The sequence below is a fragment of the Dermacentor silvarum genome, chromosome 11, assembly GCF_013339745.2.
Source record: "Dermacentor silvarum isolate Dsil-2018 chromosome 11, BIME_Dsil_1.4, whole genome shotgun sequence".
Lineage (NCBI taxonomy): Eukaryota > Metazoa > Arthropoda > Arachnida > Ixodida > Ixodidae > Dermacentor > Dermacentor silvarum.
Window position 1 is genome coordinate 87909016 of NC_051164.1, and position 72089 is coordinate 87981104.

At 45.4% G+C, this 72089-nt stretch overlaps 2 protein-coding genes across 4 annotated transcripts in view; both read right to left on the minus strand.

Moving 5' to 3' along the window:
* The window catches only part of LOC119433812 (salivary glue protein Sgs-3), a 21023-nt gene extending 13601 nt beyond the window's left edge, over positions 1 to 7422 (minus strand). For 2 of the 3 annotated variants that reach the window (XM_049658433.1, XM_037701073.2), the window contains exons 1-2: positions 7001 to 7422; positions 1867 to 2152 (exon numbers count right to left, since the gene is read on the minus strand). In XM_049658433.1, the coding sequence (XP_049514390.1) occupies positions 1867 to 2152; positions 7001 to 7168 (454 nt within the window). In that variant the 5' untranslated portion in view covers positions 7169 to 7422. Of the gene's footprint in view, positions 1 to 1866; positions 2153 to 5586; positions 5608 to 7000 lie in introns of those variants that run through there. The other variant, XM_049658434.1, reaches the window with a different exon arrangement.
* A 14553-nt stretch (positions 7423 to 21975) lies between these two features.
* On the minus strand, positions 21976 to 32169 carry LOC119432921 (uncharacterized). The gene is made up of 7 exons (XM_037700070.2): positions 31979 to 32169; positions 30696 to 31099; positions 29631 to 29884; positions 27160 to 27431; positions 25026 to 25184; positions 23544 to 23783; positions 21976 to 22333 (listed from the first exon to the last, which is right to left on the minus strand). The coding sequence occupies exons 1-7, from the start codon at positions 32081 to 32083 to the stop codon at positions 22091 to 22093; spliced, it is 1677 nt and encodes a 558-aa protein (XP_037555998.1). The 5' UTR covers positions 32084 to 32169; the 3' UTR covers positions 21976 to 22090.
* Between the last annotated feature and the right edge of the window lie 39920 nt (positions 32170 to 72089).

Here is a 72089-nt window from a genome sequence, read left to right on the forward strand (position 1 = left end):
ATTTCAGCAATCGCTCAACACATCTGCTGTTTCATTTGAATGAAAAACAGGAAAAAATTGTTCCTTTGCACAAACAGGCAGCAGCACGACACCTGCAAATTATCGTCCCTGATCATTAACCAGTACCTGGTGCAAATTATTGGAACAAATAATATTTGCTAACCTTGCAGACTTTCTAGAGCATAAGTAATTTTTCATGCCACCACAACATGGACATTGCAAGTAATTCTCCCCATGTGAATCACACTTATTAAATGAACTTTTACTCATGAACTACACCAATACGTGATGTTTTTTCCTTATCGATTATATCTTTTTAGATTTTTTAGATTTTTTAAAAGCCTTTCACCAGCAGTGGCAAAAACATTTACATTAAAAATTAAACAAATTGAACCTTGATCACAACCTTCTAGAGCAGACTGAGTAATTTCTCGTTAATCATTACCAGTTCGTAACAATGCCGCAAGGCTCTGCCCTGGGACATCTTTTACTCCTTGACTTGCCTGCAGCAACAACATCTGACACAGATCTATTTGCAGGTGACTGTTTAATCTACAGAGAAATAACTACCGAACATGACATCATCCTTCTTCAGGCCAGCCTTAATAACGTCAGAAACGGGTGCCAAATCTGGCAAACGAAACGAAACATTAACAAACGTAAGTTTATGAGAGGATCTCGATGTGACAGCAACCTGCCTGTGTACTATTTGAACAATATTGTGATGGGCTCAGTAACAATATTGCTTTAGAAATGACCAATTCATATAAATACTTAGAATGCAATAACATTTAACTTCACATGGAATCACCATGTTTATTATATAATTGACAGAGCAAACTTCTTGCCGAAATATTTGTGCCATAACTTTTACAGTGCTTCATCTCTTTTAAAATTGCTTATTAATATCTTGTAAAGGCCAATATTAGAAAGTGCTGCAGCTATATGAAGCACCTTTTACAAACACCTAATACATTGTTTCGAACTAATCCAAAATACCTCGTTTTATTCTTTGGGACTACAACAGTGCTGCAAGCGTGTCTTCGATGAAATGAAGTCTGTGTTTTCAGCCACTAGCAACACATCTGAGGATTTCCTGCCTATCATTTTTTCATATTATATCATCCCCCTGCTCTACATCCGAAATTAATCTCACGACCACATTACTTATCTCTGCACACTGATCATCAGCATAAAGTTAAAATTCGTATGTGTAACGCAACATGTTTTTTACAACCAAAATTTTTGCCATTAACATAAAAACAAATGCAGTGAGCTTTCCACTTATATTGTATATTTCAATAAAAATTTTTCAAAAAGAATTAGCTAGTACTGTAGACTAACAGCAAGCATTTGTATGAATGAATGTTAGTTTTCGTGCTGCACTGTAATTAACAAACTCTCAGGTAACATTTTATAATGTGCATAATCGTCTGTTCTTTCTCCTTTAACCCATTCTTCTCTTCATACCTAAAGGCCCTGAGTGTAAAATAAACAAACATAATCAATGGAGGCCAAGGCTGGTATGATGTAGCGAATCCTTCCACTCTTCACTTGATAACACAGACAGATAATGATACAGATGGCATTGTAATAGAACCATCAGGTTATCCCAGCCCAAGAAAAACAATGGGTTCTGTCTCTGCCCATACAATGAACTGAAAGGAGGCTTTTGTTAGCCATTTTTTATTATAATATAGCAGCCTCTTTATAACAGCCTCTTTTTGCTCCACCTCAAGGGCGCCCACAACAGCCATTGACTTTGAACGATTCTGCTTGACTTTCATTCCAGATGAGGCCTTCATTGTAAATATAAAAGATCTGGACAAGAGCCCCATTGCTGCAAGGTTAAAAATGCGTGTCCACCTGGTCGGAGATGAGCTGGCTGCCTTTTGGCCACTGATGATGAAACCACAGGTGTCATGACAGTAGAAACAGTTGCGACACTCGTGGCTGTGGAGACGACAGTATCCACCTTAGCAACGGTGTCAACAGCAGTAGTAACATTCGTACTGCTGCTTGTGGGACCACTCCGTACAAGCCTTCGGCGCTGTTTCGGAACTTTCCGGTGGCTGAACAGAGTGGGCACAGCAAACGGCTTGAGCTTGCGATCAGTGCGTTTAGGCTCATACTGGTCCTCTTCGAAGTGCACCTGCAGAATATGGTTATAGAGCAAAACAAAACAAAAAATTAATAAATTTATATGTTAATAGTTCACAGCTATCAGCTGCCCAACAGTAGAGGGCATAACCACCTTCGGATATATCCTTGCCAGCATTCACAAGCATAGGTCGGCGCACTCACTCATGAGTGCACTCATTCATACTCACTTCAAAGGCGTGAGGGCGAGTGCGAGTGAGTGCCAGTGAGTGTGAGTGGAAGTGAGTGTGAGTGCGAGTGAGTGCAGGTGAGTGCGAGTGTGAGTGCAAGTGAGTGCGAGTGTGAGTGCAAGTGAGTGCGAGTGCGAGTGAGTGCGAGTCAGTGCCAGTGAGTGTGAGTGCAGGTGAGTGCGAGTGCGAGTGAGTGCCTGTGAGTGCGAGTGAGTGTGAGTGCGAGTGAGTGCCAGTGAGTGTGAGTGTGAGTGAGTGTGAGTGCAGGTGAGTGCCAGTGAGTGTGAGTGAGTGTGAGTGGAGGTGAGAGCCAGTGAGTGGAGGTGAGTGTGAGTGGAGGTGAGAGCCAATGAGTGGAAGTGAGTGTGAGTGCAGCTGAGTGTGAACGTGACTGAGTGCTTAGAGTGTGAATGTGGTGAGTGCTTCTGGGTGTATAGAGGTGAGTGTGAACGTGAGTGTGAGTGCAGGTGAATGTGAACATGAGTGAGGGCTTGGGAGTGGAAGTGAGTGTGAATGTGGTGAGTGCTTGAACGATAAGCAGAGGTGATATCGGTTCACCTTGCTTGCGGAAAAATGGAGGCGTGCTGTGTGTACAAGCTCACTCGCGGTGATGACTTTTCGCGCTAGTAGATTGTGCACGCCAAGATAGAAACCGCTCACTAAGGTTGTAATAATCCAAGGTTCAGGCATGAGTGAGACAATGTATAATGAAATGAGCGGATATATTATATTGTGATAGCAATTATATGGACACTCCAAGCGAACTTCTGCCGTGGTCGTGGACGTTGTTGTGATGTTCCGTATAAAGTCCAAAAGCGGTAAAATCGTCGCCGCGTGCCGGCGGTACGCTGTGTATGGGAGTGCAAGCTTGCGAGGGTCAGCCGACACCTGCTGCGCAATCTCGTGCGCGCGAGGGAAAATGCGGGGTGGAACTGCGCTACTTCTGTCGCGCGTCAGGGACGGGGGGGGGGAAGGTGGGGCAGGGTCGTCTTGCTCTGGCGGCGGCGGCCGCGTGGGTGTCGTATCTCGAAAGCGATCCACGACGTGGAAAAAGTGTGCACCCGCGCGGGCCTCCTCTTCAACGCGATTTGCGACACGAACTATGTTCAACTAGAGCCAGTAACTTCGTATGCATGTGTTTTAGACGTTTAGTTCGCTTTGAAGCGAGAGGCGGCACGAAGGTCAATTCGCTCGCGGCTATAGCTGCGCCTCCTTACTCCAGCGTTCTGACAGCGAGTTTCCGCGGTCATCGAGCGAGATGGGCTCTAGTTTACCTGCGCACGCGTGACACCGTGCTTGTCTATTTAGTTAGTAGGTGAATGTTTACAAGTTTATACGGCCCATTCAACTACTATCCTTGCTTCGTATAGCTCTCTACTAATTTGCTATCGCAATCGAAGCTTCGCCTGTCGGGCGAAACTGCGACATTTTCTTTAATACACCAGGGAATATGTATGGGGTGGAGCGCTGATGGCAGACATATCCAAATCATGACCAGCAAATTTTCCAATCACTTCCACTGAGTGAAGAAGCTTAATACCGTGTGATTTGCTACACCTTCGCTGGTCATCCGCCTTCAGAGGGTGTTATGGCTCCCCATTTTCTTCCTGCTTCCCTCTTAAACGTACACGTACAGGCTCCTTATATAAACAGGCAGAGCGGAAGAGGGACTAGCAAAGTTAGCACAGAGTAACAGACACGCACGCTCGCATACATGTAGAAAAAGCGAAGATGCAATGATAGATACCGCTTTGTTCTCCCTTTTGTGTTTGTTTCGGCGTTAAGTGGTTGACTAAGTATACGGACCAGTCAATCTCTCCCACTATTTCCCGCTCTCTTGGCTCAATCCAACCGAAGGGGAGCTTAGCGAGCATGGGCGGCAAGCATGCACACGTCTAATGTCAATGACAGAGAGATGGACAGAGAGAGGTTTAGGCTGACGTCAATGTTTATGTCACCATGAATAAATTGAAACAAAAACTTTAGTCGTGCTAGTTTTGCTCTACTTTGCAGTGTTAATAAACCAGCTCTCTTTAATAATTCAGTCAATGAATCCGTTAACTTGTACTTATTAAAACAGAACCTTATTGCCTTCCTCTGCACCCCTTCCATTCTTGCAATGAGTTTATTTATGTACAGAAACCAAACAATATTGGCGTGCTCCAGCACTGTTCGAACAAGCATTTGTAGGTCAGCAAATTTTATCTGGGGGCGCAAGACGAAGGTGTCTTCTCAGAAAGAAGAGTCGCTTTGGTGCTCTGTATGTACATTGATTTCCACTTGAGGTTATTTTGTTAACATGGCTTTCCCGTCGGAGAGTGTATGCTAAAGTGACACCTAAATATTTACGCTGAAATGCACAAGTAAGAGGTGTGTCATTAATAATGTAAGTGAACTCAGATATCTGTTTCTTTCTTACTGTTTGCTTTACAGATTTTTGGGCGTTTAGAGTCATCTGCCACTCCTGACACCAAGAAAAGGCAGAATTTTGTATATGGTGATTATCACTGTGATTAATTTTGCGGTACGAAATACAATAGTCAGTGAATAGATGGACGTTACCATGTAATCGGGAAGGCAAATTTTTTATGTATATTAAAAATAAAACTGGGTCCAAAACACTGCCTTGGCGCACTCCCGATGCAACAAGTGCTAAATTGGAAGCGTCGTTATGAATACACACGAATTGTGAGCGGTATAGTTCGGCACAGTGACTCATGAGTGCATTCATTTCAAAGGGGTGAGTGCGAGTGAGTGCCAGTGAGTGTGAGGGCAGGTGAGTGCGAGTGAGTGCCAGTGAATGTGAGTGCGAGTGAGTGCCAGTGAGTATGAGTGCAGGTGAGTGCGAGTGCGAGTGAGTGCAGGTGAGTGCGAGTGCGTACCAGTGAGTGTGAGTGCAGGTGAGTGCGAGTGTGAGTGAGTGTGAGTGGAGATGAGTGCGAGTGAGTGCGGGGCCTCGAAAAAATTATGGTGAGTGAGTGTGAGTAAGTATTCTCCCACACTGCTGACCTATGTTCACAAGCCACCATTGGTGCACTCATGATAAATAGCTGCTTCTTGTAATTAAAATCTTTGTGAAAATGCCACTGGCATTCAGAGTTTCTATTTTCCCTGCTATGGGCCAGGACAATACATCTGATATGGCAAACAGGCATTTTAAGGCCCACAAGCAGTGCAGCCATCCTTCCCTCACGATGAAGACCACCATCTTGTTCTTGCTAGCTTGCCTTTTTTCCCTTATGCAAGCGCGACTCACCCACTACAGGAAGGGACAAGAAGCCAGCAGTTAGTGTTCTTGGTTCTGGAGGTCAAGGAATAATGCAGAAGCTTAAAGGAAGAATTAAAAATGAATGAAATACTTAAAATACCACTTGAATGATAACTATAACTGACATTTGAGTGAGAGAGAGAGAAAAAAAAAAGGCTTTCTTTAAATCAACAAGTTTTGATGTTCTATTTGTGATGTACATGACTTTCTTTCTAATAAATGGACAGACTATGGCAATCTCAGGCTCCTGATGTCTACGAAGAGCAGATTTATTTAGATGAATTGCATAGCTTTATAGAACTTTATGTTCACAGCTGTTTGGCCAAATGGTTATGCTAATACTCTTTTTGTTCAGAGCTGTCCAACATTTTAGTATTTGAAAATATCTGCTTCTACAAGCTTCTTGCGTCATGTTTGTTTTCATTTTTGTATGTTATGTTGAAGTTGCCTTGTGGTCAGTGTAGTAAGCTTCGAGAAGTTGTGTACAAGTGTTGCACTTTCTGTTTCCATCATTTTGTAAGACAACGTCCAAGCATCCACCTGCCCAACATGTCAGCAATGTGGCATTTGAGACAACCTTCAAACAATTAAGTTTCCTTGCACAACTTTACACTATTCAATTCGTATTTGATTCGGCCTCAAAAATTACTATTTGCACACTACTAGTAGCATGCTAAAACAAAGTTCTAATTTGTTGTGAAACTAGTGCAGTGAAGTAGACCTCGCACTGTGCATTGTACAAAGCTGTGTCTAACAGTGCAAATCCGTGTGGACATGAAAAAGTGGCGCAACTAATTTTGAGGACATATGTTCACCGAGCGCACTTGAGGCACACATTAGAGTATTTTGCTTTCTGCATGCTGTTGTACATTTAAGGGTTTTTAGATTAATTAGGTAATGCCCCGAGGGCACCCTCGCGAACTAAGTAATAAATTAAGCAGTTCACTGTGGTCACTCCAAGGAGCTAGCTACCTCATGCACATGCTCAATTCTGTGCAAAATCCGCAGTTTGTTCCTACTGACCGGTACGTGTCACACGGCCACTTTCGATGGCGATCGAGGCGGACCTGGATCGAAATTCTCGACTGCGATTGGCTCCCTCCCGCAGCTTGCGCAAAGGAGAATCACGGCCGGGAAATTCGATCCTGATCGGTCTCGATCGCGATTGAAAGTGCGCCGTGTGACACCCGCATAACAAAATGCGTGCACACATATCAGGATGAATGCGGTGAATATTTCGTGCTCGAAACTTGTGGCGGAAAACAAGACTCTGACAGCGGCTACGTAATCGGCGACTCAAAACCTAATTCTGGAATAGAAGTCGGTTTAGAATTTATCATATTATGAAATATCAATGGCAACATAAGCAGCCCATAACGCGAAGAAACACCAAGGAACCTACCTCGCACACACCGTACCGATTGTCCTTCGGTGGCACCCAAAGTTTGCCGTTCTCTGCAATGTTCACTTTCACAGCCCATTCCAGCCTACGCTTGGGATCCCGCGGGAACGAATGGATGCGCAAACCACTTTTTCTTCCTGTTTGACACCCAACGGCGACGCATTTCATAGCGCCCGCTTAAAGTTGCTTTCACGCTAACGTAAAAGCGTCAGTAGCGATACCGCGGGACGAGAGCGTATATGGCGGTCGCAGCGACACAATCACACAAACTGACGAGAGCTTCCACAGAACACCTGCAGGCGACAACCAAATGGCGCGAAAAGCATTGGCGAGCACCATGCGACCACTCGAACACGGTGTAGAAGTTGCAAGTGCAGACGCGGCTGCACCAGCTACACGTGAACAACCCGGCTACTGCTGGAGCAACGCCGGAGTGAAACGCGTCTAAAAATGTTGCTGTTTGCAGTATCCACCGCTCCACGGCAGCACACGCAAGAAAACTGGAAAAGCGGGATATTTGAAGGTGTAAATTGTTATAGTTGCATGTAAAACGCTTTGAAAAAAAAAATAAAATAATTTGCTTACTGTTCAAGTCCTCTGCTGTAAACATTAAAGCCACTCACGCTTACATGTACAATTTTCTATTTTCTATGATTTAATAAACGTCTCTCTCTCTCTCAGGCTCCTTAAAAGACGATAATGCCTCCGAGAGAGCGGTCGTCTCGCTTGCTCTAGCAGATGGCGCGTTTTCTTGACCATTAATGTATCTAATTGCTCAATAATGTATCTAATTGATGCAAATCATGTCATATCGTGGCGAAACACTTCATTTGTACTGTCAGCGCTCGGAGCGCACCACCCTCTGCGCCTTGCTTCTACACGTACCGCGGCGCGGAGCACATGCTTTGCGTCACTTTTCTGAAATCGAATTATGTGATAAGGTGAGGAAGCAGCGATGTCTTTTGCGCTCTACGACTCCACGGCGACTGCAGAAGTGGTACCTTGCGCTCTCTCCCGCGTTCCGGTGCGCGCGTGGTTGAAGCGACCGAACGAGTAGGCTGGCAGATAAAAAAAGGACGCGCGTGCGCAGTACGCGCTCTCGAACTTAGGCGCGCAGCCGCCAGAAGGCACAGCGATGCACTTTAGTCTAAACTTTAGTCTACTTTAGTCGTGGTTTAGTTAGCCACTGTAGTTCAGTCTAGGGAGCCTACATGCAAGCGCTGTTTCAGCAGCGCTTACATGTAGGCTCCCTATATATAGTTTAGTCGCCGCTCGCGTGGTCTCTAAAGTTTTGCACTCGACTGTACGTTGCCTGACGGAAATGAACTGGGGCAGATTGTGGACAAGAAATGTTTCCTTCGAAATTGCAGCAGCGATTATAATTTATGCAAAGACTGAGTTCGCAGTCCAAAAAGAGATAATCCAGCTGCCAGCGTGGTCGCACATGCCATAGAACGCGTAAAGGGCCGTTTAATGTCTGGAACCTGGGACTAAATGAGCTACATGCCTACACGAAAAGCCCTCCCACCTGGGGTTTGTGACGATGACATGAACGGTATTCTCAAAATATTTACAAATTAACTTTTTTATTATTCTCATTAGGGCACGCTTTCCGATGACTTAACCGAAACCAAGTAGTGAATCCATGTAAGCTTAGCAGAAATGCTTAGACTAGCGCCACTTTCGAAATGTCCGTTCCGAAATTGGCAAAGAAATTCATTGGCGTTACAATTAAGATTATCCCGAATTGCTTGACGCACGTTTTTGGGAAACCTACATGGGACGCCCCCGTATTTCGTAGCACTCTTTAAGGCCGGATATTTGAGGGCCTGCAAGCTTGGCCGGGGGAAGAGGTGTGGGGCTGGCGGGCGTTGTCGCACTTTGTTTTAGGCCAGGTATCCTGGTACATATAAATTTTGAGGGGGAGGGCACATGCACGATGTTCCTACCTTCCTGGCTACGCCCTTGTCGACTTTTGCTAGGCAAGCTAGCAGCCAATTTCAGTACTGTGCGGCTTTATAATGTCGCAATTGAGACAGTGTGCCCCAAAGTTAATAATAAAAAAAGTTTGTGATTATATTTAATTAGAAACTCTGAGACTGCGATTTGTCACTAAATGAACGTGCACCTCTTACATAAATGCATATGAAAAGTCGGAACAACGCTATAAGTCACAGGCGACTTTAAATAAATAAATAAATAAATAAATAAATAAATAAATAAATAAATAAATAAATAAATAAATAATCAATCAATCTGTCCGTACTAGAAGAAAACAAGTGGTATATCAGATCATATGGCGGCCGGGTGTTGATTTTTTTTAGATGCTGGAGAATTTTTAAAGCTCGCCTGTGGCAGATAGTGCAATCGTAGTCCGTGAGCTAAATTACTCGACGCGGCGGACATTACTCGCACGAGAAATCGAAATGAATAATTGGCGTTTTACCAAGAGTCGCTAAATAACTTATTGATTACTTTAGCGCGCATATCGTAGTTTACGAATAGTAGCGGTGAGATTGCAAGGTATATACACTTGGAACTGAATTCTAGGGATCCCACGGGTTTCCAGATATTCGCCGTGACACTTGGGGTAATATATTTGTATATTTTTTTGAAACCGCCGCTTTATGCATTGAAGCATGAAAGTAACTGCAACGCGCATATATTTCGTCCAACTGCTCACCTCAAAACTGGTGTCATCTTGAAAATTTGTTCCAAGTGGATACGCCTTGCGAACCCGCCGGCTACGATTCGTCCATTGCAATATGTACCGTAAAGTACTTAATTAAAAATATATAATTAGGTAATATTTGTTAACTAATCGAGTGATGTATTTTGATTTCTCGTGCAAGTAGTGTCCGCCTGCCTTGTGTAATCCGAGCTCAATGACTAGAGTTACGCTGTCGGCCACAGGCAATGAAAAAAAAAATTATGTATGGTCGGGGTAAAAAAAAAAAAAAAAAAAAAAAAAAAAACACCCAGTATGAAAGACAGCGCCAACTGTGATGTGGGTACATTGGGTTTTATTGACTGAGCCATATTTATTGGCGACGTTCCTCGAAGGATTATGGTGACAGTCGGTATATAAAATACGAATTGCAGATCGCGACTGGCCCATTCACCAGTAAGGCACTTACTCCGGGAATGTTCCTCGAATCTTAAGTTGAGGTTGCAGCTGCGGCCCTGCAGGTGGAAGTTTCGCATCGCTGTGTTCAGAGGGCGTTAGGTGTCCGCGCCGCGTTTTGCTTTGGCGCGTGTACAAGACGCGGAACAGGCCAACGTTGGAACAGGCGCAGCTAAAGAGAATAAATGTAGTGCGCATGCTCCGAGTCAAAGCTTCCTTAAACTAGAGTGTACTAGACAATGCTTAAACTTCTGGAAATTGACTCTTATGCCAGGCTCCACAAAGTAAAGCTAGTTTTGGTTTCAAGGAACATGCGCGCTCCTAGCGGTTGCCGCACATCCTAAGTTGTTTTTTTATATTTCTCTTTTTGTGAATTTTAAATCAGTTGAAGCGCGGGAAGTGGTCGCCATCGTGCGTCCGTCGAGCTTGCCTCCGTTCACCCTTGCACTCGCTCAGCGATATCACAAGTCCGATCACGCTTGGTCATCTGCTTCGGTTGTTGTCCCGAGTATGAAGATGGGAAAGATAGGACAGAGGCGCTTGGTCAGGCGTGCAACGAACGGAAGACGTAGGAAACCAGGTCAACCAAGCATTAGACGAAGATGGCTAAATCGGGGCATCACATGTGTTGCGCGGCTCTTTGGTGTTCGAACACCGGGAATTCCAGTTCCGCGAAGTTTTTGAAGTTTCCTAATGACCACGGGTAAGCACAAGTATTTCACTCTATTTTCCGAGCAGGTATTCATTTTGCATGAGTAAACCAGTACTGTGCAAGCCTGAGTGGACTGACATAAGAGCAGTGTCGCTCGACTCATTCGTCATGACGGCAGCCCATCTGCTTGCCGGGGAATATTTGTAATGAAGGGCTTGAGTGCGCGTTTTTAGGCGATACATTTCGTTCATTCTTCGTCGACAGGCACAGCCAAGGTAAAAAAAAAAAAAAAAGAAAAAAAAAGAAAGACGCAGCCGTGGTGGTTAATAATTTTCGCATCGGTTTGGATCTTCTGGAATCTGTTTTCACTCATTATATACAAATTTCCGTTGTGAATGAAAATTGATTCTGGTGATTGTCACTTTCGCACTGCGCGGAGGTCAGTCTTTTTCAAGTACCGAATGTATGAATAAAAACAAAAACGTTCAACTTTTACTTGTGTTGAGTTTTGGCTGGACGAGAAATCGGATAGTTTTTGTTGATCCACTTCACAACACACGAAAAAAATTAACGATTGATTGTGCCAGGAAGTTATTTTCTTCATGCTACCTCCCACTATATCTGTGGACTAGTTGAAGTGTAGCCCTAAACGTAACCGCAAGTTAGGACTTTCAAAGTGACTACTTTCACGAAATGACGAAATGTAATATATTAACCGCGAATATTGGTAATTAACAGCGGTTCGCTATATAAATATTCATTATAATTGGTTGGCACTGGTGCGTACGAGCAATGTCCCAGTGGTTTAGAAAATGAATAGCGGCTTGCAAGGTAAACCTGGTAGGAAGAAAGCGCTTCCTAATACACGACATACTTCAGCAGGTTCGGCTCCGCGATTTGGCCAATGTCGCCGCACGGCCAGCGGACGTGCAAGAGAGCGCGAACACAGTCCGCTTGCATGCGAAGTGGGAAAGGAGGGATTGGATTCAGCGGCAACCCTCCTCCTCCCGGCTGCGCGCCCTCTCCCTCCACCTTATGAACTCATCAGTGACGTCACGGAGACATTGTTTTGTTTGTGAATTATTTCCAGTAGGATATCCGGCAGCCGCCAGTTGTGGAAGCGGCGCTGCCACCGCGTATCGGCATGGGACCGAGCGTCCCATTTGAGGTACAGGGAGTTTCCGGTTCCTGGTGTAGCCCTAAACGTAACCGCAAGTTAGGACTTTCAAAGCGACTACTTCCACGAAATGATGAAATTTAATATATTAACCGCGAATATTGGTAATTAACAACGGTTCGCTATATAAATATTCTTCATTATAATTGGTTGGTACTGGTGCGTACGAGCAATGTCCCAGTGGTTTAGAAAATGAATAGCGGCTTGCAGGGTAAACCTAGTAGGAAGAAAGCGCTTCCTGATATACGCACATTTCAGCGGGTTCTGCTCCGCCATTTGGCCCATGTCGCCGCACGGCCAGCGGACCTGCAAGAGAGCACGAACACAGTCCGCTTGCATGCGAAGTGGGAAAGGAGGGCTTCAGCGGCAACCCTCCTCCTCCCGGCTGTGCGCCCCCTCCCTCTACCTTGTGACCTCATCAGTGACGTCATGGAGGCATTGTTTTGTTTGTGAATTATTTGCAGTAGGATATCCGGCAGCCGCCAGTGGTGGAAGCGGCGCTGCCGCCGCGTATCGGCTAAAATCCCCTATATTGAATTGAATTGAATTGAATTGAATTTATTTGCCAGAAGGATACAAAAATGACGAAAATACATGAGAAGCATCTGGATCCTTAGCATCAAGCTAGTTTGGATCCATACATGAATAATAACAGATGTTTATATTTATACAATAGTCGATTTCAACAGTTGTGTGTTCATGCAGGTAGCAGACATCTTGTATTGTAATTATAATTCAACGTTAAAACAGGTCTTTGTAATGGCGTTTCAGCATAAGAAAAAAGTATTTACTTTGTTTTACGTGCACAGGAAGACTGTTCCACAAAGTACAACCAATGCTAGGAAGCCGCCTTTTGCCATATACATTTTTTACAAGAGGCTGTAGGAAGTTCCCGGCTTCGTAGCCTCTTGTTGGGAACACACCAAGAAAAAGTACCGATGATAAGTGGTTCTTGAGGGAAAGGGAAAGGTTGGCGCTATCTTCTGCAGCCCTTGAGGGAGCACGGCTCAGCGCCAAGAAAAAGTACCGAAGTACCAAGAAAAAGTACCGCCATCTACTCTTTCCTCCGCCGTCTCCTCTCCTAAAGCGCTTGTTTCTTTCATTACTTTTTGCTTGCGAAAGCAAGTCGACGGTGGCGTCCCTAGAAAGTCCACGTTGAAGCTTTCAGGCCGGGCGCCCGCCGCCGGGATGCGACTGTTTTCACAACAAATCCGTGCAGGAGCGGGGCCTCGCCTCGATGACGTGGCCTCGCCTCGATGACGTTTCACCATTTTTTTTTTTTTTTCTCTCCGTTTGGCGACGCGGTCGGTGTGCGGCGCCTCAGTTCGGATCAGCTTCCGTATATAAGTCCGTATATAAGAAAAGTACCGCCATATACTCTTTCCTCCGTCGTCTCCTCTTCTAAAGCGCGTGCTTTTTTCTTTATTTTTTGCTTGCAAAGCAAGTCGACGGTGGTGGCCCTAGAAAATCCACGTTGACACTTTCAGGCCGGGCGCGCGCCGCCGCCGCCGCCTGCAACTGCGGCTGCGCTGAGGTCTTGCAACATGGCTCTGAGGCGAAAAAAAAATTAAATAAAGTCAAAGCGCGCGCTATCATCGTCCAATCGGAGATACAGGAGAGAGCGAAGCAGCGTTGATCAAAGGATGGCGGTACTTTTCTTATACAGGGACTTTAGATCAGCCCATTCCGCGTGAGCGAGAAGTTGGCGCGCGTATCATATTCGCGGCGTGCGTTGTTTTGTTTCGCTTGTGAAAGCGCGGAATGCAACGATGAACCAGCCCAGCCGCCTGACCGACAGAAGGTGATCGAAAAGTACCTCCAAGGATTAGATCATCATGAAGACGGCTACTCCCATGGCTACCTGAAGTCAGACGATGAGCTTAAGCTTTTTGAGAGGTCTTTGGCTGCCGTCAACAAAAGATATGCTGTGCGGACATCAAGAGACCCGAACAAGCCGTCTAAAGGTAAGGATGTATCGACTGCTTCCTAATGTTTCGCTCACCGCGTAGATTTATCATTGAAAAACGCAGTAGTAATTTTAACCAGGGACTCAACCCGACAGAACGACTTGTTTTCAGTTGCGGTTAGTGCGCAACACTAGACATTTGATTTATCTTGATTCGCCTATTTGAAGATCGGGTTATCATTGTTCTGGTTACCGGTTTAGAGTCCCCCTGGCACCGATTTATTTCGGTTTGAGTGGAGTATTGTTCTGGTTACCGCGACATGACCCGATCCTCAGAAATCTTGAGAAACGTAAAAATAACTGAACTGTTATTTTTCGGTTTCAGTCATGATTAGAACCGCGCATGCAATCTAATTGTGACTTTAAAAATGAGAAAGTCTGCCCCTGTGCTCTTTACATAAATGCTTCAGAGCTGCGCTTGGGCGTTCGTTTTGTAAGCATTGCGGCGAAAAAGTGCAGCCCCCACACGAGTATGTACGTTGGTTATATCGGCTATATTAATTTTAGTAAGATTTGCTCACTAATTAAAATAACAAACATCATGCAATGCACCGACCATGTAAACCTGCAAATATCCCGCTGGATGACCACGAGCAGTTGCTCCCACAACGCTGGCATTATGATGAACGCCGGCTGCGGGGACGAACGGTTCGTACAGCCATGTGATTCACCACGACTCCGAAAATTAGATTCATCATCATCTGCATATTTTTATGTCCACTACAGGACGGCTTCTGTCAACGATCTCCAATTACCCCTGTCTCTTAACTTAGGCTATGCGATCAGCAACACTTGGGGCGCGGAAAAACAGCCTAAGAAGGAAGACAGTGCGCATGAAGTTAGCAACCATCCCTGCTGCGTATATTGCTTTCCGCGGATGATTAGACACGCGAGAAAGAAAAAAAGGAGGGCGAGGAGGATGGCGCGACCTTTTTGTCGACGACGACGCTCAAACGCAATCATTTGGTTTGTCTGAATGCATGATTTGGAAGCGTGGCTGTATGGCCTAGTGGTTACGACGCTCGCTTAGGGATCTGGGGTACGCGGGTTCGAATCCCGCCTCGGCTTTTTTCTTGGTATCACCATTTTATTTTTTCCTCTGTTTGGAGGCGCCGTCGTTTGTGCCCCGGTGCCGCGGCGGAAGCCGCGGTGCCGGGCGCCGACGCGAAGCGGCGGTCGTTGGGGTGTTGTGGAGCGCAGCGTAGCAACACCCCAAATAAAAAATACTGCTCCAGTCAGGTAGACTGCTCCCTCCCTGATAGTGAGATTATATTTGGATCATCAAAACAGTGATGCGTTTATTTAGCAATACAATGGATCCCTTAACAGCAGCCACAGTTGTGCCTAGTCAGCAGCAGCCCAGCGTGTTCTCCGTTCCAACGCTGGCGGCGTTGCAACGGAGGCGTTCCGCCGGTGCCATCCTCCTCGCCCTCTTTTTTTTCTCTCGCGTGGCAATCATCCGCGGAAAGCAAAATACGCATCCCTGCTCGCCCTTGATCATTGCAGCCCCCAATGATTACCAACAATTGGATACGGCACGCGGGCCGCGTAAGCGTCAACTGCACACAGTAATTTGCAGCTGCGGCAGCGCTAGATGAGAAGACGCGTGCTCTCCTCCCCATGCGCGCATTTGATCACGTGACCTCCAACTAATCCGAATATTGAGCGCGTAGGAAAATAATGTCCATCAAGTGTTACGGCTCAGCGTTACGGGATTTTTCTCGCACCCGTAGTGTATGGGTCGCTCACTCATATGACTTGTGGACTTTACACGGAATATCACGGTGACGACGACAGCGAAAATTTGCCTGGAGTGTCGATACAGTTGCTGTCGCAATAAAAGGAGAAATAGAAAACAGGCGTCGAGCTCGCTTCTGCCATGGCTGCGGACATTGAAATGTGCAACGGCTACAAACACAGCATCATCACCAACGACAAAACCAATAGTGGGCACCTCGCTTATCGGTACTTCGCCAGAACTCGTCTGATGCTGAAAAGGAAGCGTATTTTCCACCGTATAAGCACCAGCGGAAACGTAACACTAGGCGCGCGAGGAGACAGCGCACGCGAAAGGACCAGCCATCTCCGATGGCCCAAGCTTGGACTCGGGGCAGATTAACTCCAAAATGAAGCGCGTGACCCACATATGTATGGCAGAGGCAGGAAAAGTAGAAGTTGAGGACCCGTGTGTTCTAGCCGCTAGGTGAAAGAAGACTCCACGCCGCTATCAAGAAGGTTCCTCAGCTCACGTGTTTCCATTAGCGGGTGATGTACAGCCAGAGGTTCTATGAAGTACTTGACACAGTGCTGTCTTTGTTAAACAACAGGTATCCACCTGATATGTGACAGCATAAGTCCCACATTGAGCAGCTTGCCATAGGGAAGGAAGACGAAGCATATATAACATAGTTCTACGGTGACGATCTTGAACCAGTACGCCTGATTTTGCACAGAGATATGCTGATAGGCATTTTAAGCCAGCAAAGGTCGGCATCATTGCAGACATTTGGGGACGTCGTGCACATGTTTATGGGGGGCAAGGGCGAACACCTGCGAAAGCTCTTTCCGGAAATGGCCAAGTTAAAAAAATTGCGTTGGCCATCCCGATCTCGTCGACCACAACAGAGAGGTCCTTTTCTTGCCTTCGGCGACTGAAAATGTACGTGCGGTTGACGACTGGACAAGCCCGTTTGAACCATCTGGCAATTTTGCACGCCCACAAAGAACTCTCGCGCAAAATAAATTTGAATAAGATTGCCGACGACTTCATTTCCAGATCAAGTGCCCGAACGAACACTTTTTCAATGATGGTGAAATCATCGCATCAGACAACGAACTGATGTATTTAATAGGAGAGAGAAAGGTACCATCTTACAAGTCAAAGCAAACCACCTGGCTTAGAAAACAACGCAAGAAGTCATACAAAGGAACGAAAATGGGGTCCATAACAGCGCAAGCAGAGTAAGGGCATTTGGGTAAGAAAAGACGCGTGGTTGCGCTATTTGTAAAACTCCCTAGTCTATCTGTGCATTTTCCTTGTTAAATATTTATTCGTCGTATGCTGCATTTGCCTCTCAGTAACACAATCCACGTTGTTCCTATGTTTGCTATCGAGTCCTTTCGCGCTTTTGAAATATCGCTGTCTTATTTATTTATTTGTTAATATGTTTATTAATTTTGGCACCTGATAATTTTTGCTCTATAATCCTTTGTGCTGCCTCCAGAAGACAAACGAAACCAGTGGCATAAGGCATGCTTTGACATGTAATGAAACTATGGCGTTATGGAATCAAATTAATTATGCTAATAATTTGTCATAAGTTGTGTTCAGAAATTGTTATATATCGTTAGACGTTTATATATGTTATGTCTTATGTTCTCAATAACTGACCTTTCGGCAGGAAAAATTTTCTTGATTGCATCTTTTGTATTAAATCTTTTACAAGGCGTTACATTGCTTTTTCACAGATGTGTGCTTGTGCGACTTAATACGCACAAGACACATGTATCTCCCTTACGTGTTTAACTCAACCCGCTTGTCGCATGGCTCAACCAAGAGACGACAGTGTCTTGGCTGTGAGGGGACTCAGGCTGTTAAACTGTATTGTCGCCTACTCTGAGGTCTTGCGAATACTCATATAAGCTCGTCACTTCAGTGAACAATCTTTCGAGGTCACACGAAGTTTCCAGTGTAACTGTTATTATATATATATATATATATATATATATATATATATATATATATATATATATATATACATGGGTGGCGTTCGGAAAGCTGGCCAGCCCCCCCCCCCCCCCCCCCCCCTTCCCGAAAAACGAAAACTTTCCGCCTATGAAACACAGTGTGCATAGTCTTAGCAAAACCAAGTCAAACAGACCTTTCGCTCGTGATTTTATTTTATTTTACTTTTATTTATTACTACTGTCAACCCCCATAGAAGGTCATAACAGAGAGGGCAACACAATTACATACGTAAAATATGGGCAATGTCAATGTACGTAAAGTTTCTTAACACTTATCAATTCACAGTGAAATAAGATATTCACTTAAATGCTGTTCAGCACACTTCTGACATTTATCAAAATACGTACAATGAACATCAAGTCGCACATATCACTTGGCACTTCAAAACTAAATTGATAACTACCGTAAATACGCCTCAGCAGCATTTCAATGTCGGTGACATCTTTTAGGATATATAACAATAGCGTTTGACAATTGGTTCCACATTTCTATCGCATCCGCGAAAAATGAGTATCGAAATGTATCACTATCAGTTTGGTACGGTTTTATGACGTAGTAGTGGTTAGTTCGCGGGTTCCTTTTGCCTGGGGCGTGTAGATATTTGAGCTTATCAATCTTTAGTTGATCCTGCATTATTTGATAAAGTACCTTCAGCCGAAATTTCTTTCTACGTACCTCAAGAAGATCCAAGTTGCAACGCTGTAACATCAGCGTGACCGATTCCTTCCTTCGGTACGTCGAACAAATAAAACGCGCCGCCAGTCTCTGTATTCTTTCCAACTTGCTCTTAAGCGTCGCTTGATAGGGACTCCAAACAACAGCTGAATATTCTAGTATCGTCCTAATGAAAGTGGTGTATGCAATAAGCTTTACATTACGCGATGCATGTTCCAGTTTTTTTCTCTCAAAAAGTATAACTTTTGATAGGCATGCAGTCATGCAGACGTTATCTATATATGGTTCCATGTCAAATTTCGTGTTATCGTTATCCCTAGATACTTGAACTGGTGCGCATTCTCCAACAAGTGTCCTCCAATGCTGTACGAAAAGGAATAGATAGTTTTCTTTTCGCTGATGTGCGTATATGTAGATTTGGGATAATTTGTTTCCATTTTCCATTTCCTATACCAATCATCTAAATTCTGCAAACATTTCTTAATTTTAAGCTGGTCATCTAGTTTAGTAATTGTGGTGTAAATTAAGCAGTCATCTGTGAAGAGCTTAACCTGGACACCCTCTTCTGCCACGCTACTGATGTCATTGATATAAAGGAGAAACAACAGTGGTCCCAATACTGAGCCTTGGGGCACTCCTGAAACTACAGCTAATGGATCTGATACATAACCATCCAATTTAACTACCTGCGTACGGTTTTTTAAGTAAGCTTCCAATCCATTTTATTACAAATTCATTTATTCCTGCATTACGTAATTTGACGATTAATTGGACATGAAGTACTTTATCAAAAGCTTTCGCAAAATCTACGCAAACCACATCAACCTGTTGTGTTATATCTACTGCACCTGCAAAGTTATGAATTGTTTCTATTAACTGTGTAACAGTTGATAACCCGGTCCTGAAGCCATGTTGATAAGGATATAGTAAATTGTTCTGATCTGGAAACCTGAGTATGTGTTTTGCTATGATATGGGCCGGTATTTTGTAGCGATGCGTTATGCTTTATTCTATACTAGTCTTATAATCCACCGCTCACGGCCGGCTGATCCCGTTGATAAAGTGAGCGGACCGTCGCTCTGACCACTGACCAAGCGCGAAAAGTGAGAAAAGGCATTAGCATCGGAAAGGCATCGCTACAAAACACCGGCCATGTTCGAAGACTTTGCAAGTAACTGAAGTAAGTCACAGTGGACGGTAATTTGTTGCCTGTCTTCGGTTACCTCCTTTAAATACAGGTATCACGAATGCGGTGCGCCAGTCTTGCGGCAGTGATCGAGTTGTATAAGATTTTCGAAAGATGATAGTCGGATAATGTGACATCCATTCTGGGTATCGTTTGAGGAATACAGCAGGTATATTATCGGGTCCGCTGGATTTTTTCGTATTTAATTTGAGCTGTTGCTGAAATATCCCTTGCTGGGTGATTTCAAGTGTTTCCAATGGAACAGTAGGGAGAATATGTAAGGCTTCCTCAATACTCACAGTAGTTTCTGGGACGTTAAATACAGATTGGAAAAAATTGTTACGATTGTTTGCTATTTCATCCCTTTCTCTTATAATGCCGCTTCCAACACGAATTTCGTCAACCATTTCTTTCCTGTTGCTAAACCTAGGTGATAACTTGGTTTAGAAGAGTTAAACCTCAGCCAATTGTTTTTCGCTTGATTGATTGGAAACAATGTTACGTTTCCGCCTCCGATACGTACCGAACAAACCCGAGAACGTGAATCACCTTGCTATTTTTTACAAATTTTAGGTAGGGGACCTTAAGATATGTTGGCCAAGACCTTATATGGTTACGCGGCGCTTGCGCATGAACGTGACAACGGTGCCTTTAGTGCGATGTCCACGAGGTGGTGTAGAAGCGCCGCAGGAACTGACAGCCGGCTTGGCTGCTTTATGCCATTGTATATAAGTCGAACCCGGATATATCGAACTCACATATAACGAATTACTGCACATACCAAACAGCTGTAAAATCCCCTTGAAACTTTTTGTATAAAATTTTGTTTTATACGTCGAATTACTTATATATCGTACTTTTTTGTGATCCCCTTCAGATTCGATATCCGGGTTCAATTGTATTCTGTAAATACACTCTCTTGCTTTACTCGCCGTATCAATATAAATCCATGCAACCCGGCATCACGTGTGAAGTCTGGTAAGGCTATGTAATGAGACATTTTATTGCGATAGCAATTATATGGACACTCCAAAGCGGATTTCTGCCGTCGGCGTCGCCGTCGCCGTGAGGTTCCGTATGACGTCAACGGCGATGAAATCGTCGCCGCGCTCCGGACGCTGTATGTGCGAGTGAAAGGGCGCGAGGGACGCGCGCTTTCACGGGGAGCGAACGCACGTCGGAGAGCAAACGCGCGTTCTGCGCCGTGCTCCCTGAAGGGCTGCAGAATTAAACGTCTCTTTCCTTCTTTCCATATATAGAGAGCAAACGCGACTTTTTCCGTCGTGCGAGAGGCTGTAGGGGGACGGGAGGGAGAGAGGGAGGGGAGGCGACGTTTAGCTGCGGCACCAAATGCATTGGCGCTGAGCCGTGCTCCCTCAAGGGCTGCAGAAGATAGCGCCATCCTTTCCCTTTCCTTACGAACCACTTACTACTACTACTACTACTACTACCAAATGCATATTTATATAAAAACGCCGCGCGCCTTCAGCGCGAACGCGGGCAAAACACCGACGGCGTCGACAACAGTTCTGCGCGTTGCTGGTGCTACTGCATGTCCAAGTTTATACAGCTGATAAAACTACTATCCTTACTCCGTATAGCTCTCTACTAATTTGCTATCGCAATTGATGCTTCGCCTATCGGGTGAAACTGCGACAATTTTTTGAATCCACGTGCATATGCGCCAGTCACCGCGGTTGCACGTGGCACGTCCATGTACATTTATCTTGCTATTCGGGCTTGTCGGTGATCCACAAGTGCGGCAAACGTAGCGCGTTGCAGACAAGGAGGAAAAAGAAAGGAACTGAACAGTAGTGCGTCCAGTTAACGAAGCAAGTCGTTCGGTTCTTGTTTGTGTCTCGTTCTACGCTAAGGGCTACTGGAAATGCTCTTACGAAACTAGAACACTTGATTCGGCAGGGGATAGTAGCAACCTGCGCCGCACGCTAACGCCGCAACGTTGTGACGCACACCTTTATAAACATGCTCTCGCCAGCTTTGGTTACTGAAAACACCAAGTATTCTGAGTGGTCCTGGAAATGATCCGCTGTGGAACTGCTTCCAATAAGAACTTATGGGTCGATCCTGCTACAGGTGAGCTCAAAATTTCTGGGTGCAATGAGCAAAAGGCCGGTCACGACCTGGAATATATCCAGGAACTTGAATAATGTTGCTATTTTTGTTGGTAGTAAACGTATACGGGTTACGGACGAATGAGCAACTGAACAGAAGTCGGTCCAGTTCACGGAGCAAGCGGTTAAGTCCTATCTTTGTCCTCGTCTGCAACACACTACATTTACTGCAATTGCGAAGCTTGAATGCTTGATTAAGCGGCAGACAGCCGCGATTTCTGCTGCACTTTAAAGCTGTAACGTACCGTGATAAACACATTGACAAAAAAAAAAAGAGATCGGATCCTCTGGTTATTGATAAGACCAAGTATTATCTTTTCTTTCTGTCTTTAAGCAGTGGTAATACAAATGTCCGCTGTTGAGCTGCTTCCGATAACAATTTGCGTGGTGCATTTTGTAGGCGAGTCCTAACGTCCTGTCTGTTTGCCGTTTAGAGCGGCGTGTCGTGTCGAATTACGTGCCAGTCCTTCTTCTTCGTCGTGTTCCAACGGAACCACAGAAGCGGCGACAAGCTTGAGATCTGCGCTTGCCACTTGGCCAGGCTCGAGTCTTCGTTCGTGTAGTTGGAGAAGTCAGCGGAGGCGATAGGCTCGCCTCTGCCGCTGTCGTCATCCGGTGTCGTCACGTGCCGCAGCACAATTGCCTCCTCGCTGTCCACGGTGATTGGATTGGGCTGCGACAAGGCCGGTTACAGAAGAAATTCGTTCAAAACCAAACACTCAAGAATTAGAAAAAGTTTAGGACTACTGCTCTTAGTTCCGAATTCACGCGTGACATATTTGCGCCGCGTAATCTCGGATGCTATTTTGAGTTCTGCGGTAGCGGCCATCACGCTCTTACGGCGCCTGTAATACACAAAAGCATGGCCTTCGAGATTCCTGCCGTTACACTGAAAGAGCCGTCTTTGGAGTGTGTGATATGGACACCAACTATTGCTGGAATAAATGTGGGGAACACACAATCAAATGGCATTAGGGTGATAAATTTTTAATGCGATAGCGTTATAGGCGGACTTCACTCATTTGGAGGCCAACAGCCAAAGACACCAAAGAAGGCATAGGGGAAATTGTTTAATCGAAAATGATGCAATTATAAAGCATTTCAACTAACGTAGGAATTATGGGTAAAACGTGGATCTTTCAACGGCTTTGGCGTGGTTTCGCTGGGAAAGCAAACTGCAGAGTTTTTTATTGTTATATGGCGTGCCTGTCATATGGTATTTCTTTAGCTCACTCTTAACCACTTCACGCCCACAGTCACGTTAAAATTGCATTTAAGCGTGAATCTGTACATATTCAGGCATAATGATGTATCTACAATTCTGAGTATGAATGTTGCTAAATATGGATGAATTTTGGGCAGTTACAGTCGCCGTATCGGTGATTATTTTAGTAATTTTCAAGAGTTATTTTAATTTGCAACGTTAGGAAAGCAATACGATAGAATATAAGCGACGGAGATGAGTGTAGAAGGGTTATTGTCGCCATACACCGAATTTCAGATGACAACACTGCGTTAAACCAAAGCGCGCTCGAAGCCACAAGGACGAAGCGTAAACTAATCCCCTTGCTGGACAGTATAACAGTTTCTCACAAAAGTTACTAGGTGGAACTCGGGTGCTGCGATCGCAATGCTCATAATTTACCTAGTTCGTGCTCGTGAGTAGCTTCAGACGTTCTTGTGGCGTTATTTATTACACTTTAATCTATCCAGATTTTCAAGCAAACATTTTTCTAAGCGCATGATCCCAGGCATTAAGTTTCTGCATCGACATGCTCACGTCGGGTTCATGTAAACAAAGGTAAAAAAAAGATGTATTTGCGCACGCTGCCCGCCACCTGTAGCAACGTTACTAGATTCTTTAAGTATTGAAGAGCGTTGACCTGTAGAGCGTGGTAGGCCTGGGCAGCGTCGGCCTCCACAATGCGCGCGGCCTTGAGAAAGACTCTCGAGGTTCTTCCCGGTGGATCCAGCAGGGGTCGCACGCGTAGCTTGTCTCGCTGTCCTAGCAGCATGTCGTACTTGTTCGGTGCGCCATCTGTGGTGAAGGGCTGACTGAGAAGCGTCAACGAGGTCGCGTTGGCGAACGCCTCCTTGGAGAGAAAGTCTCCGAAGGTCGACGCCTGCACGCAGAGCCACATAACCGCGAGTACACAGGTTCTTGAGGCGCTGTGTGTACAATCGTATACGCTGAGATAGCGCATAAAAAAAAGCAGAGAGGGCTTACGAAAATAAGGATGTTTAAAACGCGGCGCATTCATGTTGAGACAGTTCTGAGTGCACCTTTGGTGCTATTTGAATAACACGTGCAAAGTGCTTTAGCGAATGGAGTCGGTCTTGAGGCGCTGTGTGTACAATCGTATACGCTGAGATAGCGCATAAAAAAAAGCAGAGAGTGCTGGCTGTCGGTGCCAGTATGTCGTCATGCGATAGGGTGCACTTTCATTGTTTTTTACATCGGGCATGTTCCTCAAGGGGCATGATTTGGAATGCTTTTCAGGTATATGCTGAACAACATGTACGGTTGATCTCGTATTTCACGTTCCTGAAGCCAACGCATGCAGCCAACGTTTTGCAAACTTCACAAAGCTCGATGAAGCATTTAAATTTATCTGTCTGTGCTGCTGCAGTATGATCGTTTGATCACTCAGAATATGCTAGAAGTATGATGAAAACAAATTTCCTATGGGCAGAAATAATTGGTGCCTTTTCTAGACAAGATTCATAGTCGGTAAACAAACGGCGTGGTACGCACATGGTAGTCTGGCCCTAATCGCGTAAAGGTCTCATTCATCAAAGAAGCTAACTTAGCATCAAGCTTTTCGGCGCCGTTGATATACACAAGCCGTCATGGTGCAGGCAAACAGGAACCGACGAATGCGATGATACTCCGCTTCGCAGGTAACCAGCATAAAGAGCAATTTTCACCACTCGAATGTTTAAACGAGTGTTACAGAAAAACGAGTTATTGCTAGGAAACTTTGCAGGAACCGATCAGCCGTTGTGCAGATGCTGCTGGAAGTCTCGAAAGCGTTTGTGAGTAATTCTAGAAAGCCTTCAAATTACTAAAGTCACTATAATTGCACACCTAGTGGTTTCATACAACCCCGATGGGCCATTATAATTAAACAATTAATGGCAAAGCCATAACGAGGCGCGTGCTGGCAGAACTCTCTTAGCGGAGTGCGATTAATCATGTGACGTCAGCGGCTAAAAATAGAACGGCGCGCATCGTGACTCAACGCGAGAAAGGTCTCGGGAGCCAACGGAGCCGTGAGCAGCCACAGAGCTGACGATGTACTTGATGCATGGTTTGCTAGGTCAAGGCATGGACTGCAGATGACGGTGCATACGCGCATGCGTACCTTACGTAGGACGACAAACTCTTGCAGGGCGACTGTGGTGACGTATTCGATGGGCGTGTCGGCGTAGCTGTAGGCGCAGTCCATGACGAGCGCCGCTTCAGCAAAAGCCAGGCTGTTGTCAGCCGGAACGCCAGGCCACGACCTGTAGGTGAGGCTCACCTGTTAGGACAGAGAACATGGATACAATCTTCTACGACCCATACTGCTAAAACTTGAAATATTTCCTGTAATGAAAAGGGAGATTAGCAGCAAGCTGTGAAGGCAAACCCGTACTTGCGACTCTGAACCTAGCAGTTCAATATGTAGGTTCGCCATGGAAGGATAATGATTCGAACAGCTTTCAGGCAGGTTTCGAGGGCAGGGGCAACATGTTCGAGATGAGGTAGCAATTCTGTTCCGATTTCTTATCCTTGGCGCTCCGCTTATAAGTTACCACGTGAGAGAGTTTACCAGTCGTGAGCAGCGTGTGATAAAAAAGGAATAGAATCGAGCGAAAGGAATCGTTATACCGGCTTACATTTCTGATGTCTTGTCCTGTGGTTCGAATGGTTCGTCGAATATGCGTTTCCCATTCCAACCACGAATCACGAATAGTACGAAAAACGGCGTCCAAATACGGTTGCGACGCGTGGGAAAAATGGCCGCTTGGATTGGTGAATTCTGCTTGAGGCTTGTTGGATGCGATTGCTGATACTGGTTACAGAGGCACTTAAGTCTCCGTGCACTGAATGCGAAAACATTCTGGCCGCATCGACTATATCGACGTCCATACTAGTTCGACGTCCATGTCACGTGGCATTGTCACATAACGTCATCACGTGGTCGTGTGACTTTGCAACTTAAAATTGTTACTTGGCCACGTGACTATGTCACATGACGCTGATCACTTCTGGTCGTACGTCGGAGCGTGCGCTTCCGGAATCGTATCGCTTATCCTATCTGTCAGACTACTCGTTTTGTAAAATTGTTCGAAGCTGGTCAACACTTTTACTACCAAGTCTGAGCTGTGCTCCTCGTATAGTTTGTATTTTTATCAACCAAGGAGGAGCCATACTCGTCCATGCTACAGCTGTTTCTGATTTGCTTGCAACTGAGTCGCGTTCGTCAGCTCAGTTCGCATCGTACATTTCAGTTTTGGTCCTTTAACATATTCTTCGGTGGCTTTACATTTCTTTCGTTATCATTGGTTCAGATAATTACGCTAGAACATTGCACGTGTGCTGCTGAGGCGAAGTCTATTTTTTAGAGTAGATGCCTTTCATTAATAATTCGGATGAATATAAGTGATAAACGTCGCATGTTATATATACTTCGAATCTTCGCATGTTGTGCGATAATTTGCTAAAATAAATAAAAGAAATATGTACACATTCTTATGAAGGACATTGCGAGTTAAAGGATTAAAAGCTTTTTCCAAGCTTGTTGGGTGTTTTGTCCTGTTTGTAGATCATACAGTCGTACTAAGGATCGCACAGTTTCTCTGAGATTATGCCTTTTATGCAGGACAGATCCCTTTTCGTCCTTCCAATCCTACGCAAGCAGCACTATTGGCCACCGCATTTATGTTCGGCAAATGAGGCTAAACATTCTGGTAGAAATAATCGATAATGATTGCCAAATGCGTAAGCTTCTTTGAATCCACTGTAATTTTGTTGAGCGGCATTTTATGAACCAAAAGTACGAAGCAAGGGGAAGCGCACCACGCATACGGAAAGAGAGTGACGTGATGCGGAGCGACTTCACCACGTGACTCACGCGACCGCGAATTTCACTGTCCCTAGAACTGGCTCAGTTTTGGTTACGCCATCTTCGAGATAGCCCCAGTTTACTATTACACTGTTCCGGAATCGGCCTCCATTACTCGGCTGGAAACCGATCGCGCTGACGTGCCAAACCACGGAGAAGAAGACAAGAGAAAGCTTCGCTCTATAATGAAGGAATTATGCGCACGAAGGCGTACATTCCTTGCAGCGACGATATCAATGCACAGTTCGCAGTGTACTACACGTCCTTTCTCCCAACATTCGCGGTCGGAGACCAACAGACCACCCATTGATTGAACAGTGGATCGTCGCAAAGAAGCGAGAACTTAAAATGTGCCCGGCCGCGGCCGGAAAATCGCTCTCCCACGAACCGGGCTTCGCTTCCTGAGCGCCAGGAGGAACGCCAACGTCCGCTGGTCGGTCGCGTTCACGTAGACGTTGAAGTGGCGCGCCCCGAGCGCCACGTAGTAGGCCAGGTATTCGAGCAGGTCGCGCTGTGCTCCGACGCCGTCCTCGGAGATCCAGGGCGGCACGCAGACGCCGACCGAGGCTCTCTGTTTCCTGACGCCGAACTGAAGCTGGCGGGGCACGAACCAGAAGGCGCTCTCCTCGCGGCGGTACACGAGCGACACCAGGCGAACGTCTGCGGAGAGAGACCAACTGGCAGCGACTGGATCGCCCATTTTAAAGTAGACAGAGAACGAAGACCTAACCACATGGGAAGAGAGACTATAAGGAAACCATTTAAGCGACACTAATAAGGTGACTGTAGGGTATACTGGAGATTGGTAAAGTATTCTTTTAAAACACTATTTATTAACATAGTGGAAAAAGGGTGGTTATTGAACCTTTTTTTTTTCGCGCCGGAACATGAGCGCCGATAGGTCAGTGTGACGTCACGAATTTAAATCAATTTTCTCGCATTTAGGCTACATTGCCGCAACTTGCTTGGATTGGTACGTAGGTTTACTTTCATTCCAATCTAATTCTGCACTCTAAATAGATCAAATATTTATCGAGGAGACGCCCTAAAAGTCTGTGCCGTCACAGGCATCACGTGCTGGAAATTTATTGCGGCGTCGCCGCCCGCTTTTCGTTTTCGCGTCTTTTTTGATGTACACCAAGAATCCTCTCCCGAATGGGGCAGAATGGGATTAGCTGAGTGAAACAAATGCCGCACTTGATTAAAGTTACACTTTGAGAATGAAAAAGCGGCAGACGTCGTGAGAGGTTTTATGAAGAGGCACTATGCTGACTTAGAATCAAACAGTCAAGCTTGAATACACGCGTACGTTTTCCTTGAAGGAGAAGAACCTCCCTGCGAAGCTTGCGGAGCGGTCTTAACTGTGAACTGCTTGTTATTACTCTTGTTTGAAAAATGAGGTAAGCGTATTTTACCGTGAAACATTCCATGTCGTGCTACTTTCTGTTGAAGGAAGTAGTAGTCGAAAAGAAGAACCCAATTAAATTTCTGAAGGCTGCTAGTGTTTTACCGAATTTTGAACTAGTAATATCTCTGTCATATGTACAGGTTGCATTACCACCGAGTAGGAGCTTAAAAAATTAAAAGAAAATTAACTTGGTATTTCTTTTGTTGTCACTTTAAGCCCTCGTTCAGCCATTTCTCCTTGCAATTCTCTGTCACTGATTAATAAATCATCCCAATACTGGGATGATTTACTACTATACTATATACGTGCAATACTACATCCGCAGACTTCAAAAACAGCTATAACTACCCAATTTACCTATGAAAGAAGACTATGATTGTGTGATTGCTTTATTGCTCTTCACAATTAGTGTTCGTGAATAATTACTTGTTTATAAACTGCGTTGTTGCTGTGTTGCTATGTTTGTGTACTTTTGATTTTATATAAAACTTCCGTTACTAAATTATTGCTGCTAGTGATGTCCTTATAAATGTCTAATTCTAGGTAGAAATTATTTTCGCTCGTTCCTATTTTGTCTTCAACTACCAATTTTGTTTGCATACTTAAAGTATGCTAACACACATTCACCCGCCGCTTTAAACCTCTGTTGCTAACCGTACATCTTCTTAATTTTAGACGTGTTCTAACAGGAGGTCGACTCAACCATTATTACTTTGGAACCTTCTTCTATGTTATAATAATTTTGTAAAAAAAAAGGCCACAGTTTCGAACGAAAGGAGAAGCATCGATTGCGATAGCAATTTAGTGGACAGCTATACTATGTAAGGATAGTAGCTTTATCGGCCGTATAAACCTGTAAACATAGGCATAACTAAATTAACAAGCATGGTTCGTGTCACGCGCGCACGAGCAAACATGAACACGTCTCACTCGATGACAGCGGAAACTTGCTGTCAAAACGCTGGAGTGAGGAAGCGCGGCAGCAGCAGCGAAGGAATTTACCTTCGTGCTGCCTCTCGCATCAACGCGAACTAAGCCGCGAAAACACAGCGCACGGCGGGCTATGTCCCCGTTGCAGATGTCTTTCAACATACAGTGGCCCAGGCGGGCGCGCGCGGCCGCCCGGAGTAGAACGTCCCCCCCCCCCCCTCCCCCGGAGCCTTGCGCGCGACGGAAGACGGCGCGCTTCCTCCCCGCTTTCCTCCCTTGCGTGCGCGAGATTGAGCCGCGATCGCCGGCTCACCCTCGCACGCTTTCGCTCGCACATACAGCATACGGCGCGCGGCAACGATTTTATCGCCCTTCGACTTCATACGAAACCTCACAGCGACGGCGACTGCAGAAATGCGCCTGGAGTGTCCGTATAATTGCTATCGCAGTAAAAGTAATACTTTAGTAAACTTGGAACTTCGACAGCTGACGACGCAAACGGGCCGGCTGTGCTTACTCACTCGCGTCCTCAGGCACCGCGCACGTGGCTAGCACAGGTTCGTAGGGGCCGCTCGTCAGTCCGCCGACCGGAACGCTCGTCCCGCTCTTCACTACCACCTCGCTGCTCCAGGAGTACGAGCAGTTGGTCCGAGGATTGTCGCCGACGCAGAGCTCGACCCTGGCGCTGCGGTTGCGGTACACCGGCCAATGCGCTTCGTCCGGGTGGCGAGCACGCGTCTCGACCAAGAACGTGCCTCGCTCGGGCGTGACGTTCCTGCGCCGTCAACGTCATCTCGTTATCGCTACGATTTACGACATCTGGGACGTCGATTAGTAATCGTGTCACACGCAACACCCTAAAAGGGGCTATTCCCTCCGTGATGACTGTGGCGTTTCGGTGCTTAAGCGCGAAGGCGCCGGTCACGGCGGCCGCATTTCGATGGGAGCGAAATGCAAGAACGCCTGTGCACCGCTCATTGGGAGCACGTTAAAGAACCCCAGGGGGTCGCAATTAACGAGGAGTCCACCCACTACGGCGTACCGCATAATCATATCGTGGTTTTGGCACGTAAAACCCCAGAATTTACTTTAAAAGCGGCCTTGACACGAAATGTTCGGGCTTAAATTTCGCATCGCACGTTAAGCCTTACGCGTGCCGCAGCAAGCTGGATGCGGCACAAAATTTGCATTCGAATTATTTTATTATATCGCAGCTGAACCGTATAGCAGCAGTCTGGCAACACTTAAGTGGTGACGAAATGAAATCACAACCCCGGAAACGGCTTATTCGGAGTAACGGAAGCCGTTCTCGAAAGCCATACTTCATGCATATATTGCAAGCACCGGAAGCGAGTGGAGGAGCCGAAAATACGTACGTCATGGTCGTCAAGCCTCGTCTGGTTTTTGCGTGTGCGTCTCGGCGGTCCGCCCGAGATAATTTTCGCAGGCGCTCCCTTTTGCGTTGTCGTCATAACGGGCCGCGCGTGCCCCGTCGATACCGTGACAGCACGGCGACGGCGAACTCGCCTCGGGTGACACCGTATTCACTGCTGTCGCAATAAAAACGCGTGCGGTGTCCCGCTCACCTTTTGAGGAAGATGCACTCGTATAGGCCGTAGTTGGTGCCGTTGGCGCTGTACGAAGGCACCAGCTGCACCGTCGGGGCCAGCAGCAGGAAGCGGACGAGCGTGGGCCTCACGCGTCGGTCCGCGAACACGCCGCACGTGTGGAGCCACGAATGGGTCTGACGCCAGCGAACGGACGCATTGAGCCTCCAGATGGCGTAGTCGGTCCGGCTTTCTTCTTCGGAGGTCAGCCAGAACGGGGAGAGCTCGGTGTCGGCGACCGAGGCCTGCGAGCCGTTCGACGCGGCGGACGCGGGGTCGAAGGCGCTGCCCTCTCGCGGAGAGGTCTGCTCGGGGCCGTACGTCCTGATGGCGTAGAACGCGGTCAGCAGAAGAACGCCGACGCCGACGGGGCGCAGGGGACCCTGGGAAGGAGCGTAGAATTATGCTGTTAAAATACAAAAATACTAGTGACGTGACACTTTAGACGCTTTCTTTTTGCGCTGAAGCGACCCTGAAACACTTAAAACTTATCAAGGATGGGCTCACTATTAAAGAGGCACGTGACACCTGCGTAAGTTGCGGATTGCTAACATGAAGGTTGCATTTTGAATAATTATGTTTGATTATGCCGAGAGGCTGGGTGAAGATTATGTAATTGCTATGGTTTATATATTAGATGTTTCCTTGAAATAAACTTCAGTTGATAGCGCAGTGTGATGTCCCCTCATTTTACTCAGTCCACGTCCAGACGCGCTGTAGCAACCACGAAGCTGTGCCAACTCGACCGATTTTCCATCCTATTAAAGTACGTCGCCTTCCAAGTATCCCGCCGCAAAAAAATGTTTCAAATCCTTCAAATATAAGTGGCGTTAGACGTAGTTATCGCGTCGATGAGTGACATTCTCTCTACTTTCGTCTCCACTGGCGCTCTGGAAGTTACACAGGGGAGGTGGCAAGTCCATTCAAATGTCCCTGACTGCTTCTCACGCTTCCCGGCAACTGCAGCTTATGCAACCGTATTTTTTTTACGGGAAACGGTTGCGGCGAACGCTATGCACGAAGGCGAGTGCATAAATCTCCAAATTTCTTTGGTCGAATGCAAGCTGCCCCTGCCCCGCTTTCTCTCGCCATCTCCGGTCAAGTGCGGTTTCTGTGGAATAAGGAGTTATCACACTCAATTGTTCTTAACATAAAGAGGTGGCAATACTTCAAGTTTCACAGCGAAGCCACACTAACGATACAGAGTTTCTGAAACGGCGAGTTGTGAACGTCTCCTCAGCGCCCGTAATATATAAGCTTACCGAGACTTCGCGCTCGTCTTCGCTGTGCGTGGAATCTCTCCAAGCTTCGGGGAACAGCCGTTTGTGGCTGGGCGCGTAAGCACGCTTTGGCTGGAGGAACATCATCTTGACGCGTACGATCGTCGAAGCGCCACCGTGCAATCTGACAGACGCTCGGCAGGATAACCGGGGACGCTTGCTTGCTTGTTCCGCGATGATGACAGCGTTTCACGAGCGTTTTAGAACGCACCTTCTTCTGCTTCGTTCTTTGTGGGCAGGTATATGGCACGAGCGGACGCATGGCCTTCGAGATTGTTCCAGCGCCCACCATCGCGGAGGCCGAGGTATAGAAGGCGCGGAATTTCATTCGAAATCTACTAGAGCGCACTCTGGCGCTGAAGTCGCTCAGCTACCACGGGAATGATGATTAGTGCACAGTTTTGTCTAATCTTCGTGCATGTGACCTTCAGACGCTCTTGTAAACTTTATTTACAACGCTTCACTTGCCTTTATTGAGCTGAGTTTGGAAGCAATCCTATATTTGTGAGCGTGGAAGGCAATAAGACTTTCAGTACATGCATACTCGCGGCAATTTGTTGCAGTTATGTAACGCAATATAGTGCTGAAGTGAGCTGTATGTAAAGTCACAAACGCGTCTCCTAGTTTCCCTTTATTTTCTTGTGTGGACAGAACTTTGCAAATGTTCGTGCTATTTGACTGTCACCGGCGTATTGTTGTGCTTAAGGTTTTGCTTGTCCTGCGAAAAGAAGCAGCCGCCGCCAATAATGGTGCCAGCTTCTCCCTCATTTCATATTATTACAAAGAACAAGAAAGACGTTTGAAGCTAACAAAGACGAAGTTTAGGCAAATGCGAGTACTAACCACCATTCTCATGTTTTGAGGCAACAACAACAACCATTCTCATGCTGTCTGAATCGTCGTGTCTGCAGCTCCCTTAGAGACTATAACGCCCGAGTTCTATCTAGTAATTTTTGTAGGAAGCCTAATGGTGGAGGCATAGTGCAACATGTAGACGAGTTTCGGGGCGTGACGTCACGAACTGGCGGGCCGGGGCGTGTCCGGGGCATCTATTGCGGGCAAAACAGATTGACAAACTCTAGCTACATGGTACGTCTCTCCGGGCAAGATTAACGGAGTCGCAGAGGTTTAATGCGAGGACTTGTTCGACCAACTCTCTCTCTCTCTTCTCCCCCTCATTCCATCCTCCCTCTTTCATTGACTCAGCACAGGATAATAAAGAAGCGTAGAGTCAGTGTGTTCGCATGATCTTATCCAAACGAAAAGTGAGAGAAACGAATAAGAATATAGGAGAGAAAACAGGAAGTAATATTAAGAGGGATGTTTAATAGTGGTGCTTCACTGCGCCACTTCGTGTACAGATATCTTCAAAAGGGCGATGGCAGGGGCTAGTTGGTGGTTGTTCACACTTTCTTCTTGCGCTATACAAATCGAGATGACGATTGGATGGGTACAGCAAACGCGGACAAACGAATGTTGCGCAAACTTACAACTGGTTTATTAGTGCCAGGTCGCGTATATAGAAGGGTAAATATCAGATAGAAATGCAAGCGTAAAATCAAGTCCGTGTTTACTGCACCGGTCCTTTTGTATTTTAGGTATTCACACAGAGCAAGAAGAAAGCATGAACACATATCTTGTTAAACTAAAAACTAAATTTACTCGCCGTGGTGGCTCAGCGGCTATGGTGTTGCTCAACTGAGCACAAGGTCGCAGTTTCGGTTCCCAGCAGCGGCGGCCGCATCCCGACAGGGGACAAAGTTAACCCGAATTCCTTTACTACAGCGTCCCTTATGAACCAGTGTGCTGTATTAGGACGTTCATTCTTAATTATAATAATAAAAAAAGAATGGAAGAAAAAGTGCACGCATACACTCGTGTTACAGCTACTTGCACTCTTGAAAGGTGCAACTTATCTACACAAACTACCAAATGAACACTTTAACGGCTATCACGCTTTACCTGCATCCAACTCGTTCACACTTCTACGTGAAGGGCTGAGAAGGTCGCAATTGAGAAGGCCGCCACTGAGTTCCAAGAAACTATAGTCACAAGTCCATGCCGGGTGAATGACTCGAGCTGTAGGACATCAATCTTGTCTTCTCGGGGTCTGTGGGCTGCGATTTAAAACGCTCTCCGACACTACTTAAGCATGAAAGACGGACGCAAAAAAAAAGTTTACCTCGCAATGTTTGGGTCGATGTGGGGATGGCAACTTGGCAGGAAAGATGTTACGGTAATCCATTTAGATGATCTTATGCATCTAGGTAGTTTATACAGTCTCAACCTCATTGCCTTTCGGCTGGAACACTCAGCAGTACACAGTATAGCTTGACGTCGCCCGTCGAGAATCCAATGCATCCAATGCACATTCGTGCAGAAACGATGAAAACAAAAGGCAGCCACATGCGGGCTTCGTGCACAGGTGTTGTAAATGTGGTCACATCACGTGACCGAGCCGCTGCTGCGGGAAATGTCCGCGTCACCATGTAACCATATGTGAGAAGATATTAGAGTTTTACCTCTCTGCATGACATTGACTTGTATATGCTACTTTGTTTGTTTGAAGACGTCCGTTATTTACATTCGTTGCATTCTTATTGCCCGCATATGTGAAGTTGTACGAGTCTACCCATGATGAACATGCAGAACGCAAAAAAAAGGGGGGGGGGATGAGGGCAAGATAGAAGAATGTATGAGCGCTCAGTCACAACTGAAAGTAAATCGGGGAAAATATGCCATATATACTTATCGTAAAACACCACCTGGCATATAACAAAAACTACGACACGCTTGGTCTAACAGATTAATCTAGTAAAGTGCAATAAATTCACCAGAGCATGTCGCGTAAACACAGACGTGAAGTTAATGCATATACAGATATCGCACCTTTTTGCCCGATAGCGTGACGAATGGCTGATTGAGGCACACTTTACTACGCGTAATGTGATAAGCTTCAGTCACAAGCCTCGTGGGTTCCTGCCTATTAGTGCTGAGGATGTCCGCACGTAAACGTACTTAAATTACCTACCGGACGTGCTGGGCGTACGCGGAGATCCTAGTTAACGTACTTGACTAGATGATTGTGGTGTAAAAGTTACAAACAGGGATATGATGCCTCAGAAAGGCTGGCCTAGGTTTAGATAGGTGGTCCTATCGAAACGTAGGCCAGCTTTTCTGAGGTACCTTATCCCTGTCTGTAACTTTTATACCACAGTGTGCTACTCCATCTGTCGGACCCCTTCTTGATTTTGACTAAATGACTGTTAGAATTAAAAACAAGAGATTGGTTCGAAGGAAGATGGGGGTTTGAAGTGATTAACACTGATAGAACAAGGAATGCTGCTATAGACAACATTTTTACAAAATAACTAGTCTTCGTCAGGGCCGAAGACAAGTCCCCTTGCCGAAACGCTGGCTTCAGCGACATTCCCTTGTTTTACTACTGTTAATTAATCTGTTCGCTTAATGGTGTCTTCACTTTTGTTATCTGCCGGTTGGTTCTCCTGACATGTATATAAGAAATACCGTTCCTATAATAAACGTTCAGTTGTATAAGTGATCACTCGTCCACTCTTCTATCTTGCCCTCGTCGCCTTTTTGCGCTCAATACATTCACCACAAAGAGAAACCAACTCACCCAACTTGCTATACTTCACGGTAGTCTAGGGCGTTGTTGATCAGGCCGCCGCCGGCTGCCGCAGAATTGTACTGAAGGTCCGTCATAGATGAACGCCGTCTGTTCACCGATGGCGTGCGGCGAGCGCGTCCAACGACACCATATATGGAAACAAAGCGCTGCATGAGCGGAGGTCTGTCTGCGGCGTCTGCTGCTGCGAAACGCGCTCATGGGTCACCCACGTGATCTGCCTGTCGTGATCTCCCGTTTAGCGATGCAGTCTCGTCACACTTCGCTCAGTTTGCAACATGCCGAGCGAGTAAGGTTGTCCATGCCAGTCTATTTATCGCGAAGTGAAAACACGTATAGAGCTGCGCTACAATTTTGCATTGGGAAGTATCGTAATCGTCGGTGAATTTTTTTTTCATCTTCGCCCACATAAGCACGACGGTCACCGTGTCACGTGAGGTTGGGCGCACCCAGTCATCATAGGTGACTGGGATAGGCCTTGGGGTGTATCTGACAGAGGTTTGAGTCACTGTTGCGAATGTACCTCCGTACATGCCATGACTTTCGCTGAATTGTGATAAAGTGACATTATTGACTGCTTTTCGACCAATCAATGAATTGGACTTCATTTTCAAGAACACACAAAAGATGTACACAAAACTCTTTTGGACCAATAGCCTAATGTGGCTAGTGGCCGGTTCAATACAATATACAACAATGCGCCGGTCAGCCATGAGGGGAACTGTTGAATCCGTAGTTAGATATATTACATTACAAATCACTGCGCTACAATCACTGCACTACACTCACTACAATCACTGCACTGCAAAGTGCTATTATATTAGTCAAATTCGAAAAGCAACAAAATCACCCTTCATGCCATACTCGGTGTTTTTAAATGTTGATCCGAAGCAAGCCAAACCACTTTATTTTCAGCGCATAAGTTAGGAGTGCCCCAGGCAAAGACTACTTGAAAAAACCTGGGGACCATACAGAATGCAACAGTAGGGGTACATTAAGTGAACAAAATAATAATAATAATAATAATAATAATAATAATAATAATAATAATAATAATAATAATAATAATAATAATAATAATAATAATAATAATAATAATAATAATAATAATAATAAATCATTCGATTACCGTGCCCAGGAATAACCCTAAAGTCTGAGTGCTGGCGCTCGCATACATTCACCCCCCCCACGAAAAAAAAAAAAAACCTCCAAGAGAATACAAATAAGAAAATAAAAAGAAGCATGCAATGAATAAAAAGAACAACTGTGCAAAGAAGAGTGTACTTACAACAAGCGCAAATTAAATACTAAAGAAAAAAGAGGAGAATGGCATTTGAACAGTGCGCAAAATTTTGATACAGCAAGGCAAAGGTCGAAAAAGAACGATGACACCGAGTTATGAAAAAACATCAAGATCATGAAAATAAGCGTATTAAGGGGTCAGTATTCTGTGGACGGTTGAGTGTTGGTGATGACAAGCAGGGACATGTAAAGGTCCATGTTCTCTGGTGATCTTGCGTGATACAACTGATAGAACTGAGTAGTTAGGAGCAGGTGAGGGTACCGTGAAGGAATTTGAAAAGAACCAGAAGGTCAGCGCGATTACGTCGGCAGCGAATTAAGGGCAATGACAATAATCCAACATTGATAGAACAAGGTCCAGTGTCCGTATTAGCAAAGTGGTGATGATGTATGCTTAGAAATGTTTTCTGCCCCCGTAATATGACGTCACTGTTGAATCTTGAAAAAATCCATTCTAGACGATCGACGTGTATTCGAGTAGAGGAAGACAGATTTTTCTGTACAACTTGCGGAATGGTATAGGAGACTTGAGTTCCTTCGATAGTCTACAAACAGAACCCAGAGAGCATATGCCCCGCATTGCAACGCGTTCAGTGTGAGCAGAAAAGTATAAGGTTGTATCAAAAAGTACGCCGAGATCATTGATTTCACAGACCTCACACAACGTTACGGAATATGTAGAATAAGAAAAAGAAGTGCTTGCTGCTTTGCGCGTGAAAGTCGTGACTTTGGTCTTGGCAGCATTCAAGGTGAGGTTATTATCTTTGCACCATTTAGAAAAAGAAAACAGGTCCTACTACAGGGTGCGACAGTCATCAACAGTGTGAATTTTCCTAAATGTCTTGATACAATTAAAAAAAATCGTCGTGAAGGTGGATGATAAGTGAAGCTTGTCTTTTGTATACCTAACCGTCCTTTTTGACATCAACTATATGTTTACTAGTATGTGCCCTTGATCTTCATCCTGCCTTAGAATCTCTTTATTCATTCATTCATACTTGTGTCGCTGTTCATCGGAGGATAGAGAAGGCTTTAAGCGCTTAAGGCATTCGCTGATTAGCCTTTCATCAAACAACACAGAACTAGATGTAGGAACCGTCGTACGCTGCTGATTGACACCAGCTTTGAAACCTGAAGCTTTAATAAGGATGAGAAATGGGCAGCAAAAGAATCCGCTACTGCTAGGACTTCTATTCCTCTGGAGTCGAGCAGGCGAAAACACTCTCCACGTTTACTAGAGCGCTTGCGGATATACTTCCAAAATTCCGCCGGCAGGTCGGAGGCGCTCATTTTCAAGAATGAAATATTAGTCGTGATCCTGCTAATAGATGCATTTGCGGAGAGTCCGAAAAAAGCGGAATTATTCTCTCCACTCATTCGGCACAGGACTTCTGAATTTACGGTGCGCGCGATATTCATATTTTAGGGCAGTTATGGGTTCAGATGAGAACCTGTGGGTATATTTAGAGCGTTTAGGACTGCACTGGGGAATGTATTTTCACACACTGCTCAAATATACTTGGTCATCAACCTTGGTTTTGTCTGTGACCAGCGACCAATCGGTGGTGGACAAGAAATCAGATAAACCCATCCACTTGACGGGTTTCTGCAACATAAAAAAAAGGAAAAGAAAATAAAGAAGAAAAAGCAATTAAACCGCTTTGTACGAACGGAGTTGCAGGCAATGGAATGCTGCTGTTGCCACACCCTCGAGTCTTTCCCTTCAATTTCGTCATTTGAACTGCGCTCGAAGAGGTGTGCCTCCGAGCACCTGCAAGGTGATATACCAGCCGAACGTAGCCGTAGGGCGCATTGAGGCCACCCTGCGTAGCCGCGCTGCACCCATAAGCGCGCCAAGATTTCGTCTCAGTACGGCCTCAGCATGACGTCGTGATCACGTGGTGCGACTATTTTTTGCGCCGCCCAGTCTCGGAGGGAACAGTGTCGGCGCTGTGGTATCGCTCTCCATCACTAGACGGCGCCATCATCCCAGTGGTGAATTCTCCCGTCCAAATTCCAGAAGTGCTGGGTTTAAAAGCGGCTAGAAGCCTAAGCTGGTCAGCGATGGACATAATCGACATACCTTTAGAGTAGTGGTGGAAAAAATACAAGGAAGACATCGGTATAGCCGGGCTCATTACAGGCATAGGTGACGGTACGATATAGAGATATATGTTTTAACGAAGAAGGAAAAAAAATTATCTAAGATGTAGGCAGTATGCTAGACTGCTATAGGTGTAGTAAAACCTGATTAGCTCAAGCAGGCTATACGGCAGTTTGTTGCCACCTCGTTTCGAAAAGGATGCCAATAGAAATCACCATCATCATGAAAGAAAAGCTGGGAAGAGGAGGGGACATAGACTGTCTACAGGCATCGGTAACATTACCAAATAAATTAGAAATATGTAGAATGCTAGAATAAAATGGATACAGTAACATATAGTTAGCTCACACGGGCTAGGCGACTATTTGTCGCTATACCGATTCAAAGGGTTGCCATTAGCGATCATCATCGGGAATAAGTATGTTGATTTTTCTTTATTTAGATGTAGAAACATATGAAGATAGGCTATGTCAGAGCCGGCTATCCAAACATCCTAGATTCGTTACGCAAGAAGAATAAAGTATATTATAAAATAAGAATACAGAAGAAAATTTGTGTGTGCTGCCGGTACTGCCTAGTCGTGATGTCTAGAGGAATCTGCCCGTCAGCAACCGCGTTAAGCCAAAGTAAGTAAGGAAAAAAAAAAGTGTATGTGTGAGTGAGTGAGTGAGTGAGTGAGTGAGTGAGTGAGTGAGTGAGTGAGTGAGTGAGTGAGTGAGTGAGTGAGTGAGTGAGTGAGTGAGGAGGTGAGGTTAAAAAAGCGGAAGGAAAGTTTGGAGTGCCTTTAGAGAATAATTGTGGGGATAATGCTTCCTACTTTGGTTTATTCAGAATTGGTAGTTGCCAACCTTATGTCTTTGGTCTTGTTTAAATATAACGTGACGTGTCCTGAATAAAGGAGCTTCTTGGGTTTCGTCGGTGTACGGAGCGTGAAAGCTGCAGTTATCAGCCATAATAAACAGGAGAAAGGAATAACATTTGCAGGAATAATATTTGGCTTAGGCGTTGATCACAGCGATATCTCGCAACCTTGCGAATTTATTTACCACATCTCTCAAAAGTGTCAGTTGTCATTTGGGCGAATTCCACATTCAGGTAGCATTTCGCAACACCTACCCTTACTTCTAGGTTTTTCCATCGAAAGCCACCTGCTGAATTATGTTATGGACGATGGAGAGTGAAGGAAACGTTGGGGCAATCTGTTAAGGTGATAGAAACGAGAACGCTGAATGCACGTGCATCTTCCCTTAGCCTTCCTTTCTGATTGCAGTTTTCATTCGCAGGGCTTAGAAAACACCTCTGTGCGGTTGTGTCATGACCTAAAAAAATGTTCGACGCTCTAATCATGAGCCAATATCCCAGAAAACCTCCAGATTATCACTCCTTTGGCCGCATGACTTCAACTGTGCATGGCTCTGTGTGTATGTCGGAAATGACTCGTAGTTAGATCTTACAATAATATGTTCAAGATGCGAACATTCTAGAAGACCACTGCACTGGTGTGAGTTCTTGAATTTATAAACTAAACCATGTCCCATTTCGAAGGAAATTTGTTATTGGTTAAGAAGAGCACAATAAGGCAAAGTCTGTGGATGTTATAGTATGCCTGTGATGCACACATTCTCATGATGACACGCTTTTAAAGGAAGCACTGGCAGAATTAGTGGTGTCCCATTTTTATCGAGGCGTCAATAAGCGGAACATTTCGATGAGTAATGCTTATTTTCGTGTTTTCGATGCATTGGCAACAGCCTCTGCACATGCGTGCTCGCCTACATGGCAAGCTGGTTTCGCCACATTGCGACAGCATCTCAGGAGAAGCCCGCTTTGCAGAGCAAGACCGGCCGCCGTGCGCCGCCAGCCGACGCCGGGTGAACGCCGAGGTTGCTTGCTACGAGGCAAAAAGGAAACGCCGCTCGCACAGCCAAGCGTGGTCGTCCGAAATTTCATTTCGCTCGAGACACGCCAACTCCAAGAGACGAACAGTGGGCTTGGCGCGTTATGAAGTGGGCTGGCTGACGCTGTAAGCAGAACATGAAAACAACACGTGCAGAGCAGATAGATGTACGTTCGCCTACGTTGCTGGGGTACCGCTTGCTTCTGCACTTTACGCAGGAAGGCCATTGCAAAATGCGCGCGCTTCTTTCGTTGCGTAATGCACGCATGGTTGAGAGGAAAACGGCTTGCGCTGGCGTTGATGAGAGGATGTGCGCAGGAGCAGACGAGGCCCGCAACGAGTAAGCGTATCCCTTCGTCTGCGCCTTTCTCGGCGAAACCGGTGAGGCATGTGCTTTGTGTTGATAAATGGATTGCGAGTCCGCGGCCTATTGGACATGCTAGGATGCATGCTTGCCTAGAAAACACGGTTGCGACACGAAATGGTAAACAGGCCTGCGAGCACGCGCACACACACTAGCACACACCGGCCAACTTGTTCCGTTCGTTGCGAGCTTTCGAGCAGAAACCATCGCTGCCACTTTGTTCGAATCTTGTTACGAGTTCTCGCAGACGTAACAGCGTTAGTTCAATTTTTTTGAGGCCGTTGCGGTGTTGCATGAAGAGTTCCGGCAAAGCGAGGTTTACGGTTCGTGGTCTAGCCCGAAGCGTGAGGCTGTCTTCTCAGAGGCGGCTTTGAGAAGAAGGGGTGGAGTCTCAGCTATCTGGTATGTTGCCCACAAGACAGATATTGACAATAGGAACGGAGATAGCATTGTGAAAAGTGATCCTAAGAGTAAATGTAGAAACTTGCGAACTTTACACAGTAATATCAAACAGACGATGACCATTTCTTGGGGAAGAAATTCAGCGTGGTGACCCTGTGACGAACGCTGGACTAGAGTCCATTATGGGGAAGTTAGACTTTAGCAGCACCAACAAATATGTTAAGGAAGGGGGTTCCACAACCTCGTCCCTATTTCCTTTTCTCGCACATACTACGACCTTCCCTAGCACTATTTATCTTGACGACGTCCACGTTCGTGCAAACAACCTGTCTCGTCGTGTAGCCTAGAAGACGTGACCAGAAGAAGGGCTAAGAAAGTGCGCTTGCTCGTGGAGATCTTGAGTTAATTGCCCGGATGGAAAAGGGGGAAGGAATGTTCGCGTTCGGGGTTGATGAATTTCGGAACTCTCACTGGAGGTCGCGATGGCTGGGTCTCTAAAAACGCACATAAGTAAAGAAGCATTGGCGGCAGGGGGAGCGTTGGCACGCGTGGCGGGACAATGTTTAAAGACGCAAATGGCGCCGTGTAATTGCTTTTCCCGGTGGCGGGCGCGTCGAAGTGCAAACACGAAGACGGCGTCTACGCAACAACAAACGCTCGCGTTTCACACGACACCAATCTGCCGGCGGCTAGCATCAAACAAAAGCAAAGGTAGAACCTGAGGTGACCCAAGGTTAAGGGGATTTGTGAAACAAGTGACATCGGCTGTGGAGCGTGTCAAAGTAGACCAGGTATCGTTCTTCGCGAAAGAAAGAAAGAAAGAAAGAAAGAAAGAACGAAAGAAAGAAAGAAAGAAAGAAAGAAAGAAAGAAAGAAAGAAAGAAAGAAAGAAAGAAAGAAAGAAAGAAAGAAAGAAAGAAAGAAAGGCGTGTCATTGCATGTGAGAAGCAAATATATGAGTGGCTGTCTACATCTTTGGCGTACAAGATGTGATGAGAGAAACGAATGATGCGTCTCCTTGATAAGTAATGCATCACGTACGTACTACGCGTGGCTCTTGAACTTCGCTTTCCTCGTATGACTCGTTGAGTGCAACCACCGAAGGTGCTCCTCTAAACCATCTAGACGAAGTCGCCAGTGGCCGCGGTAGCTCAATGTCTACGGCGTTGTTCTGTGAAGCACGAGGTCGCAAGTTCGAGCCTGGCCGCGGCAGCCGCATTCTGATAGGATGCAAAAAAATGTTCGTGTACCGTGCATTGCGTGCACGTTTAAGAACACCAGGCTTTTAATAATAATCTGGAGCGCCTCACAATGACATGCTTCATAATGAAATAGTAGTTTTGGCACGTGCAACCCCCAGAACTTATTTTTTAGAGCGAGTCACCAGTGGTGACTTCGATAATAAGTTGGAACACTAACAATAAAGTTCAATTAGGCCTGGGTATCCAAATTACATTTCCGGGACAGGAGAAAATATAAGCCTAATTCCTCGCGTGGAAGCTCGAAAAGACTTAAAGACCAAAGGCAGGGACCGAAGCCACCTTGATGTTCCTGGTTAGGCCTGCACGTGACTTCCGTGTTTTTGCAGCCAAAGGTACTCCGCATCTCTAGATATCTTCTAAACCACCACGCGAGGGCCGCGCATGCGTAGTCGATAGTTTGACAGCACAGTGGCGGCGCGAGCGCTCCTCGAGTGTCTATACAATTGCTATATTAAGACGAACCTCTCGCCATCTATATTTTTGCTACAAACCAACCCTTTCCTGCAATATAAGTGGAACCAGTCTTGAAAGACTACTTCACCAACCTAAATCGATTTAGTGTACTTTAGGATCATTTTAGGTAAAGAGAAAGATTTGCGTGAAGGCTCCTAATAGATGATGATGGTTTATTGGCATCCGCTTCCAAACAGCGCGGCGACGAATAGTCACCTAGCCTGCTTGAGCTAACCAGGTAACCTACACGATAGATGACGAAATAAGCGCGCACTCTTGCGTCCTAAAGAAGACGAAAGGCTAGGAAGAACTAAATTGCTGGAAAGTTCCAACTGTAGTACGTCAAGAGCTCCTATAAACACTAAATAATCCTCCCTGTAACAGTAACAGCGACTTCAGTCTCTGAGAAGTGAACTCAGATGCAATGTTTGTTGAGCTTAACCTGCGCCGCAAGAGTCAAGGTGGACCTACAGTTCCGACTCTGCTGCTCAGGAGTCCTTAGGCTCGGCACGACTTCGCATAATTTCCTACCGTTTGTTTCTACTGGACCTTTAAGCGCTGTTATGGTAACTGTTTCAACCAATAGATAGGCTTGTTTACCGAGGCAACTTATTAAAGCCCGTGCCCATTTTCGTGTTCCTGCACGAGCGCCGACACCATTTTCTCGACCACACATTATCCCGCTGCCCAATCGCCCACTCACGGGAAACAATTCTTGGAACCTGGCCTACACGGCACATCAGCGCGAGCCGCCGTGAAGACACTGCTGCCTTATTTAATACACACCGGACTCTGTGACAAGCTGTGCCAAGTCGTGACTGTGCATTGTACGTGTGACGTAGAATGTAAAAATTGGACGGTGACACTGTGTAACAGCATGTAACGCGTTCGCAGACTGTGTTACAGCGCCTACAGAAACAGTTCTGTAGTGTGTGTGCGCGTGTGTGTGTGTTTTCCTTTTCTTTTCGTATTCTTTTTCTCTCATATATTGCATCCCTTTCTCGCTCCCTCGGTACAGGGTAGCCAACCGGAGATAATCTCTTGTTAACCTCACTGTCTTTCATTTGCCTTTCTCTCTGTGTCTTTCAAATGTCCCTATGCTCTTGGAAAAGGGAAGAAGAAATATGAAAAAAGATACACTTGTCTAGCGCACATTGCCCACGCATTCTCACGAGAAAAATTGTGCTATAACCCCGGTGAACTGTGTTTCCTTTCCGCATGTCGGCGTGTGGAAACGGAAGCTGAAACGCGACGGGGCTAACAGTACATACGCAGCCGAGCCGAATCCCGAAGAGAAGACGGTATAACACGTGTCACCTGTCAGCGAGTATTTAACGGCTAAGGGGGACGTGATGTCTCCTGCACAATGTTTCCAAAGATAACCGTACGGCGCGAACGAATCCCTGCTGCGAAAGCGTATACTGCTACAACTGACAGCTACAAAATAGGAAAACGCGCATCGCGAGGGGAGAATGCCCGGAAACGTTTCCGACACGACCGGTATATAGCTTCTTCCGATAAAACGGGAAGAGTGACAGGAGAGGGGAATACAAACGGGAAACAGCGAAGCTGCCGACGACAACGTGGCCGCCTTTGGCGAGTAAAAGCCTAAAGCTTTGAATTCGATTCGAGCTGCGGAGTGAAAACGCGCGGCTGTTGTCGGGAAGTGTGACGGGTATGAAACGGCGAGCGGTGACGTACGCGAACCGTCAGTATGCGGTGCTGGGCGAGTTTTTAAAGGTGTGGCAAACAAGGTTTCGGGGCAAGCAGAGGAGGATGGGGACGACGATAAAAATGAGCAACAGAGGCGGGTGCTTATTTACTTGCCTTTGCTGATTTTGAGGCTGCAAGAGCAACAACTCGCCGTTCAGCGGGTAAATTTGATTTACCGTTTACCGATTCTTCGTAGGACTGCTCGTGTAACACGCGAGCTCAGCCTCCTATAAGCATGTGCTCATCGATAGATTATAATGCGTCTGCATGACGCGGCACGCGTTCGTGAACAAAGAACGAACGGCGAGACAAAGGTTGTGAACGGTTTCGCGTAGGGTTCGATTTTTTCTCGAAATTCACGATAGAACTGATGGGAACTCGCAGTGAATATGCCTACATTTCTATGGATTGACAAACGTGTGGGGATTTCAGAATTGCATAGTCGAGAAAAAAAAAGAGGTGGGTGAGTGAATAGATAGATATATAGATTACAAAAGTTAATGAAAAATGCTGATTTGCAGTCTAGCTTTTTAGCTAGCTCTACATTGTGATGTTACTGATGCCTGTAACGACTTCGGCCCAAACTCTGCCCTGCTTTTTAAAGCGAAAGCTTTACTAAGGACGTCGAGCCGAGTTTCGCCGTCGCCAGCAATTTGACCTTCATTTGACCGCAACTGCGCCGTAGCCTTAGCAACGCATCACGTAACTCGCCGCGCGTCTGGCTAAAAGTGAAGTATGCTCAACGTTGACAAATAAGTAATATTTGCTGATCTATTTTGCGACCTGCATCGCCTGTAGAAGCGTTAAAGCAGTGGGAGAGGGGGAGGTGGGGGTATAAAAATCTAACACAACGAGAACTTTGTAAAGATTAAGCACTTAATGCATAATAAGGAGCGTCATTTCACAAAGAGGAAATAATTAATGACACTCGAGCACAGAAAGTAGGAATAACGAGATATATCATTATTAAAGAGAAACTGTCTCAAACAAGACTCTCTTTTCGAGATATCTGCCTTTGAGACTAACATCGTCCGCTGTAGGCATGGCTGAAACCAAATGTACTTTCATACTATGTAGCTATCGGAAAATGAAATGTTTCGTTCTAAGAAGTATCGCTTGTCACTTCTTTAAAGACTCCACGTTGTATCGCTTTTTTCCCCATTGTAGTACCATTTTTTCAGACATCAAAACACTTTTTTTATCAAGTTTTTTTAGAAGACCTTCGATTACATTCAGTTTGACTTCATAAGACCAAAATGTAGCCGGTATCTTGCAGGAACAAAATAGAGAAAGCGATACATTCGGGCTTTTGTGGCACAAGTTCCCCCATTGTTGTCGCCCGCTGAAATCCTTTGACAAGTCAGGAGGAGATCCAGGAAATCAGGAACACCAGAGACAGAGAATAAAGATCTTTCAACGCAGATGTTGAGAAAGGGGAGGACGAGACGTGTCTTTAAGATTACTCTCTTTTTGTTTTAAACTTCATGTTTGCTTTGTCTGGGTCGCAGACTGGAACGAGTCAAGCAAACTCGTGGAGAAGAGCGCCGGCTGAAAACTGGCGAGTTTCGCTTGAAGATTTATCTCTTAACCGCCGCATCTCTCGTCCGTCGTGCGCTCTCACTGCACGTATTCCACTATTTCTTCCGCTGTCGTTCTTCGTCACTTCCGAGTGCCTACTTCCGGTTCCGCCTTTTCGGCTTACGTCTGCTCTTCGTCGTCGTGCGAAGAAGCTCGCAGAGAGCGCGTTCTGGGACCGCTAAGCAGAACGCACTCCCGCATGTTATGTGGGCGCAGGTTCTTACGCGTTTTTTTTCCCTCTGCACTTGAGAGTTGTTCTATGGAGAACACTGTCCTCGACGCTTTGGTGCTTTGTCGAAAAGTGACCAGCAACGCGCTGTTTCATTCTCAAAGTACTTGTTCTTGGGCAATGAACGAGAACGAGGAGCTGGGCTCTACAGTCACATGAAGCCAACAGACGATGAAACTAAGGAAAGCACTGGGTAAATTAGTACTTGAAACGCAGTTATAATGAAGGGAAATGAAAATAACCGACCCCCCCCCCCCCCCTCCTCCATGTTTCCTCATACTGGACCTGAATCCACGTCTTCGCCTTACGCATGCAGTGCTCTTACAAATTGGGCTACTTTACATGGTATTTGAGCGCGTGAACAACACATAACACTGGGAGCGTTACAGCTAGCGCCACAACACGTGGCCTTGGCAGCGTGCGTGAATACATTTTCTTTTTACAGCAGGCCTCACGTGGTACGTGAAGTTGGCGGAAGGCAACTGGCCAATAAACCCTCGTATATGCGACATGCTAGTATAGCTGAGGCAGTCATTTTAGAGCATATATAGCAGACCCGAAGAAAAGACGACAGGACACCATGGGCGGTGCACTCAAAATTATTTATTACAGCTCCTAGAATACCAAAAAAAAAAGAAAATGCGTTCTTATTATTGCGCGTGCGCGAAGGTTCATCGGCAAAGAAAGAAACAAAAAATAACTGCTTTGGAATAGAAAAACAGAAGCATCTCTAACGGCAATCCGTGCCCATTTTTCCCGTTATGAAAGAACTCCAAAAGTTCACGTCCTGTAGTGTCTCTTCCTTTCCCCAGTACGTTAACGTTGTCAAACCGAGGTTCACATTCAGAAGCCATACATTGTGCTGGTACGTGCGTGGTGCCATTATTATTTATTAAGATATTTTCCTCCTCCGGTGAAAGCAGCGCCGCAGGAGTCCCGTGTTCTGTTTCTTGCGTTCGTTTTATTATTACTACAATGGCTACCTCACGTTGTTTTATAATTTTGCACTTCGCACACGTTTTTCGGCGCATAAGCATCTCGAAGCATTAACGTTTGTGTCGCGTCTGTTGACGTGCTAAAGAAATCGTTCAAGCTTCTTTACATCCGATATCTTCCTTTGGTTACGTCGGAATCGCGAAAATTATGTTCGCAAAACACCGGGGTTCATTAAAGCCGCGAAGGACGCGTCGAAATTTGGCAATTTAAATGTGCATTAGGCCAATTTCATAAAATTACGCTATCTGCATATCTGTATACGAGTTGTGATAGTCCTAACTTAACTAAAAGCGAACCTGACTTCGCTTTTCAAAAATTTTTATATCTTTATTTCTATCAATATGTACAAGATACAGAAGGCCCTAAGATCGAAATTATGCAGCCATCGGTCACTAGAATTGTATTTTTTTTACCGCATCGCCTAACGACGATGAAAAGCTGAGGGACTGCAGTTTTGTTTGCGTTATAAATTATTTTCGCTTCTCCGCGTAGTCTTACGCGTTTTATCTGCTCCCCTCCGCTAAACAACTTCATTAAATAGATGAAGAGGCCGGCGATCTTTCTTCTTGTTTGATAGTGAAGTTGCTTCATCGGCTTTCGGAGTCCATTCGTCTTATCGTAGCTTCCTATGTGATCTCGGTAAAAAGAGGAGTTCACTTCAGAGGTTGCCTAATCCCCTATTCTTATTGCCGTTTTTTCTTTTTGCAGCAATCTCTCTACTGAGAGCGCGCCTTCATTTATCATGCACATTGAAACCTCGTTTGAATGCTCCGAAGTTTCATAATATGCGCATGAAGATGGGGCCTTATTTTTTCCTTAACAAATAAACTAACGCTAAATACATAAAAAGGAAAAGTAACGTGGACATGAGCCAGCTGCGCTGAAAGCTGCTGTATAAGAAGACGGTGTAGCTTTCAACTAGCTTCTTTATTTTTGTTGTTGGTGCTAACTTTCAAGTAGATCTGGGTCGTCTATTCTCATGAATGAATGATGGTGCCCCTTGGCACCTACCTTTCTGTGGTCTTTGCGTACTCTTCCATAGTTAAAGAACGCGATATGAAGCTCCTGACTTCGTTATACACGCCATATTTACGGGCCTCTAAATTCGACTTAGGTTTTTCTCTCTTATCCCGCGACAGGGATGAAGGCGTGTCGGAATTAGGTCACTGCTTGAATTATTGCTTGGTGGAGCACCTTTTACCGCCATATTTCAGGCAGTTCAACATCAGCCGCTCAATTTCCGCCCTTCATCCTGTACACTTGAAAACTCTTTAAATAACTAATAACCGTGAGCTTCGTCTAACCTTTAGCACAAGCATAGCCAGCATACCTCACTGTACATATGTGCGTTGCCTGTCATGTAAACCCAAAGTGGGAGATTGGCCAAAATTGGGCGTTCTCCAGCAAGGTACGAAGACGATTAAATGAATTAAATGGTGGGGCTTCACGTGCCGAGACCACCAGCGGATTATCCGGCACGCTGTATAGTGGGGAATTCCGGATTAATTTTCGAGCGCAGCTCTTGGTCGCCCGTTCTTGCGTTGAGAGTCGGCGTCGGCGTCCCTCGGCGTAACCGAGCGAACGAGCACAGCGAAGGATGAAAGGCGGCGATAGCGAAGAGAGCGCGAGGTGGAATGCGGAGGAGGAGGGTGCAGCGGAAGCATGAGGAGGGAATCGGATGAGGAGAGGATGGCGAAAGGGTGCGGAGTGCCGCACGAGCGTTCTCCACGGCGGTGACCTGGCAAGCGGCGAGCGCGTCCACCGATACCATATATGGAAACAAAGCGCTGGCACGGGCTTCAGACCCACTGCGCATGCGCTACTTTGCCTGCGGCGCCGCCGCCGCTAGAGAATGCGCTCCGGGCGAGCCAGCCTCGCGTTCCCGTATTCACGCTTAATTCTGCTCTGAACAATGAGAGACGCAACCGGTGGAAGTGCTTCGTCTGCCGGTGCAGCTAAACGAGCTGCCCGAGAAGAGGCTCAGCGCCGCCGCCGAGGGGACCCTGTCGTTCAGAATCAAATTCTTTGCCACAGTATATCGCGAATTCAAAACACCTAAACAGCTGCGCTCAAAATTCACATTAGGGAGTATCGTAATCATCGGTGAATGTTTTTTTTACCATCCGGTCAGCTAACGTGCACCAATATTTTAGGATATTTAGGTACACGTGCGTTTACGCATTTCTCCCCCGATGGAAGCGTGGTCGCCACGGCCGTGATCAAACCCACGCCCTCGAGCTCAACAGCGCTACGCCGTAGCAATTGAGCTACGGCAGTGGGTCCGAACAAGGACCAGTTAAGCTTAGAGTAACATTTGCACATTGTCACGTGCGCATAATAAAATTTTGGGCGCGGCAGAAATACGGATAAACGAGGTCACGCTATTCTTAGCACCTCTTAGTTGTCCTCACGCCATGCTCTGTCGCTATAGGCACCGCACTTCACAGTTTCACTGGGCGCCTTAGAAGAAAAAATATTACCAGGTAATAACGACAGAAAGACAGCAAGAAAGAATATGGGAAATGTGGAATGAAGAAAAGAAGGATGTGAGAGCTCAGGAATGTAAGACAATAAAAAAATTGATCAAGAAAGAATACGTGATGTGTCTCATCCTAATACCGAGAGTCCTGTGCGTTAACTTATTTTCCTTTTCCATTTACGTGCCCCTATAACGTTTTCGTTTTCTCGCGTAGCACGAGGTGACCTCCTCGTGCGATCACTCAGTCATGCAGTGCGCTTCAGCCTTTCTCGGTCGTTCGCGTCCCCGTAGTTTACCGCCTGACCTGAGCAGTACCGCACTACTATTCACTCGCTGAGAAGCTTTAGGAAACAAAGAAGTCACAGAAAGAAAGATATAACGAGGAAGAATTAAAAAAAAGAAGAAATCTAGCCTGTTGTCTTCACAATGCGCAGAGCGCGCTTACTTGCACTCCATCCTACCCCTCCTCCGCTTCTTTTTCTTCTTTTTTCTCCCCTCACTTTCCATCCTTTTTTTCCCCTTCCGTTGCCACAAGATGGCGCCTCAGGCAGAAGTGCTGCATTAAATCAAGCAGGCTAGGTGACTATTTGTCACCGGCCCGTTTCAAAAAGGATGCCACTACATCATCATCATCTTCTTCATCACCAAAATCATCATCACCACCTCCCGTCCGCCTGATTGCCGCCTGTCGTGTACGTCGCGTTGCCGCCGTGCGTCGCCGCGTGTCGCGTCTCCGAGAGCGAGCGAGGCCCGTCAATCTCTTTTATTGTTTCCGGGACGACAGGGACGTGCCCCAATTAAAAGGGAATTCCCCCCCGCGGAACGAGTCGCTTCCTTCCCGCCATTATCTGCCTCACCCTCTTGTCATTGTCTCTCATTGCCGTGTCGGTGCTATCGCGGCTGTGTCCGCATCCACCACTACCCGGTTCTACCGTTATCTTCTTTTTTTGTCTTTTTCTGTTTATCTGACGTTTCTTCCGTTGTCACTGTAGTTGCCTTGCCGTTCCTTCTTTATTTCTTTTTTTCGCATGGTGAAAGGGAGGGATATGCATGGATTCTCTTCTGTCGTTCGCCAGCTCCACTTGTAGTTGTAGGTTGTCTTGAGTGCGTATTTTATAATTCAGCGTGCGAAAGGTTTTGTTTCTAAAAGGTCCTGTCGACACTGGCATTTCTTTACTTGCGCTGAGCTGCTGGACTGTTACGTCTTTGTGAGTTTTATTTCATGAGAAATTTTGATGTTTGGAAAAGGACAAACCTTGCTTGCCCGTGATGCTAGGTGCGCTTTAAATATATCTTGAAGCTTGTAAGCGTTGCGTGCATATTTTAAAGCGAAGCTTTTTTTTTTTTGGCTCCTGAAGCTGATTTATGACGCGTGAAAATAGTATTCCCGAAAACGACAAACAGAAATAAACATGCGACAAAAGTTGTACACACACACACAAACACACACACACACACACACACACACACACACACAAACACACACACAAACACACACACACACACACACACACACACACACACACACACACACACACACACACACACACACACACACACACACACACACACACACACACACACACACACACACACACACTATATATATATATATATATATATGTATATATATATATATATATATATATATATATATATATATATATATATATATATATAAAGCACATTATAACACATGCACAAAGGTCATACGTGCACCGAATGTGTGCACTAACGCGCAACCTTGTACGTACAACCCCTGTATGCTGACCTACAAGGTAGCGCCATTTCTACGCAATACAACGATAAACTATACTACACGAAACCGTAACATATAATGTCGGCTCATAGGCGTCTCCTAAGCACACCGACATCTCATAAAGATACTGCGTGTTATATTCAACGGATTGTTTGATTTACTTGATTTCCTTTCCATTTACCTATTCGATGTGTGACACTAGGTGTGTGCCCGTCCTTGGCCAAACCTCCAGAATGAGTAGGTGTCACTGCGACAGAAGACGTACAGAACCCTTAAGTGTAGCAGCCAGATATGTGTCGCATTTTCTGTGCATCACCATTCTTGCCTCGACGTGCGTCATACCTCGCGTTCGTCCTCGTAACATCGCTACGAAGGCATTTCACACAGTGCGTACGTCTGACTTAGGTTTTGCATTTAGGATTTGCTTGCGAACGGTGATTCTCAAAAACTCAAAAGGATTTGCATGGGCTTAAAACTTGTGACCTTTGAGATGCACAAACATAGACAGTTGCCCCCTTTGATTACATGTTGCCTGGGATGAATGGTAACACAATTGTGCTCATCGCCGTTATTTTTATTGGCATTTAATTAACTGCTTACACTAAAACTTCGCCTCACATTGCTTGCAACAGGACTCCCGGTATGTTAAACAGGCACCGCCCAGATTATAAGCCCGTCCTCAGCGTCTGTGCAGAAGTAGCATGTCACGCCTCCCGGTTTTTCGTTATCTAATTAAGAACGAGATTAAAACTGGGCTCGCAGAGCATTATGTCGCAGAACAACCGCCGCAAAATGAATGAGGATCTCCTTAACCTAACTCCGATTATTAATACGTCATCTCTGAAGTTCTTATAATTGGGTTATTGATAAGCTTGGTAGAAATAGTTTTCATTATTAGGAAATTGAAAACAGTTGATTGGGCACCGCTCTGTGCTCTGTACAAAGGGGCGTGGCTCTTGTTAGTGCCTTAAAGTTTGGTTTGGCAAAAGCGACTCTGGGTCGCCGTGCTACGGTAATTTTCCTACGATAAGAAAAAATGGTTTTTCCTGTCAAGCTGGCTTTCTTTCTGTAACGAGTGCAGTAAGGTGAAAGTTTCTTTAAATTTTATTATTTCGTTTTTGTTCTCCTTCTTTATTTTTATTTATTTATTGAGCACCACGGGTTGTGGGTTTATTACCTCAAAACACTGCAGTTCTCTTAAATAACAATAAGAATAACAATAAAAAAAAAGACTTTTCAGTTCTCGCCATTGATACGAGGCTGGCCTAATTAAAGGTTACAGAGTTCGAACCGGGCGAAAAAACCTTTGTTATTTCGTGCTTCGCACGCCTCACACGACGCGGTTTCTTGCGAGAGAGTAATGGTGCTTTTTCGGCGCATTGCCACCGTTAATTTGCATTTTTCTTTCAGTATTCATTAATACGATCTCCCCTCCGTCCTCGATTGTGACTTTAATTACTTTTAGCCGGCACTCAACGTCTACAGTTCTTGGTCATATCTTTCTGAAGCGCCTGCTCGCTGACACGAGCAGGCGAAAAAAAAAAAGCAATGTAAAAAAATTGGTTCCGTTGTCATAGAAATTTGAATTGTGGATCTATGGGCTTGCTTGAGGTTTCATTTCGGCTTCGTGCTTCGTGAGTTTCTTTTTCTTGTCAGACATCAAAGAGAAATCTGATCCTTGCGAGATAATTGTCTAGCGAAATATGTATGCATCGGCTCGTAATAAAAACCTTTTTTTTTGTTATTTTTGTCGTCAACTTACAAAGAGCTCCGGCAAAACGCTCCTTATTTTATAGGTGCCCCTGCTAGATCAACCGAGATGGTCAGTCTGGGGGACACGCGTCGGTGTCTGTTTCAAGCAAGAATAAGATTTATTCAAGACGGAGCAGTAAAACATATCTTTCTTTCCATCCGCCAAACACATTACTAACGGTAATTGACAAGATTAGTGATGTCGTAATGAGTGAATGAATGTTGAATACTCAGTATTAGGCAATCAAATCTTTAATTAAGGACTTACTGAGCATGAGAAGTATCTGTTCTATTCATTCTGATATTGCCTGTGATGGTGTTCTCATGTTGAAAAATCAATAAGCCTGTATTCGATACGTTCCATATGCGTGTGTATTGATTTTTCGTGATAAGTGGAAATGTGCTATCGTCGCCGCGACATTCTGAGAAATGACTGCATTGTGCTTGCTTAGGCTTTTTTTTATTTCTTTCTTATTTGTTGCCTTTGCCTTGCCTTGCCTGAAAAGAGCACAAGTAAGCACGCACGCACGCACGCACGCATGCAAACAAACAAACAAACAAACAAACAAACAAACAAACAAACAAACAAACAAACAAACAAACAAACAAACAAACAAACAAACAAACAAACAAACAAACAAACAAACAAACAAACAAACAAACAAACAAACAAACAAACAAACAAACAAACAAACAAACAAACAAACAAACAAACAAACAAACAACACACACACACAAACACACACACACGTACATACATACGTACGTACATACGTACGTACATACATACGTACGTACATATATAGATGGTCTTCTAAGCCCTCCTATCCTCCCTCTGCCTCTACCACGTGATCGGCTTTCCACACTTCACACACATACACTTTTTTTCCACTTCGCTTCTAATGCTCACGCACTAATGAAAGCGAACAACTGAACACAGAAACAAACAAGCAAGCAAGCAAGGTCGTCTGACAAAACTTTGCCGTGGTGCGCTCTTTCTACGCCTGTGCTCAAGTTCTGCCGCCATGACTGAAGGCATAGTTTTCTGCTGTAATTGGCAAAGGGAACCCTGGCGCTGCGATTGTTCCTTCTACAATGGGGATGATGGCTGGTACATGGATTTGTCTAAACCTTCGTGCTCGTGGCTTTAGACGTTCTGATGACGTAATTTATTACGCTTCACATTTTAAAATTTCTAAACAATCATGGTTTTCTAAGCATAGAAAGCCAATTTGTGTTGGCCCACATACATTATCAATTTTTCTTTGCGTATTGTTGCATTTATAGAGCAATATTTTGTCGAACATGATCCAATTACAAAGTCACAAAGCCGCTTATAGCCAGAGGGACGAAGTTTAGGCAAATCCATGCACTGCCCATCACTCCCGCGCAGCCTGAATCCGTTATACTGGCAGCTCCCGTATCCGCGACGCCCTGATTTCTTAACCGAAGGTGGAGGGAAGGCGTACGCCCTTGCCCTTGCCGTGCCGCCGTGTCCGAGGGAGTCGTAAAACCAACGTCAGCGGTTGTGTGCGTGTCTACGACGCGCCTAATCTAAAAGTCGCGCAGATTCGTTTATTTCATGGCTCAGAAAACTGAAAACAAAGTTTTCAGATCGCCTCGAAACGAGCTGTGGAGATGATGTGGGCTTACCGCAGGGGTGCAGTAATACATAATTTGAACGGCAGCGCAAACCACACACGTACACAGATAATTACCTCGAAACTATATGTTCTGAGACGGCTGCGCATTGCTCGTCGCTTCGCCCCGGGTCATCTGCATTTCAAAATAAGTTCTACATACGCACTAAAGAACGAACCCGCCTTTATACAAACAATAATATACAACCTGCTAAAAGAAAAGCAGAAAGAAAAGCTGGGATTGGGTTGGTATGGAGGGGGATGGGTTATTAATTCTTGCGAAGCTCTCCCCTGAATGGAAGTGGGCCAACGATGAAACAAAAGAAGAAAAAAAAAAAAACGAAAAAGACGAGACGTTCAAGCGGATCTTAAATGCTCGGCCCCAAGCTGCTTGCTGTACGTGTACGATGCTAATGATGGTAGAAAGACTTGAACGCACGAAGATATAACGGCTAACAACTAACCACAGGATATAAAAAACTTCTCCCTGAGCTCTCAGAGCAATCGGAGGGGCGGAACACACATATGACTATAGTATACATCGGGTATACTGAGTGTTTTCTCGTCGCCGAACGATTCGCATGTCTCGTATACGCAATCGTGTTGCTTGTAGCCGGCTTCTTAGCGGGCGGACCGCTTTCGCTCTGTTCTTATCCATTGGTTGTTGTGTTACCACACTCCAAGATATACGCTCTATTGCCATCGTCTTTTTTCGCAGCATGCCATTCTTGTTCTTCTTATTATTATTTCGTCGTCTGCCCGCATCTCTTCTCCGAGAGCTTAGCATTTCTTCTCACTGGTAGTGGTTGCTAGCCTTCACCCACACTCTAGTCATTCGTCTTTTGTTGCTGCGTAGTTTATAACGTTCATAAAAGGATTACTGGGGAGAAGGCAGTCGTTAGGGAGAGACGTTAACGAGCGGGTTTAGTCCCACTGTCTTTCACCAACGCTTCGTAACGAGATTACACACATAATTGAGATTCCACAAGTACGGTGCCTATCCCCAAGGAAACGCATACATTCACTGTTACAATGATTATATTATTATTTATTACATTTTTGCTAAATGTATGCATGATGTAAGATTATGAAGGCTTTGCTTTCTCTTAATGTTAGACCCCAACCATAAGGAGCTTTCTGTCGGGTAACGAGGGTAACAACATCTTGAGGAATTGGCTGCCTGTAATGGAAGAATAGAATATTAACTGGAAAGTGGCACGCGATTTAGGTAGTAGTGTTTGTACGAACTTTTTCGGCATAGGCTTTCATTCGGTGTGTTGCTGCAGTAGTTGCTACAGGTGATGCTTTGGTGGGTGTGCTGTGAATGCGAAACTTGTTGGGCATTATGATCCGGTTGTTAGAATTGATCGGAGGAAGGGTTGCTAGAATGATATTAAAATATTATTATTATTATTATTATTATTATTATTATTATTATTATTATTATTATTATTATTATTATTATTATTATTATTAGAAATTGTTAACAATTGCTATTAAATATTATTGATATTATTTAAAATATTACGAAAAATGGAAAGGAAAAGGAAAAGAAAAACAACGACCCGTTTGCAATTGCGGGTTTATGACGAAAGGTCGATGGCGTTGCGCCTCTGTCAGTATACTGCACGTCTGCATTGACGTCATCGTGGCCGCCATCTTGGGGTACTAGCACATCGAGAAGCTGCGTAAACAAGAAACGCGACAGCAGGACAGGCGCGCCTTGAGCGCAACGACAAATCGATAACAGTTGTATTCCAGTGAAAACGGTCGCCGGAAAAAAAGCAACACAATGTAAGCGTAATACTATGGTACAGTGACATCGTTGGGACCGCCATGTTCGGGCTCTAGCACGGTGAGAACCTGCATCCGCGACGTCACGCGAAAGATATCTTACAGTGACTACGTCACGCGAAAGCTTGCTTACACTGATGTCATCCTAGCCCTAATGCACCGGCACGGTGAGAAGCTGGGCCTGTGACGTCACGTGAAAGCTATCAATAAAATGTCTTGTACTGACGTCATGGTAGCAACCATGCCGGTGTACTGACACGGTGAGTAGCTGCGTCCGCGAGGTCACGGGAAGGCTGTTAATAGCAAAACGTCCTCTACCAGTCTACCGCTTCCGCGCGACACCTCATATGGTTACCCAGAGGCCTGTTCACTTTGAACCGTGATGTCACTCGCATATGTCGAAATGTATTAATTTAATCGGCGGACGTGGAAGCGGTACTTTGCCTGAAGATACTTTTTCTGCGGCATGATTTTAAACGGGAGCGTCGTTCTTCCTCCGCACGACAGCACAGTAAGAGAGCGCAGATATTTCGTATTCCATATTTAAAGTGAATTCTGGAGCTTTGCGTGCCAAAACCATGGTATGATTATGAGGCACGCCGTAGTGGGGAACTTCGGAAAATTGACCACCGGGTTTTTTTTTTTTTAGCGTGCACACAATGGACGGTACAGAGATGTTTTTGCATTTCGCTCCCATCTAAATGCGGCCGCCGCGGCCGGGATTCGATCATGTGGCCAGCCGTAGTGGTCCCCCACTACGGCTTGCCACATAATTATACCGTGGTTCTGACACGGAAAACACCATAATTTAATTCTTAAGAAATTATATGGCGAATAAGCTCCGGCCGTCGTCAGGTCCGAGTATCGCGTTTCAATCGCTGAGCACTGCACCTACTGTGCGCCCATAATTAATCCGTGACACTTTCATACAAATGACGTCACGAATGGGATGACTAGTGGAGTACGCCGGTCGAGTACTTCTCGTTACTGACTGGCTGACACCTTCCTTGGCTTCGATTACACTGCACGGATTTCGTGAGATGCTCTATATAGCAGGTGCTGATCTACCGCCCATCGGTCCCTCGGGCAGAACGGCGGTTCTCCTTCAGAATTATTTCTAACTGCCATTCGATTCGACTCGGCGCTAGCGAGAGAAAACAAACGCGGCCGCATGAGCGGCTGGTTGAACGATCCCTAATCTTTATTTCATTTTTTTTCGCAGCGTCGGACTCCGAAGCAATTCTTCTCTGCTTCCTTGTGTATTTCCATGTTGCTTACTTTAAATTCGAATCAAACCACAAAATGTCCTTAGCGGCGGTGATTTGTTTTTTTTTTTTGTATCTTCGTCACACTCTCTGTGCAAGTATCTCTATTGGCCCTCCAGGGTACGACGGGGCACGAATTCATCCATTCTTACTTAAGCACCGCTTGAACAGACTGAAGTTTGTATAACAGAAACCGGAAGTGGTTTGTAGGTTTTCGCGTGGATTAGAAAAAAGACATCACGTTAGAAAGAGAGGCCGAAAGAGAGACAAACTTATTCTAAAAATTGGAGAGAGTTGAGACGAAACAATTTTTTTCTTCTGGCGCTGTTGCCTTTTCCCTCTTCTAGAAATTTTCATAATCCGTACCGATAGGAAAGCCTGAAAAACAATTGGGAACAGCAAACTATTCATTCGACTTCTTTGGCGTTGCTTTCGATAGCCGGGGGCACCAGCTGGAGATGATGGTCGTGGTGCGTATTTGTATAGAAGATAAGGAAGTGCGAAGTGTACCATCTGACAACTTGCGCGCAGTAGAGTGAAAGCTACGTGTCACGTAAGCCAACACCAATAAAAGAACCAGAAGAACGGGATGCTTCGTTGTCAACATCTTACCAGTCACCTACGCGCGACGCCGACTCAATCGAAGCCTCACGGGGCGCTATTAGCGCTGTTCGCTAATAACTCTTGTCTGGTAACTCTCGTCTGGTACACACAGCCGGTTATCTTCGTCGATTGGGAGACACGAGCGTCTAATATTCACTGCAGCGCACTGGAAATGAATTTTGGATGCCACGGGAAACGAGAGTACCCAAGAAGAGGCGAAAGAGCAGGTTGTAAATGATCGGCAAAGTGGCTGGAATTACACGATAGGGTAGGAAAACTGGAAGGCAATGATAGGGTGAAAGAAAAGATACATATTAAGAAAAATATAGAATATATTAGGAAAGTGGTTGGCAGAATTGAAGAGGAGAGCATGTTTGTAAGTCCAGGGTAACTAGCTTGACGAATAGAAGAACAAAAATGAAACCTTGTGGTGACGAAACCGTGAAATTGGGTGGAATATCAGGTTAGGTTTTAGAAACGCTATCGGGGTTCCATAAAAGGAAACGAAAAAAAAATTCTGCAGATTCCACGCACTGTGAGAATCGATGTTATGAGAAGCAATATGCAAGTACCTGGATATCCAGGATTGTTTGGGGTTTCGCACACCGTTACCAGATGAACCAACGTGCTTGTGTAGATTGAGTAGTTTGATGTGTTGGTCGCGAGCGTACGTGTGTGTGACGACAGCCGCAGGACGACGACCACGTCGAAGATGAGGCATATCTACGCCAGCCGTTCGAGGCGAGCTTGCGCCAGTGGCGATCGTTGGGTTCTACATGGGTAGTGGACGAGCTTAAGCGAGACAAACACGGATTGTGACGTCATTTGCAGCAACGTGTTATGCGATCGTACGTACCTATGGCTATGCCACGTGGTGTATGTAAAAGAGTCGATGGCATTTGCACTTCAGCGAAGAAATGATAAAACATGATTAACACGGGCGATCACGAAGTTGGTACATTGTCGCAGTTTCCACGTAGCGTAAACGGCTATGAAAAAGTGCTGGGGAATGCGGGCCGGTCACGGAGCTAGTGCAGTCTAAATGCCCATTCCCACTTGCGACTAGACGACGTCCCGCGACCGATTGCGACTGGCGACCAGAAAGATACTCAAGACGAACGATGTTCACACTCACAAATGCGACCGACGAGTCGCTAAACCGAAATGTCTCGCGATATGCCGTTCACGTGTGCTTGCAATGTCATCGCCGCGTAAAATAAGCGTCAGCGTACACGGAGGTCCTGTTCCTTCGCATCTGATTGGTTCAGCTGTTCCGCGACTGCGGTCGCGCGACTGAAAAATAGAGCTGTGAGCGACTGTCCCGAAACCGCCGCCTTTCGAGAAAAGCGACCATTTGCGACTACTTCCGACTGGTCGCTTTGCGACTAACTTGGTCGCGCAACCTCGCCTAGTCGCAGGTGTGAATGGGCCCTTACACGGCGCCTCAAAGCGCGAGATGTCACAAGGAAAGAAGAGAAACTGGCACGTGGCGCATGCGCTGAGCATTTCAAAAAAACTTATTCTTCAAGTTGCATACGAACACAGTACCGGTGAAAACATGGCTGAGTGAAAGAGGTATGTTCGTACCCTGGACGACAAACCGTCTACTCTGCGAAAAACCTGAGACCATTGAGCATGTTTTCTATGAATACTGGGACAGAGCCTTTCGACGGGACATGCTACAGAGAGCTATTAAGAAAGCGCTACCACCCGATCAGTACGGCATCAGGTTTCTGGTAGTTGATACCACGCAAATGCCATAAGACGAAATTAGGCTCCTTGCCCTCCACAGCGTGTGGAAAACGCGTGTGCAGTTTGGACATGCTGACGTCACTGTTCACTCAGCACGTGAAAATTTCGTAGAAAGTGTCGTGCAGTGCAGACGAGTGTGTAAGGCGCTGCCTGAACTGCCTGATTGGATTACAGTGCTTGTTGACTTGGTTGCATTGAACAAATTTTAATCCAGTTGTGTCGGCAAAGACGGGATGACTCGTTTTAACAATTGTAGTCTGTTTTGTCTTGTCAAAACCGGCAATGAAGAATGAGGAAAAAAATTGGAGAATGGCATAGTAGTTAGAGCATCGGGCTCTTGAGCTCGACTGGATAGGTTCGACCACCGGTCAAGCATTTTCATTTTATGAAAGCAAGGCGGAGACAGTAGCCTATCAACCTTCTTACGTACACCTACTGGAAAGTGCGAAGAATGAGGCAAAGAATGGTTCGCATTAAAGATTCTGAAAAGCACTGGGAAGGCAGCAGAAGATGTGTGAGAGGGAAGTGGAGAGTGAGGGTGGTATTATGAGAACGACCGGTGACACGAACAAAGGAAAAAAAAAAAAGGCAAGAAGGTGTTGGGGAAGCGTCGGGAATGATACGAGAGTGTTAGGTAATCGAAGGGTAGGGAAATGGCAAAGAAAATGGTGAGTAGGAGGAAGAAGAAAGCCCTGGAAAGAGAATGAAGGAACGATCGACATTAAAATCTAGCGGCAACCATTAAGGCCACGAACCAGCGATTATTTTACCTCTCCTTGTTTTGCTGCTTTGCGTCTCGCTTGCTACACGTGAACTGAAAAGAAATCATAAACGTTTTCGGGGAAATTGGTGGTAAGACCGTCTTCTTCATCTTCTTTTATTCGTTCTTAAGTCTCTCTATCCGGTTCTTGGGAAATTGGGTTAACGTATACTGCCCGCCCTTTATGAAAAAAAGGAAGCTCACCATTAAATACAGGGTGCTTTCGCTAATGTATACTGCTCATGTTGTGTTCGTTTATTATTGTCTGTTTTTTTTAAAACGGTACGCGTTATAGCGCCTATTTGATTCGGCCATTTCTTTCTTTGTTTCATTTTTTGTAGAAACGCTGTTCCTCTTTATTGCTTGCAACACTTCACGAGAACTAGCATGCGTATATGTAAAAAGAAAAGAAAAAGGCTAGGCCTAAGGGATATCGAAGGAAATTAATGAAACGTTCTACACTAAGTGAAACCACGTGTTATGCTGGAAACAAAAATAAAGAAATAAATTAAAGAGAAAGACAAAGAAAAAAGGAAAAGAAACAGATAAGGAAGGTAGGAGGAATATATATATATATATAGATAATAAAACGTGTATTATTGAAAATTAATAGCCGTTTTGAGGAGGAATAGACGGAAAGACAGGGAGGTTAGCCAGTTCTTAGACCGGCTGGCTACCCTGTGCTTGGGAAAGGGGGTAAGGGCAATAATAGATAGTAGAAAAGAGGTAAGGTGGAAGCTTGGGCGAGTTGATTCAATATCGACATATGTGCACAGCGCAAAAGACGAGGACTGAAGGAAGAACACAACACAGGTGCTGACTTCAACTGATCTTTATTTGGGAAACCGCCAGAACTATATAGGTGAGCAAAAGTAATGAAAAACAATTTTTGCATAATGTCAAACGTGAACCCCTATTGCATCACAGCCAGATACTTGATTTCGTTTTTGGTGAGGGCAATGGACGGCATGCTGATGCAAAGGTCACCCAGCCGCAGTATCATGTCAGCCTCTATGATTTCACGTGTAAGCTGTTCTCGGTGTTTGGAGATTACGACGCAGTTTTCAAATTCAGGGTCACAAGAGCAGTCTCTGCAATGAATGCCAAGATGACCTTCCACGGCGGTGTAAACATTGTAAAAATGCTCTTTCAAATCGCTCATTTATCAGTGCTCTGTAGGCGTGTGAATGGTCATGCCACACGACGAAATATTGGCACTATTAACCATAGGAAGCGGTTTGGAGCATACGCCCTGGGTGTGGTTTGCATGATTCCCCTGACTGGCGGAAAGAAATACGTTGGCTAAACAGGCAGATACTGGCCAAACAGGTAGATTGAAAGAGCATTTTTGCAATGTTTATACCGCCATGCAAGGTCATCTTGGCATACACTACAGAGACTGCCCTTGTGACAATGAATTTGAGAACTGCGTCGTAATCTCCAAACACCGAGTACAGCTCACACGTGAAATCACAGAGGCTGACATGATACAGCGGCTGGGCGACCTTCGCATCAGCATGCCGTCCATTTCCCTCACCAAAAACGAAATCAAGTATCTGGCTGTGATGCAATAGGGCTTCATGCGTGACATTATGCAAAAGTTGTTTTTCATTACTTTTGCTCTTGTATATAGTTCCGGCGGTTTCACAGATAAAGATCAGTTGAAGTCAGCGCCTGCGTTGTGTTCTTCCTTCAGTCCTCGTCTTTTGAGCTGTGCACACATGTCGATATAGAAAAGAGATGTCACGAAAAAAAAGGGAAAGAAGGAAAAAGAAAGAGAAAAAGGAAAGGAGACAATACGACACTGCTTAAAGTCTGTCTATAAGACAGACTTTAAGCAGGCTCCTTTCCCAAGCGCATTACCCCTGAAGAAAGCCGAACGCCAGGCCGGGGCGCGCTTGTACCCAATTTGAACCAGTGGGTGCCCGGCGGCGGTGGGAATCGAACCCATAGCCTCCCGCAGCCGAGGCGGGCGCTCTACCACTAAGCCACGGCTGCGGTAGAGAAGCGCAAGAAGCGCAACAACGCTTTCAAAGCCTTCTGTGCTGAAGACGGTCTCGGCCAGTGCCCCAGGATCCTTTCCTCCGACAGAGGGCGTTTGTCAAGTCTAACACTCTTCTTAACAGTCTATCTAGAACTGAGGTGGGGACACTCACAGAGAAGGTGGGCGATTGTTTCCTCGCAGCTGCAGTTATCGCATGTAGGGCTGTTGGTCATTCCAATCAGAAATGAGTAAGCATTCGAGAAGGCCACGCCAAGTCACAAGCGGCACAGAAGCGTCTCCTCAGCTCTAAATATTCCTGACAGGAGACGGAGCTGTAGATTCGCTTCCAAGTGGTGGAGACGAGCGCCGGTAAATTCCGTCGAGTTCCACTGTGCAAGTGTAAGTTTACGTGCGAGCGAACGAAGCCCTGTAGCTGGGTATGTTCTGGATAACGGTGTAGCTGCAAAGTGGAGACCATCATGAGGAGATCGAGTGGCCTCATCTGCACGGTCATTTTCGTAGATACCGCAATGGTCCGATATCCACTGATACGCTATGTTGTTTTTTCTCTATTGCGTGATGGCGAACAAGTATTATGTCAGCGGCAAATTGTTCATTCGGTCCATGACGAAATGGCGACATAATCCATTGGAGAGTGACCTTGGAGTCGGAAAACATTGACCATGCCTGTAACGGTTTTTCGATTACGAACTCTAGAGAAGCACGGAGGGCGGCGAGTTCTGCAGCCGTCGAAGATGTGATGTGCGATGTCTTGAATTTTATGGTGACGGACTTCACGGCATTAACCACTGTTCCTGTTGAGCTTGCAGAAGAAACTGAACCAATCGTGTAAATGTGAAGGCGTCCACTGTATTTCTCATGCAGGAACAGTTGTGTGGCTTATTGTAGGGCTAAATATGACGACTGTGTTTTCTTTTGGATTCCACCGAGAAACAGAGAAATCAGTAACGGTTGTGAAGCTGAAGGGACAGCAGCTAATCACATTGCAGTATCATCTAGCCGACAGACATCTCACGCATGCGCATGTTTTTGGTAAGACGCGTGACACGTGGTTTCTCGTTTCAAGAAATAAGGATGCAAATTTGCAGTGTGCCAATCATCTCCAGCGTATGCAAACGATGATATTTCACGCTGGCCGACTTCAGTAAGAAAAAGTCTGTCGGTCATTAAAAGCCATTTAAGGAGCTTGCAAAGAAGCGATAAAGTTGTAAATATGAAGCGGATCTCTTTACCAGTAGTATGTAAGCAACTTCTTGCAGTTTCTTAGCTGTTTACTTATTGTTCAGGATGGCCCTTGTGATTTTATTCCGTAAATTAGGTCACCAGTCTATATGCGAAGAAATCTATTATCAACATCTGTAATTGAATATTCTATTCGAGAATTGGACTCGATGCCTTTGATTGAAGTATTCTGCCTGTGTCTACGTATTCTTTCTTCTCGAGACGAAGCATTCTGCCTACGTTGAAGCGTTCTTCCTTTTCGAAATATTATTTGTATTGAATGTGTCTGTTTCGAAACACTCTGCTTTGAATCGAAGCATCCTTTGTCGCAAAATATGTCTGTCTCAAATTATTCTTGTCCGGAAATAAAATACTACATTACTGTTCGAAATCTCGAAGATTCGCACACCTCTACAGAATTTCATCCATACCGATTGGGAGGTTGCCTATGGAGGATGTTTCTGCTTTTTTACGTCCGTTTGAATAGGGAAGCGAGATTTTGCCCTGGACCAAAGCCTCCCTGAGAAGGAAGTCCGCGTGCTTCGATTCCTTTTCGTCACTTGCCTCTTTGACCGTAGGAGTGGCTTGCTGCCCCATCACATTCTTAGCCCGTAATGCGCTCGCCAAACATCCCAATATGTACGCGGTGACCTAGAAAGTGCTGCGCACGGAACTGCAATGACTACGAGTTCTTTTTGGGGACGTGGTTTGGTCGCGCTTGATTCGTTGCGAATTGAAATCTGCATTCGTTGTCGGATGGAGCCGCAAATCCCGAGACGTGTTGCTCCGGAAACCCCGCCTTTTTTTCTCTCTTTCGTCGTTCACAGCAAGGAAAGTGTGGGAACTGCTTTCTCGACGAGTGATGGATCGCAAACAGCCGCGGTCTTTTGACAGTTGGCGTCTCCGGTCACAGAGGGCAATAAAAGCTGACGAAAGAACAATATTCGGTAGACTAACACATAAATAAACTTACGAACAATGACGATAGTGTTCTGTCTTGAAATAGCGCACACAACAGACAGAGAGAGAGAAAAAAAAGACGGATGACGAAGCGTTGACAGACAATAGTTCTCTGGCTTGGTCTTGAAATAGTGCGCAAGGCATGCATTTTTTGGGCATTGAACGACTGTTCTTCGTTCGATTTTTTTTTCATTCAAGTGCGTTTTTTTCACAATCTTTGTCTACTTTCTTTAGCCTAAAAATCCTCATATCCTCGGTAAACAGGGACGAAAAGATTCCAAGCTTTGCCCATGGTTGCGGTTCTCTTTGACTCTGCGTTTGCGTCGCCTTCCTGAGAGTAATATAGCACGCCAAGCTGAGGGATTCCTTTATTTATTTCTTCCGGGCGTGTTCCCTTCCTATGTGCAGTGTAGGAAAGATGATGAAGACCCTCCCCCCCCCTCTTTTTTTTTAACCTCCTCTTTTCTGCAGCCCTGAAAACGGATTTGGATATGCTGTTGACACCGTCGCCATGGTGTAGCAGGCCGGAACAAGGCACCGGACGCACAAGCTTTCCATACTGACAGCAGCGCCAGATCACATAGCTTAGCGAGTGGAGGAATCACATCTTGTAGGAAACGTTGCGAGCTCACGATGACCCCCCCCCCCCCCCCCCCCCGCCCTCTCGCCAGCGTTTATCTCGATGCAAGCGTTTCTTCGACGTGGTCTTCATTTTTACGCCTGATGGAATCTTTAAGAATCGCCTTTGGCAGATAACATAATGCTAGTCCCTGAGCTGGAATCTTCATGGAGGCGGACATTAGTAGCACGACCAATCGAAACACATATTCAACTAACTAACAAAAGTTCTCTATTTAACTTCCTAATGAAGTACTTTACGGCACATATTGCAATTTACGAATTGTAGCCGGTGAGCTTGCAAGAATTTCCAGGATGACACCAATTTCGAGACAATTTTTCCCAAAGTGTGGAACGTCATACATGGGCGTTCAAGTTACTTTTGTGCTTCAGTGTATAAAACAGCATTTGTAAAAAAAAGTAAGTGGAACATCAAATCAAATCAAATCAAAATTTATTCCAACATACAACCGATGTTGAGGACCGTGGACCAAAAGCCAGCAAGGCTTGACGTGGTCCATGGCCCCGTTTAAAGGCAGCAACAAAACAACAAAGGATAAACACAGTTTAACACAAGAAAATAGAGAAATAGAACGTCCACACTAATAACTGTGAAGCCATTATCAGGATTACCATGAGGAAGTAAAGCACATAATGTAAAGCATATGACATACATACTGAGTAATTTTTTTTAGAAGTACAGCTAGTACTTACAAAATACATAAAAAAACGAACAACAGTCACAAGAAATGCGACACTAAATACACAAGCTTTATACAAAAAATTTTATAAAAGCTTTTATGGGACACAATATATGTAATAGTTTATACAGCATCATAACAGAAGGTCTTGATACGCATAGTACAAATGCAAAACACAAATAATTATTATACAAGAATTACACCGCATCAAAGAAAGAACGTTTGCATACACACTTGTATTTAGATACATGTTTATACTAACATAAAAATAAAGCATTATGTTATGTTTGCCTTGTTTAAATGGTAAGGTAGCAGAAAACGTAGCATTTGATATGTATAATTTGTTCTTGACCTCGCTAATTCCCACATTTCCGAGCGGCTTGTATGACCGTTTTATGCTTTGGTGCCAAGTTAGATAAACGTTTTAGGGTGTCGTACCTTTTTTTTTAATACTGGTCGTAAAGCTTCGTATTAACATGTTTTCGTAATTGTTAGGCATAGATAGCAAAGTCTGCTTTTCAAATAGTGCATTTTTAGGGCGAGTTTGATGGCGCATCTCTCCAAACTGGCGTCATTCTGAAAGTTCGTTCCAAGTGGATACGCCTTGAAAGCTCACCGGCTACAATTCGTAATTGCACTATGTGCCGTAAAGTAATTATTCAAAATATAATTAGTGGATTTTTGTTTATTATTTCCATATGTGTTTCGATTTCTCGTGCAAGTAATGTCCGCCTCTCTGAACAATCCAGCTCAAGGACTAGTATTATGTTATCTGCGACAGCCTATTTTTAAAAAACGACCACCCTGTATACAGTGCAACTATACGTGCCAAATCATGACCAGTGTGGAGCGGGCGTCTGGCGTCTGGACAGGTGCGCGCCCCACACCGGCCGTGGCCGTATGCGTTCGAACGTCGACGTGGAGTGGGCAATGCTTTGCTTATCAGGTTCGAGCAAGTATAGAGTTTAAACTCGACTTTTTTTTTTATAAAGTGCTGCTTTACGGATACCGTATAAATTATAGGGCGGCATTAGAACTCGCCAATTTCTCGCTTGTTTGTTTTGGAACGAAGGCGACAGAACGCTGACCATACAAGAGCTTGTATGGTAAGATATCTGTAGACAAATTGCATTTGCGTCAACCTCCTTTTGGGGGGCGCCTTGCGTGCATTGCATAAAAAGGAAAAAAAAAAAAAAAACGATACTAGGATCGACTTACTTTTTTCGACGATGGCCTGGGTAGAGCCACGCTTCCCTTTGAGAGCCAGGGAGAATGCAAGATGGCGGAATGAGACTTGGATGTAGCCAAGTACAAAATGTGCACAGCCACGCCCTTTATTTTTCAAGACACGCCAGAAATACTACTTATTCAGCAGCGACAAACCCATAATAAGAGTACAGTTCATTAAAGAATAGCATGAAGCCCTTAATTAAATTTGTAACGCTGGGCACATTGTAAGAGGGAACGAAAACAATTGAATAAAGCTGGTATGAAACATTGAGAGCGCGCCATTAGTCCTATTCAAAACCTTGGAAATTGAAAAGACGCGGTCTCCAAATTTGTAGAGCTCTTGCACATGGCTTTAATTATGCTATGTTCAATAACGCTCGCCGCCGTGGCAAGAATGGTCGAGCGAAAATGATTTTCTCCGAGGAAAGAAACCGTGGCACTTCGAGCTAATCAACACGAAACGTCGGAAATTAAGAGGGACGCTTGCAAGACTGCAAGCGTGCTTCACCTTTGTCTAGACTGTGCGCAGGAGAAGCCAACTACTCAAAGTCGCAGATGATTAACCGAGGAGGCGGAGTTTAACAGGTACAAAGTTGTCACTCGTTGACCTTTCAGCTCCTCCTTATAAAATAAACCACTGCTAGAGTTGCTAGCGGTAACGTCGTGGTTTTGGTTCGCGCAGTGGACAATGAAAGCGGAGGAGACTTTTTTGCTTACGATCTATGACCTATGTGGTGATCCTTTTTATTAATGCGACTGCAAAGGGGCCCGAGTACCCTCGTAATTAGGAATCAGTGTTCGCTTGACGCTCATGCAATATTCTAAACGGTTCCTTAAAAACATTCTCGCTCTCTCCTGTTACGTCTGCCTGTACTCGTCTAGCAAATACTGTCGCGATATGATTTGCTGCTCCCGTATAAGGAGCGTTTATGGTATCCTTCCTTACACCATGTCTATAGTGTCGAATCCCGGCCACGGCGGCCGCATTTCGATGGGGGCGAAATGCGAAAACTCCCGTGCACTTAGATTTCATCATCATCATCATCATCATCATCATCATCATCATCATCATCATCATCATCATCATCATCATCATCATCATCATCATCATCATCATCATCATCCTATATTTTATGTCCACTGCAGGACGAAGGCCTCTCCTTGCGATCTCCAATTACCCCTGTCTTGCGCTAGCGTATTCCAACTTGCGCCTGTAAATTTCCTAACTTCATCATCCCATCTTTTTTTCTGCCGACCTCGAATGCGCTTCCCTTCTCTTGGTATCCATTCTGTAACCCTAATGGTCCACCGGTTATCCATCCTACGCATTACATGGTCTGCCCAGCTCCATTTCTTCCGCTTAATGTCAACTAGAATATCGGCTATCCCCGTTTGTTCTCTGATCCACACCGCTCTCTTCCTGTCTCTTAACGTTAGTCCTAAGATTTTTCGTTCCATCGCTCTTTGTGTGGTCCTTAACGTGTTCTCGAGCTTCTTTGTTAACCTCCAAATTTCTGCCCCATATGTTAGCACCGGTAGAATGCAATGATTGTACACTTTTCTTTTCAACGACAGTGGTAAGCTCCCAGTCAGGATTTGGTAATGCCTGCGCCGTATGCACTCCAACCCAATTTTATTCTTCTGTAAATTTCTTTCTCGTGATCAGGGTCTCCTGTGAGTAATTGACCTAGATAAACGTACTCCTTTACAGACCCTAGAGGCTGACTGGCGATCCTAAATTCTTGTTCCCTCATCAGGCTATTGAACATTATCTTTGTCTTCTGCATATTCATCTTCAACCCAATCCTTACACTTTCTCGATTAAGGTCCTCAATCATTTGTTGTAATTCGTCTCCATTGTTGCTGAATAGGACAATGTCATCTGCAAACCGAAGGTTGCTGAGATATTCGCCGTTGATCCTCACTCCTAAGCCTTCCCAGTCTAAGAGCTTCAATACTTCTTCTAAGCATTGCAGTGCATAGCATTGGAGAGATTGTGTCTCCTTGCCTGACCCATTTCTTGATAGGTAACTTTCTACTTTTCTTGTGGAGAACCAAGGTGGCTGTGGAATCCTTGTAGATGTTTGCTAAGATATTCACGTATGCCTCCTGTATTCCTTGATTACGCAATGCCTCTATGACAGCTGGTATCTCTACTGAATCAAATGCCTTTTCATAATCTATGAAAGCCATGTAGAGAGGTTGATTGTACTCCGCAGATTTCTCAATTACCTGATTTATGACATGGATATGATCCATCGTAGAATATCCCTTCCTGAAGTCAGCCTGTTCTCGTGGTTGGCTGAAGTCAAGTGTTGCCCACAGGGCACTTAGGTTTAGGTGCGCGTTAAAGAACCCCAGGTGGTCCAAATTTCCGGACTCCCCCACTACGGTATGCCTCATAATCAGATCGTGGTTTTGGTACGTAAAATCTCAAAATTTTTTAAAACCACGTCTAATGACGCATCAAGTATAGTCACCACGTGCCCTTCCGGGAGAGCATTAGGACCGTTTTCAGAGGCCAAGATGCTTGAACCATGGCCGTGAGGGTCGCTGGCGCAGAGGCAAAGATGGCATTGCAACAGTACGCGAAGTGGGCAGGTTTTTGTGACCGTTAATAGACTTCGTGGGTACCTTTAAAAGTACGTACGGCTAGTGTTCTCTCTATATTTCCTTCTTCTTCACTTTTCGTCCCTATATACCCTTCCCCCATTGCAGGGTAGCAAACCAGATATTAACCTCCCTGCCTTTTCTTGCTTCTCTCTTTCTCTCGCTACGTGAAATTACTCGTGAAGTTCTTTATGATGTTATAGAAATAACACGTGAGTTCTACCTCCCTTAATTAGGAAATCACAATCTAAAGGACCGTAGCCGTCGAAGGCTTAAAAACCGAGCCAGCAAACTTAAGTATTGTATTTTTTCAGCTTTCACGCCAGGAAAACACACACACACACACACACACACACACACACACCACACACACACACACACACACACACACACACACACACACACACACACACACACACACACCACACACACACACACACACCACACACACACACACACACACACACACACACACACACACACACACCACACACACACGCACACACGCACGCACGCACGCACGCACGCACGCACGCACGCACGCACGCACGCACGAACGAACGCACGCACGCACGCACGCACGCACGCACACACACACACGCACACACGCACGCACGCACGCACGCACGCACGCACGCACGCACGCACGCACGCACGAACGAACGCACGCACGCACGCACGCACGCACGCACGCACGCACGCACGCATTAGGGACAACAGTGCTTCAACACTCTGAAAACTGCAACGTTGTTAGAGTGACCATATACGCGACCTAAAAATAAACAGCACCACGAAAGAAGCGACCATAACAACACCCGGTTTCTACAGAAAACAAACTTTAATTTCGCATTGCCTATATAATAGGGCGAACACAGCTAAAAGAAACTTATATTGACAAAAATGCGTGTTATGAAATAATTAAAAAAAGGAAATACAACTCGAAAAAATGCTGCGAGTGTGTCAAGGTGGTAAAATTTAGTAGACAATAACAGAAT

Coding starts and splice junctions, on each gene's coding strand:
- LOC119432921 (XM_037700070.2), bottom strand. CDS start 32,083: ATGATGTTCCTCCAGCCAAAGCGTGCTTACGCGCCCAGCCACAAACGG. Junction 31,100..31,978: donor AAGACGAGCGCGAAGTCTCG/GTAAGCTTATAT, acceptor GCTCCTTCCCAG/GGTCCCCTGCGCCCCGTCGG. Junction 25,185..27,159: donor CGCTCAGGAAGCGAAGCCCG/GTTCGTGGGAGA, acceptor CTGTCCTAACAG/GTGAGCCTCACCTACAGGTC.